General features: G+C 45.7%; 2 protein-coding genes and 1 long non-coding RNA gene across 9 annotated transcripts; 2 read left to right on the top strand and 1 right to left on the bottom strand.

Moving 5' to 3' along the window:
- Positions 1-19,568: 19,568 nt before the first annotated feature.
- GTF3A (general transcription factor IIIA) lies at positions 19,569-32,641 on the top strand (the record flags this gene model as incomplete). The annotated part of the gene is made up of 9 exons (XM_082700940.1): positions 19,569-19,661; positions 19,764-19,976; positions 22,496-22,596; positions 26,661-26,757; positions 27,110-27,221; positions 28,442-28,515; positions 29,917-29,997; positions 30,755-30,984; positions 32,375-32,641. 5 exons carry the CDS (start codon positions 19,569-19,571, stop codon positions 27,179-27,181), a joined length of 576 nt encoding a protein of 191 aa, XP_082557066.1. The 3' UTR covers positions 27,182-27,221; positions 28,442-28,515; positions 29,917-29,997; positions 30,755-30,984; positions 32,375-32,641.
- Positions 32,583-46,396, bottom strand: MTIF3 (mitochondrial translational initiation factor 3). 7 transcript variants are annotated; one of them, XM_082700748.1, is made up of 5 exons: positions 46,272-46,375; positions 40,642-40,716; positions 36,404-36,867; positions 33,771-33,928; positions 32,583-32,839 (listed from the first exon to the last, which is right to left on the bottom strand). In XM_082700748.1, exons 3-5 carry the CDS (start codon positions 36,864-36,866, stop codon positions 32,621-32,623), a joined length of 840 nt encoding a protein of 279 aa, XP_082556874.1. In that variant the 5' UTR covers position 36,867; positions 40,642-40,716; positions 46,272-46,375; the 3' UTR covers positions 32,583-32,620. The 7 variants fall into 7 exon arrangements, with proteins under 7 accessions (XP_082556874.1, XP_082556872.1, XP_082556877.1 ...); XM_082700746.1 differs by having other exon boundaries at positions 46,161-46,358; XM_082700751.1 differs by having other exon boundaries at positions 33,757-33,928; positions 46,272-46,351.
- Positions 46,397-50,282: 3,886 nt separating this feature from the next.
- On the top strand, positions 50,283-56,868 carry LOC309848791. Its single transcript, XR_014303290.1, has 2 exons — positions 50,283-54,087; positions 54,149-56,868. It is a non-coding gene; the product is annotated as an uncharacterized lncRNA (long non-coding RNA).
- The last annotated feature ends 14,248 nt before the right edge of the window (positions 56,869-71,116 follow it).

The following is a 71,116-nucleotide window of genomic DNA, read 5'->3' on the forward strand; positions in this document are numbered from 1 at the left end:
CTGTGCAAAATAAAACTCCAACAATTCCACACTTGACCAATAATCGCACAATGCAGTTTAAAAAAAAAAAAGAGGGTTAAAAAGGGTTTTTTAAAAAAAAAGAGCATTTTTAGACATCTGATAAAGCATTGTAAAATGTATTTCATCCATACAGATCCCTAGACATGTCCTCCAACCCTGGAATTTGAGTTTTATGATCTGCCTGTGTAATCGAAGTTTTTGGTTAAGTTTCTAAGGGAGAGAAAATTAAACACCTTGAAAGCCAACACCTTGTTTCTCAAGACATAACCCGGGGCAGATTTTTATGGCCACACTAGGCTTTTAGTCCCTGGCTGGCACTCTCTTCCTAATTCTCAAACTGCTCCTAGCACTTCCTCTTTATGGCGGGGGCTGGGCTTCCGGCTGCAAGTTCAGACCTGTCCCGCCAGGCTCCCTGCAGAATCTCGGGCAGGCAGGGCCTCCAGGTGGGGGGCTGACACTGAAGGGGACAAGCCCAGGCTGATCGGCTGGCCAAATTATAAAGTCAAGGAAGTGAGAATGGGAAATACAATCACCATGTCTGAATAAATAACTAGTCTTTCTTAGGCCACAGTAGTCTTCCTGCCAGACACTCAGTGATGGGCCGGGCCAGCTGGTTCCGGCTCGCAAGGATCTCCCAGACCAGTGATTACACAGAGCCATTACTGGTCATTAAATTATGGAAAGGCAAAGGTAAGACTACTTGAAGATGATCACTTCCCTAATTCGCTTTTACTACATTTTACATTTACTCTGTTCTATAGGTACTTTTTTGGTTTTTTGTTTTGTCCTTGTTTTTCATTTTTTTAAAATGATTTTATTTATTTACTTAAGAGAGAGTGAGAGAGAGAATGGAGGGAGAGAGAGGGAGAAGCAGAACCCCTGCTGAGCCCAGAGCCTGACATGGGGCTCCATCCCAGGACACACCACCCCATCAAGACCTGAGCCAAAGGCATAGGCTTAACCAACTAAGCCATCCAGCTGCCCTGTCCTGCAGGGACTTTGGGTTTCTGGGCCAGTCCGGGGACACACTCTTGGAGGGCATAAAACTGGACATTGTTCCCACCTCCACATTCAGTGACGTCATGGCAGTCAACTGAAATCTGCCACGAGTGTTTACACCATAAAAGTGGGCAAAATGTTATAAATCAGAGCTCAGTTTATTGTTTTGTTGATTGTCTGGACTTAAAGAAAAGGACAGAGAAAAATGTCAGTGATGCCGCCGATGAAACTTACAAGTGTGTCATGTGTTAGTTGCTCAGTTGTGAATAGCTAAAAAACTGAAAATATATTTTTCCAGGGTTTGCAGACATTAGCTGATTTAGCCATCACACACATCTTTGATAAATGGCTGAAGTTTCGGCATCGCCTTTGTCGTTCTATTTGGTCTCACTCTTAAAAATACCAACTAACATTTATGTCAGAACTACAGTTTGTCCTCAGGTGCAACTATAGCTTGGACACGGGATATGAGAACTCAACAAACACCTGCTGAAAGCGAGAAAGATAATTACCATATGATCTTTCTGATATGAGGGATTTGAGAGGCAGTGTGGAAGGGCTGTGGCAGAGAAGGGAGGGAAAAAATAAAACAAGATGGGACCAGGTAGGGAGACAAACCATAAGAGACTCTTAATCTCAGGAAATGGGCTGATGGTTGCTGGAGGGAGAAGGGTGGGAAGGGGAGGGTGGTTGGGTGATGGACATTGGAGAGGGGATGTGCTAAGGTGAGTGCTGTGAATCGCATAGGACTGATGATTCACAGACCTGTACCCCCTGAAGCAAATAAAACATTATATGTTAATAAAATAAAATAAAAAATAAAAATAATTTTTAAAAACCTCAAAAACATCCGCTTAAAGCATCCGCTTAAACCATTCTGTCATATGGCTGTATGGAATTTCCAATCAATGCTGTATATTGTCTTATTTGTACATTATGGGTCAGACATCTTCTACATCGGTAACATTTTGAATAAAGCTATAGATGAAACAGATCACACACACACACTACCCCTGAGTGTTGATTGCTAAATGTCTACTGGCACACCCACACATACTCAGTGCAATGGCACTCCAGACTTCTGGGACAGTGAGTGCTCCAGAAACTTTCTGGACAACAACCCACTTTGACAAGCAAAAAATCATGGCCTCCTTACTTCAAACAGTTTCTGTATGGCATAAAAACAGACCTCGTCCTGTCCCTTCCCCGGCAGAGTTAGGCGCATTTCTGATATAGCAATAGGGGCATGGACGGATGATGTTTAAACACACGTGTATTGATGTGTTTCCGTGTAATTACGGGGGGAGTGGAGGCAGATGCTGCACCACTGCACACAGCAGGGCTAATCAAACAACCACAACAAACGGAACTGCCAATAAAAAAGCGAAAGCAGCCGGTGAGTTCTAATTTAAAAGCAAAAGAAGCCAGCAATTGCAAAGCATGACCAACTCAAGACAGAGGTTGATAACCAAGTGCTCCTCCCCCCGAAATGCAGGAATCCCAACCACGCTGCTCAGGAAGGAACCCAAGTGAAACGGTCAGTTTCTTCCAGTCCCAGGCTCATTTTGGTTTGAGAAGGATAAATTGCACTGACTCCTAATGACTCACTGATGAGGTCACAAATCATCAGGCATCAGTCATCTATAAAAATGTAAGTGTCTGGAAGTGCCTGTCATTTACACTTGGGAAAGTTTTCCTCTGTTCCCTGCTCAGCTCGTGGGCTGTGCGTCAAGGGCAAGCCCAGGCAGCCCATGTCCTAGGGAGCTCTGTGGCATCCCTTCATGCACAGATGCTCTGTCCACTCTGTCCACCAAACATGACTCGGGCTTTGGAGTCCTTGGGCTAAAGAAGACCCATGCTGGTAGTTACTGGCCAGCAAGTGACGCATCAGATCTTTCGTGTCCTCAGGGAGTCAGCTGGGGCAGGGGCAGAGTTGGTCCCAGAATGTCTGCAGGCTACCTTCTTCTCCAGGTGGATGGATGGGCTTCCCTGGCTCTGGTCACTACAAAGGCCCAGGTCCGTGCCAGGCACTTAGGCAGACAGGCCCCCCGTCATCCAGATGAGGTCCGAGCAGCCGGTTATCTCTGAGGGGGAAATCCTGGGTCTGCTTCACCATGTGCTTTAAAGAGCTTATCTTTCTGTTTATTTGTTCTCCTGATGGAAACAGCGTTGGCCCAGCAACAGACGGCACCCGGAGCTGACCCAGCAGCCCGGCCTCCTCTGCCTCAGTCCAGGGCTGATTTGGGGGTTAAAGGTTATACTTTTGGAGAAAGGTAGTAAAACATTAATGATGAGTAAAGTTCTTTCTCTTCTCCCCCTTAAGTTAACTGGGTGATCCCGTCTGCTCTATAAAATGAACTGTGTTTGCCGAGGGTAATTTGAATTCGGCAGCACGAATGACCTTGATTTCCTCCTGCTGCTGGGCTGTGGGTGGAGGTGAGCCCTGCAGGGTGTTATCAGGAGGCCGTGGTGCCCAGGACAGCTCTCAGTCAAGCCCCCCAGGCAGGAGAGATGCTGCAGGTTTTATGAGAACCCCTGGACTCAAGGCTGGAGTACCCAAAATGTGAGCAAGGCACAGACTTCCCAGAGCCTCCTCCTCACCTGCAAACGCGCTGACGGTGTGCATCACACACACTGACGCCCAGTGACATTAAAAGCTGGGGAGTCTCACTCACTTTCATCACTGAAGGCTCTGATTTTATTCCCATCTCCAGCCCCCAGAGTCCCGGGTGACCTTGCAAACTGCTTCGGATTCTACATCTAGAATGTGATGAATTTCTTTTTTCATCGTCTTCCCACTGGAATCGAAGCTCGTGAGAGCAGGACCTTGGCCTGTTTTACTCACTGCTGACTTCCCAGGGCTTGGAGCAGTGCCTGGCACGGAGTCCGCGCTCGGTGCGTGTCTGTCAAGTGACCACATGGATCCCAACACCTGTTCTACACTTGTCGCCCGTTGCCTTTGTGGTATTTGGCACCTCCCTGGGCAGATGTGGGTGATACGTGGCAGTCGTGAAAGAATGAGACAACAACATAAGACCCGCAGAGCCAGGATCTAACACACAGGCAAGGCGGGCACGCCTCGGCAGGAAGTCATCGGGCTCAGAGGCCCTCGTGGGCTAAGGGCTGAGGTCAGGCAGGCGCCTCTGTGTCTGCTGGGCAAAGATCAGGCTGGTGTGGGGTAAGGGCTGGGTGAGCATCGTTGAGCAGAAATGACATTCTAGGTTGCCCTAAGGACATGGAGAAAACTGCTAGTTTTTAAAAATCGAACTGAATTCTGTCTTCGTGGGCTGGAGAGCATGGTCAAAGTCATTTCTAGCAGATCACACCCCGTCTGGTTTGGGGCGGTTCCTCCGTGCCTGGAAACTTCTATACCATGCCAGGGCTCATAGCTCCATTGTTTGTCGTCCTGAGACTTGGCTTTCCTAAACACGGCCCAGAAGTTCTCTTCCCAGCACTGGGCAAGTGGCTGAGAAGTTGCCCATCCAAGGAAACACATAGAGAAGGTGAGACAAACGTATTGGTCATCACATTAAAAAAAAAAAAAAAAAATTGTCTTCTCAATTTTCGGTGGCTGTCACTGAAGAATCCGACTCTTAGTCTCAGCTCAGGTCGTGATTTCAGAGTCATGAATTCGAGCCCCGCGGAGGGCTCTGAGCTCGGCAGGGAGGCGGCCGGGAGTCCGATTGGGATTCTCTCTCTCTCTCACACTCTCTCCCTCTGCCCCTCCCCCTGCTCGCGCTCTCTCTCACATAAACAATCTTTAAAAAATAAACAAAATTGTTTAAAATGTCTCTCGCAGTGAGTATCCAGTGTGCTTATGTGGGGCCTGAGGTTTGTACGCAGAAAAGCACACGGACCTCGGCGGGCGCAGCTGACGCGGGCGCAGACGCTCCCTCTGGGGGTGAGGCTGGCGGAACGGCCCGGAGGCCCAGCGGAAGACGCAGCCGCCGGCCAGGCTCAGACAGCAGCTGGTCGGCGGGGGCCTCTGAACGCCTGTCCCCGACGCCTGGTGTCGGGCTCTGCGCCGTCTCAGGGGTCAGCGTGTGTCCGTGCTGATTGGAATGTGAGAAAAGTCCCTCACGAATTGACGGAGGCTTCCAGAAGACAAACCGATACTCCACACCTTGTACCGTCTCGGACAAATTCGGTTTGTCCTCAGAACAGAGCAGTGGCCGCCTGGCATGTGGCAGCAATCGGGAGTTTCTTATTTCCCCACGACATAAAAAGCAAAACCACGCAACTGAGGCAAAGAGCCAATCTTTCAGGATCACGGTTACCCAATTTGGCTGTTTACTTTAATCACATCGCAAACTAATGATCGAAATTGGATTGGATTATGTACCTATAAAGATAACCAAGGATCCCACGAAAGTGACTGTCAAAGCCTTTCAGACAATAGCATTACAACATGCCAATTACATTTTTATCAGGTAGTTAAGATAATTACCTGTGGTAAATGTGTTAGCGCGACAAGTCTAGATTGCTGTAAACATTTGCCGACCACTTTAAAATGCTGCCCGACCGTATGGGAGGAATCAAGGGTACAATAGTATGCAGATGTATTTACACCGGCTGAGGGCATAGAAAATCCAATAAAGTTTCTTCACCGGAAGCCTGTGTGTCCTTTTGCCACCACAAGATGGCTCTGTACCGTTTCTTCTGGGGAGCAACAGGGGCTCCAGAACCAAATCGCGTTAGCGAAGCATAGACAAGCCCTGGGGGGGTGGGGGGATCCTCGAAACTGGACAAACAGCTTGAACCGGTGAACGTCAGCCCCCTTGTCCCTCCCTCTCTCTCAAGCCCCTGATGCCCTGGGTTTTCTTCCCAATGCTGGACCCATGGGGCATCAGCCTCCAATCGAGGGTGCACTGCCTGACGTTCTCCCCCACATGCAATGCTGGTGAAACTGCATACAATTTTTAATATACACTTTATTCCATTTGGCTCTTTGTATTAAGATGATCCTTTTCCCAAACCCCAAACTTAGGTGATTCAAGACTTGCTTTCCGTCAGGAATGTTAGCTGCATTCCCATTCCTTCCTCTCCCTATTTCTAGATGGTACCAACTCCTGCTGGTCCTTTTCTAAGGAAGTCTGGGCATTTATCTCATTATCTCCACAGCATTGTCTTTTTCTCCCACGCTAAGAGCCTCCAAAACGATTTCACTGCATTTGACTGTTCTGAGTGTTTACCAAGTATCAACTCCTTCAGTTTCTTAACTCACGCTGTGTCAGTTACCAGCCAAATTTCTACTTTGCAGCCTCCAAAATTTTCCTGCTGCAATCTTGTCTCTTGTTCTTTTGTTCTTCTGGGATAATGTGCTTTGGGGGAACATATCCATTCAGTCTTTTTATCAGGGTTTCAGAAGCAAGCCATCAATGCTCATACTTAGTCCACCATCTTTATTAAGAAGCCCAAAGGGAGCCCTCAGCGTGTGGGCGCTCATGTCCTTATGTACTTATCACAATAACCTTGGCCTGTCAATGTCCCCATTTTTCAGATGAGGAAATGGAGGCACAGAAGAATCAAATAACTTGCTCAAGTCCACACAGCTAGGAAGTGGAGAGGAAGCTAGAATTAATTCCAGGCAGCCTGACATCAGCATTATGTCTACTTCTGGAAGAAACAGAACTGACAGTCTGTTTAAGAACTGGTCAGACCCCAGGTACAGTGTTGGTGTGCCTGTGCACATACAGGCGCCACACACACACACACACACACACTCTCTCTCTCTCTCTCTCTCTCTCTCTCTCTCCTTGCTGTGCAGTCTCCCCTTGCCTCTTCCCATCAGAAGCTTGGAGTTACTCCCAGTGAAGAGGGTGAAACACGAGGTCTTTGGATTGATGGGGGTCTAGCACAGTGGTGCGTAGGGGAGACAGAAAATGTATCTAACAAACAGGGAGATTCCCAGTCTCCTCCTCTGCAAAGCTTCTGGGATTCTAGAACCAGAAGCATTACCTTTTGCAGAAACCTGGTACATGCGACCAGCTGGAGAGGACAGCCCTCAAAACACCAGGGTTCCCAGTGACATGGTGCAGCTCTCAGTCAGCACTCACATGGATGAAACTGGCCTTGAAGGAAATTTGAGGGGGGCTGCCAAGGATCGCTGCACAGCTAAAGAAACTTTGTAACCTAAGACTAGGCTCAACACAAAGGGGAGAAAGCAGAGTGGAGTAACCAGAATCTAGGCAAGGAGGTGAAGATTTCAGAACTATGATCATTAATATCCTCAAATAGAGAAGAGAAGATACCAGATGCATGAAACAGGAACAGGATGCCATTTTGTGTGTGTGTGTGTGTGTGTGTGTGTGTGTGTGTGTGTTTTAAACAAACCCTGAGAACAAATTTTAAAAATTTCAAAACTTGATAGCAGAAGATATAAAAACATACAGTTATTGTAGAATATTAAGAAAATTCAGTGTATAGCTTAAAAAATAAAGGTAGGGAAATCTTCCAGAAAACAGAGCAAAATAGTCAAAGAACTAAAAAGTAGGAATGAAAATGTGGGCACAGGGGCGCCTGGGTGGCTCAGTGGGAAAACCTCTGCCCTCGGCCCAGGTCATGATCTCAGGGTCCTGGGATCTAGCCCTGCATCTGGCTCTCTGCTCAGCAGGGAGCCTGTTTCCTCTTCTCTCTCTCTGCCTGCCTCTCCCCCTACTTGAGATCTCTATCAAATAAATAAAGAAAATCTTCTAAAAAAAAAAAAAAAGAAGAAGAAGAAGAAAAAAGACAAGGTGGGCACATAAGGGAACTGAACGGCATCATTTAAGAATCAGTTAAGGAGAGGGGTGCCTAGGTGGCTCAGTCTGTTACGTGTCTGCCTTTGCCTCAGGTCATGATCTCAGGGTCTTGGGATCTAGCCCCTCATTGTGCTCCCTGCTCAGCAGGGAGCCTGCTTCTCCCTCTCCCGCTCCCTTTGCTTATATTCATTCTCTGACTCTCTATCAGATAAATAAATTAAAAAAAAAAAATCTTTTAAAAAAGCAGACTCTTTCAACTGCAGGACACAGGTTTCCAGAACATGTGAGTGCACTCCGCCTGGCCCAGCGGTCAAAGAGACCACACCAAGACGCAGCACTGCCTACCCCTGGGAGATCTCAGGACACCAAGAAGGAGAGGATGCTGAAAGCTTCCGGAGTCCTCAAGGGAAAAACAAAATCAATTCATAAATGAGATACAGAGATATAGATAACATGTAATATACAAAGGATGAGGAGTCGAAATGTGTTCAGAATTTTCTAAAGAATGCTAGAGGCAAGAAGGCAATGAAACCACAAATTCCTGAAAAGAAAACATTTCAAACTTGGAATTCTATACTCAGCCAAACAATATAGTGGGAGGGTAGACAAAAGATTTTTTTAAGCACTTCCCGAGAGTTGTTTCTAGGGAAGCCACCAAGCGCTCCACGGATGACAAGCCAATGGCACTGTAAAAATGTGATTCGGGGATGTAAATAAACATACAAAAAAAAAAAAAAAGCTGAGAGGAACATAAAATGTTTGCTTCTGAAGACGAAATTGGAGGGAGCCTGGGGTGAAGGTGGGAAGGGCAGAAGTATGTTGTTTTTCGTAATAATCCTTGTCAAATTACTTAACTGTCGGTTCCCCAGAAGCAGACCCTGAGACAAGGATTTGGGGACAGGATTTAGCAAGGAAGGGCTCCCGTGGGAGATAGGAGGGGAGGGGAGAGAGGGCTGGGGTGGACTCAGGCTGACTCTGCTGCAGGCAAGGTTGCTGGGCCAGCCGCTCCGCACCTCTGGCTGGGGGCCAGGTACACCCACAGGCCCACAGGTAAAGGAGGCTCCTGCCGCCCCAGGGCACCCTGCCTCTGGAGAGATAGTCCTGGGTGCCCGCTTGCAGAAGACTGGTGTCAGGCTTAAGAAATGTACAAAGAAATGTGCAAAGAATGTATAAGAAATGTACAAAGACCTTAAGAAATGTACAAATGGGTGGTGGCCTTTAGTTAGCTAAAGGTCCTAAAAATAGTGTTCAAAAATCTCCAGTTTGTATCTCCAGCCAAACTCTTCCAGACCTCGTTGGGATGGGCAATAAACCCAACTTGTTTAACTCTTAGAGGTCTGTGGCTGGAGGAGGCTGAGATAGCGTTCCAGGGATTTCCCCCACCCCCCAGTTACCTAAGTTTCTCAGTGTGTACATTTAAGCATGGGGTAGGGTTCTTCCTTGAACCCCTGAAATCCCTCCACGTGGACTGGTACACCTGCCTTGTCAGTCTCAATGCTATGAGTGGGCGGCTGCTCAAGAAATATAACCTTATCATTTATTGGCATCCTCCCCAAAGCAATTTATATTATTTATGTATTTTTTATTCAAATTCAATTATTTAACTTATAATGTACTATTTGCTTAAGGGTGTAGGTCTGTCATTCATCAGTCGTATATCACACCCAGTGCTCATTTCATCACATACCCTCCCCAATGCCCATCACCTGGTTACCCCATCCCTCCACCCACCTCCCCTCCAGCAACCCTCAGTTTGTTTCCTAGGATTAAGAGTCCTGTATCGTTTGTCGACCCCTCTGGTTTCGTCTTGTATCATTTTTTCTTCTCTTCCTCTATGATCCTCTGCCTTGTTTCTTAAATTCCATATATCAGTGAGAGCTGATTGTCTTTCTCTGATTGACTTATTTCATTTAGCATAATACCCTTTGTTCCAACCACATTGTTGCAAATGGCAAGACTTCATTCTTTTTGATGGCTGAGTAATATTCCATTATATATACATATATAATATATATAATGTGTATTATATACATATAATTCATATATATATACCACATCTTCTTTATCCATTCATCTGTCGATGGACATCTGGGCTCTTTCCATAGTTGGGCTATTGTGGACATTGTTGTCATAAGCATTGGGTGCAGGTGCCCCTTCAGATAACTACATCTGTATCTTCCCCCCCAAAGCAATTTAGACAGAAACAACAGTGTTTAAGTAAACTTTAGGACAATTATAATATTCAAACAGCACTTTTTGGCAAATAAAGAACCAGTAACAAAATATCACCAAAGATTCTTAAATGCTCAAGATAACTTTGAAAGAAGAAAAAAACCAGTCCTTCAACTTTCTCCAGAGGACACTGCCCTACCTTTCTTCCAGATTTACATACTTTCATCGATTGCTAAATAGAAGCTTAATAAAAAAGTTTGTATATGATGACAGGATTAAAATCCATAGGAATTCTTTTTTTTTTTTTTTTTTTTCCCCCCAGCAATCCTATTGAAAACAAGAAGGGACCTCTCACTCCTGTTTTTATATTTTTTACCACCACAATGGCACTGGCCCAGGCATCCTGGTGGTCAGCTGGAAGGCTCTGTGGGACACACCCCAGCATCACGTGGGGCTGGCACAGTGTCTCACCCAGAGATCCCCAATAAATATCTGAAGGAACCAACCTGAAGCCGCTACATGCAGGCCCCCTCCCATTATCAAAGGGACCATAAACACATGTCTGTCTGTGGCAATCATATCATAATACATGGTAAATCTCTGTGGGAGGTGAATAAGCAAGCCATTGGTTTATGGACAAGATTTACAGTCACAAATGACCACACAGGAGAACGTGCTCCCTTCTAAGTTGACAGTGCTTCCCTTCCTGGGCTGCCCACCCTTTGGGATGTTGGAGGACACCGCTGAGCTGGAGACAACCTGTTCAAAATCATTGCTAACTCTAGGATTTAAAAGGATGACAGCAACCACAACAAATCAACTGAAAGATCTAAAACTCTAAACCAAGTTGTTGGCTCCATTTCATTTTGGCTGTCCTAAGTGTTACTTATGAAAAATCTTTTTCTACTTACCTTCTGGAGCAGGAATTTTTTTTCTTTTCTTAGAGACAGAGTGTACACAAACAAGGGGAAGGTAGAGCAGAGGCAGAGGGAGAAAGAGAATCTTAAGCAGGCTTTACTCCCAGCACAGAACCCATCATGGGGCTTGTTCTCTTAGCCCTAAGATCATGACCTGAGCAGAAACCAAGAGTCCAGTGTTTAACCTACTGGGCCACCCCATTGGCCCTAGAGCAGTAATTCTTAACGTGGGGTCCAAATCCACGAGATGGTTGGACAGTTTTTTTGCTTAGATGTGTATTTTCTAGGGAGAGGACCCTGGAGATGACCTCCCAGTTATAGCAGTAGGCTGGAAGGGTGACAAAGGGAGAGCTTTTGGTGCACAGTGGAGTATTTTTTTTGTACATTTGGCAGAGGAAGTATCTCCATTGGGGGAAAGAATGACAAAAGGCTAGGAAAACAGAAAAGCCAAACAGAAAAAAAGGAAAGAAGAGAGAAAAGAAAAGAAAAGAGCCAAACAACCATTTCATCCACTAGCTGCAAACAGATGAAGGCATTTCTCCTTTCATACAGAGGCAGGGACCCAGATAGGAACGGAAGCAGCTGCTCGGACTTCAGTGACTAAGAAGGAAAGGGGGGAATGGTATTTCAAAGTCAATTCAGAGGCTACAGGGACCCCATGAAGCACATGAGAGAGAGAAAGGTAGAAAGTAAAAACATTACCGGCGTGCTAGAAAGCGACAGTTATATCTTTGTTAAAGGAAAAAATTCATGTTTTATGTGAAGTGCTTTCTGGACCAATAAGTGTTTGACAAAGTGAGATGTCATAAAAATGTCCGCTGTTATTTCTGCTGTTTCTTGGCAGTAGCAGGAAATGCATTGATTCAACTGAGAAATATTTATTGGCACCTACCGTGTGCCAGGCCTTGTGCTAGATGCTGGGGCTACAGTGGTGAACAAGATCCACGGAGCCTGGCCTGCAGAGCTGTCATGCTGCCAAGGACGATGAATTGAAGAATTTCAGTGAAGCGTGTCTGGTGCCAAGAGTAGAGACATGCCAAGTACTGTGGGGTCCAGAGCAAAGCCCCTTGCCCAACTGAAGCAAAAGCCTTTGGAGGAATTGACCCTAAGCTGCCACCCGATGGATGAGTTGACATTTGCTGGTTTGGAGGGACAGCAGGGAGCAAGGAGGAGAGAGTGATACAAACCGAGGGAGGAGTATCCGGGGAGGCCTGAAGGGAAGCGAGAGCTGGGCAGGGGTGAGGAAGGAAGGAAGCACAGCTGGGGCAGAGCGGAAGTGGCAAGGAATAAGGCTGGGATAATGCCAGCTTCCCTGAGGCCTTGCAAGGGTATTACTAAGGAGTTGGGACTTTGTCCTAAAGGCTATGGGATGCCGCTGTGATCCCTGGCGTTTGGGGAGGATCCCTTGGCAGTGATGCAGAGAAAGGATTGGAGAGAGCGAGCCTAGATGGAGGACGGGAAGGGACGATGCGCTGGACTGCGGTGCCAGCGGCGGAGGTGAAAGGAGAGGGATGGATTCTGCCCCTCGTGGAAACCAAAAATCCATTCCGAAGGACTTCCTAAAAGTGCCTGCTCACCTCTGGCAGAGGTGGTGTCCGGTGGCTCAGCGAGAAAAGCTGGAGGAGGAAATCATCAAACACAAAAATCCTCTACGGGCTGGAGGTGGAAACCGCACGCATTCAAGCAGCTGTCCCTGCGGGCAATCAGAGGGTAATTAGGCCGCACTCACTGATGCGATCTGGCCACTCCAGACTAAAATGGAATTGAAGTGGGAGGGAATGGCGAAGTCCAGGCCCGTGGCGGTACCCTGGCGGGGGAGTTGCAGCTGCAGGGAAATGTGATGGTCAGACCGAAGCTACAGGAGGGCTGATTTGAGAAGCCAGGTTGGAACTGCGCAGTGAGTAGACAACCAAGAAGGACAAGAATACTGGATTTAAGCACTGTGCACTGGTTGATGCCAGGCCAAGTCATGTGAGACATCCAAAGAACAGGTGTTCAGAGAGGGCAAGAAATCTGCTGACATAGCACAGCTGGGAGCAAGGACAAAGATACAGGTGACAGCCTGGGGGACATCTTTTAACTGGGCAATTAGACAATCAGTGACTCCTCAAGGCTCCTTGAAAGATGGGCCATAGAGTGAGAATGTGGCTGAGGGGCAGAATCTTTCTTGCTCAATCTGAAGGCAAAGTGGAGGGAAATTTGCCTAACCATTGTCTTCCAGCTCACTTTGGACTGACCTTGGCCAATGTAATACTGCTCAGCCATTAAATCATTTTGTTGTTGTTTGAGCCAATATCTGAGAACCCAGTGTCAGTTACAGTTTACAGACATATAGCTCTTCACGGTGTTCACGCACACCATGTGATGATGGTGACAAGCACTAACATTCCCTGAGCAACTCCTCTGAGCATGCGTTTTGCTACACGGCTTACATCTTTTCTTGTTCAGTCCTCACAACCTGAGGTACTACTGTCCTAAATTGACTTACAGAGAGGTTAATGAACTTACCCAGTTCTTACATAATACCCACAATAACTCTGTGAAGGCAGTAGAGTAGGGTCTCCTCTATTTTTATAGATGAGGCAAGGCAGGTTGGGAAGAGTTGCCCAAAGTCATATTCAAGTAGTAGCGATGGGGGTCCAATCCCAATTTCTTTCTATCACATGCCTGTAAAGGAAAAAAGAGTATGTGGCTCTGCTTCATTAAGTTAAAGGTGTGTTTTGGGGATGATGTCTTGGTTCCTTGTCTGATCCAAAGGGCAAAAGCTCTAGCTAACCATCTTGCTTGTGCTGGACCAACCCACAAGAAGTGAATATTGGAGATGAGAGTAAAATTGGGGTGAAAGGAACTACATGCTGAAGGTCTCCCAGAACTGTACACATTTGAGCTATTTTGTCCAGTTTCCACAGTAACTGCACTAATTTTTGTTGCACTGTGCACCTGACTTGGTTAGGAACAGACTTGTATAATGGCTAGATGCTGTGTCAGGGTCCCCTTTGCTGTCAGAACCCTCTTTGTTCGCCATTCTGCCCTTAGTGAGAGTTCAGGAGCACCAGGTCTAGCATTACTTTGTATAACGAAAGATACTGACTCTATGTATTACTTATATTGCATAACAAATTATCCCCAGACTTAATGGATTAAACCAACACACATTTATTATCTTACAATTTCTGTGGGTCAGGAGTCTAGGCATAGCTTTACTAAGTGGCGGGCTCCAGGGTGTCTACCTGGTTGTGATAAAGGAGTCAGCCAGGGTTAGGATCTCATCTGAAGGTTCAACTGGAGAAGGAGCCACTTCTAAGTCTCTATGGTTGATGGCAGGATTCACTTACTATTCAGTCCTGCTGGACTGAGGGCCTCTACTTCTAGTTGGCTGTTGGCCAACCAACCAACCCTCAACTGTTTTCTGTGGGCTTCTCCAGCATGGCAGCTTGTTTCATCAAAGTGTACAAGCCAAGAAGAGGAGGGGAGTTGCTAGGAAGATGGCAAAAGCCCAATATTTTGTAACTTAATCACAGCCCATCACCTTTATCTTTTTCTATGAGTTAGAAGCAACTTACAAGGAGAGTCTTCGTCTGCACCCAAGGAGAGAGGTACTTACACAAGGACATGAATACCAGGAAGTAACGATTATTGGGGGCCATCACAGAAGCCTGCCAAACACAACTCTAGCTTGAGAGTGAAAGGCATAAGGCAGCAGCAAATGAGGAAAAATATAAAGGCTTCTATTTTTTGCTGACTTGTCATGTGCTGAGCCTTGTGCTGAGCACCACACAAGAATTAATTAATTCTCACAACAACCCTGTGGCATATATATTATTATTCCCATTGTATTATCCCACAGATAACACAAAATTCAGAGGGATTAAGTAACTATCTCAAGGTCAAATAGTAAATGGTAGAGCCAGGATTCAAGGTTAGATCTGCCAAACTACAAAGCCCATCTGTTACTGGGATGCCTTTTCACCTGTGCATTCAAATGTCTCCTACTTGCCTCCCTCTCTCTGCATGGTCACCCCCTTGAGCCTGGACTTCCACTCTTTTGACAGTCCTGTACCTTAGTATGCCTTTCTAATGTTAGGATCCACCCTTCTAATCCTACTATCTACATTCTTTTTCTTTAGCACCATTTTTGTTAGCGTTCAAAGATCTAGGTCTTGCTGGAGTAACTCTAGGAGGACTGGGGAGATCTGGAGCAGTTTGGGGGAGGATAGCTCTGAGCAAAATTCTCTCCAAATGGTTGGGGCGTGGCATAATTTCAACACTGCTTTTCTGATGGTATCACAGCCTGCAGTCGTAACGGGAAGGATCAGGGCCTTTCTTGGGTGTAACTGAAGATGGGGAGGTGAAATCAACTGTGATGGGCCATTTAATAAATGCAGAAGGTGAAAGAAGGGAAGAAGCCACGGGTTCAGTCAGCTGGGTGGAGGGTGGCCACATTCATTGGGACCAGAAAACCCCGGAGGAGAGGGGGGTGGAGAGAAGTTTGGAATATGTGGAGTTTGAGCACCTGTGGGTGTTAGGTGGTTTGCAGGATCTACTGTTCATTTTGCTGGGTCTGATAATAGAATGAAGATATGATTTTATAATTAGAATCGGCAGTTAGAGCTAATTCTCAAAATGAGATGATGTAGGAGACTGCTTTAAAATATTCTTTTTAAAAAATATTTTATTTATTTATTTGACAGAGAGAGAGACACAGAGAAAGAGGGAACACAAACAGGGGGAGTGGGAGAGGGAGATTCAGGCTTCCTGCTGAGCAGGGAGCCTGATGTGGGCCTTGGTTCCAGGACCCCAGGATCACGACCTGAGCGAAGGCAGACGCTTAATGACTGAGCTACCCAGGTGTCCTAAAATACTCTTTAAAGGAGCATTTTGCTGGACTTTAAAATAGTCCGGGAAAAAAAAGAAAAAAAGAAAAAGAAAAAGCATGGGGAAAGTTGGGGATGGAGGCATTTAGAATGAAAACAAATTGTTGGTTGTCACAGTGGAGTGGTGGGTCCATGGGGTTTCTCATACTATTCACTCTATTTTTACATGGTCTGAAAGATGATGACGGTGGCGATGACGATAAGACAAGAAGAGGAAACGAGGAAGAAGGGCACAGACTATCCCTCTCAATAACCTGGCTGGGAAGGGAAACCATGCAGTAGATATGAGAAGCACAGAGACATGAGGGAGTTTTTTGTGTTTTTTTGTTTGTTTTCATTTTGGTTTTAAAGATGAGATTCTAGAGCATATATATTGGCTGAGGGAAAGCACTTGAGAAGAGAGTACAACTTAGCCATTGACACAAAACTGCTTAGTTAGAAGCTATCCTACAATATAATGGCTCCCAATCATTTATGGTCAAGATGTGTAGATAAGTGGACAGTCAGCGGACGGTAGAGTGATGGACACTGGCCTCAGCAGGGAAGACTCAACTTTGTTCCTCATGTCTCCCTTCTACCTAGCACAGGCTAAAGCTGAAATGTCCTCCTGGGGCCAATGACAGAAGTCTAAGAGAACAACACACAAATTCTCTTGAGGCCTGGGCTTGGAACCAGCACACTGTCACTTTCAACTCACAAGCCAAAGCAAGTCACACAGCTGAGGAGAGAGAAAATATCTCTGGCTCCCTTCACGGGAGGGAGAGGGTCAAGAGTTGATAAAAAGCTGAGGCTAATAAATGAGATTTTCTAGCCAGAAGGGGTATATTATAATTCTGTCTATATTAACCTTTTGGCTTGACTTACAAGAGGCGCAGTCTTATCCCTTTCAGGCTGAAGCTGTCTGGGCCTGGGGAAAAGAGCGTGAACCTCAGGTAGGCCCAAGATTCTCTTTCAGGAGTGATTCTCTATGGGCAATTAAGGAGTCAGATTATATAAAGTCCAGACTGCTTGGGTTGAGCCATAGCCCTTGGAAAACCACAGTCACAAGGGTAGAAACTCAGAATCTCATAGAAGAAGCTAATCTATAGAGAAGAGTGGAGAAACAGGCAGGGGTGACCAGGGATCTGGGGCTGTGAGGGCATGAAGCCTGGGAGAGAAGGGGGAAGGGAAAAAACACACACACATGCAGACATACATGTACACATATGTGTACACACAAAAATACGTGCACACAGCCAGGCAAGTAGTTTCCTAGAGTAGTCTAACAGATGCCTGGAGAGAGCTTAAGGAGGACAGCAGATCCAAGTATCGACAGTCAGATGGAGAAGTGGACTGTCTGCAGATGACTGATCCTATCAGGTCTTTCCACAATCGGTGCAGAGAGATTCCCTTGAATGTTTACCCTAAATATCTTTTCACGTGGATTAGTTCGAGCGTTCCTTGTATAGAAAGATTCCTTGATGAATACATTCATGTAAAACCTTTAAGGTTTCACACAGTAGTTCATGGTTGTGCTCATATAACCAAGAAATAATGTGTGCAAGTCACCTTGCTGTTGGGGATTCAAAATATGATCCAGTCTCTGCCTTTATGGAGAGTAAATCAGGATCGGGGAAACAGGAAATTTATAGCCTGCTAGTCAAAGACAACCCAGACACTGGAAAACGTTCTACACAGTGCTATGGAAGGAAAGGGCTGCAGAAGTTCAAAGGCAGAAAAGATGGGTGAGGGCTGCAGTAATCAGGTAAGGCTTATCTGGAGGAAATAGGACCCGATCTGCTCAGAGTCGGAAGGAGACTGCTGGCGGGCTGAGCTCAGGGACCCCATTTCCCACCTGAGTGCTGTTACCTGAGCTGCAGGCACAATAGTCAAGAGGACTGAAAATGCTTTGCAATTAGCAGTCTTGCACACTTAAACTTATACAATCTCAGATGTGTTAGGGAGGTGATGCTGGAAGCCGCCTGACTGGCTGTTTCAGGTGGGTAGGTCCCAAGTACAGAAAAACTAGACAGAGAGTGAGAAAGGGAAAGAGGAAGGAGGAGGATCAGGGATTCAGATTTCACTGGTCGCCCCAGGTGTCATCGTTTTCAAAAGTGAATTTCCTGTGTGCAGCCAGGGCTGAGAACCACTGTTCTAGGATTTCATTAGTGGGAGACAGAGCTCATCACTGTTGACAGGGCAAGAGAGGGAAGGAGGTATAGCCAGATGGAGGAAGTAAGATTGATTGCTTGGTGTTAAAGTTAAAATAAAAAAAAAAAAAAAAGATCCACTTGTCATTTAGAAGTATGGGTATTGGAAAAACACACTGTGGAGTAAACTGCAGGAAGAAAGCGGTGGAACAATGGATCCGTTCACAGGAAAGAAAGAGACAGAAGGAAAAAGGCGTGGCCTGGATCCTATTATCGGCTTTACATGCAGTGTTGTGGGGGAAACTGAAACTGGTGGTCAATGGGCCTAGCACAGGGCCCTGTAATAAATGGAACTGTTGTTTCATATGATCTCATTCATTCCAAAAATTACTATAACAGGTGGGTATTAGGAGAAAAAAGAGTCAAAGCTATCTAGACTCCTATGGTTAATAAACTTGGAACCCAAAGGTAGGTGTAGTAGGAGGCTCTCCCACCACAATACATCACAGCAGAGGGCTGAGCACGAGAATGTGGGTACTGAACTAAGAAGGTGGGAAGAACTAAAGAGAACTAAAGAGACGGGAAAAATCAAGAAGACAAGAGGAGAGCCGTGGGCACACTGAATGGAGTCAGGAGGCTAAGGGAGTATCTTGAAGAGATTCACCCAGTATCCTTGACATGTCTAGGGTACAGTGGGAGTGAGGAGGAGAAAGCCAAAACCCACACAAGGGAAAGCATTTAAGACTCTCCAAGTTGTGGGAGGGTGGGATGCATGTGAGCTTGTCCCACAGATCCCCACTACCGCGGCAATCCAAGAAAAGCTACAGGTGGACCCACGTCCCAGCACCCTCTCAGTCTCATGACACCCTGAGTTGGGCATTATTATCATCATCATCTTCACTGTAAAGATGAGGGGATTGAGCTCAAGGGTGAGTACGCTGTGAGGATCCCAGATCAGGACTGGCTAGTAAGCCCGGGCTTGTTTTCGAAACTTCTCTGCAGGGACGTGTTCATCACCCTCTGACAAAGACCCGTTTCGAATTGGAATGACGCAGGATATGAAAAAAACCCACCAGGCAGAATGTCAGACAATCTATCCCATCATTGTTACCCTCATCCAAGGACATCCTTTAAACATGTGATCCTCGTAAAAAAAAAAAAAAAAAAGACACCTATATTAATTTGAGCCTCTGAGCAGCGCTTCTCGAATTTTCATGTGCATCGCACCACCTGGAGATCTGATTCAAGTAGGTCTGTGGTTTTGATATCTATCAATGTCGCTGGTCCGCAAACCATACTTGGAGAGGCCAAGGCCTTACGGCAGTGGTTTCCAAACTTCCATGAGCACTCGAATGCCTGGCGGCGTTTCCAAAACTTCTGATTCCTATGTACTACCTCCAGAAATTGTGGTTTAATTGGTCTGGGGTATGCGCTGGGTTTGGAATTTGTAAAAGATCTCCACTTAAGTCTAACGCGCAGACAAGTTCAGGAAGCACGTAGAAAGCATACGACCAAACATATCCATAAGAAGCCAAATCAATAATGTAAGGACAAGTTAGTTTAAATTATGCACGACACAGTGCAGAGGGCGGTGGTGGAGATGGGGAGCAGATCGCAAACCAACCGTGCCTCCTGCTAGGTATGAGGAAGCCACGCCCCCAGCCCCAAGCGCGGGAGGGGCGCCGGCCCGCCGACCCGCCAGCGGCTTGCCGGAGCATGCGCGGATGCGGCGCCGGCGCGGGGCGGGGCCTGCTATCTGCGCGTGCGCCGCCGCTCCTGTCCCGCTCCGCTGAGGTCGCGCTCCCGGAAGTGCGGAGGGCTCGCGAGTAGGGTGCTCCCGGAACGGAAGGCGCAGGGCTGAGCGTCGGTCACGCGCAGCCGTTTGCTGCACGTGTCTCGGCACTTGGCTGACCCACGGTGCGGGGCGCCCTGGAGCCGCCGGCCTCGGTTGCGGAGGGTGTGTCATCCCTGACCATCGCCGACGCCTTCACGGAAGCCGGCGAGAGCCCCGCCCCGCCGCCCTCCGGGCTCAATAGGAGGTTCATCTGCTCCTTCCCTGATTGCAGCGCCAGTTACAACAAGGCCTGGAAGTTAGACGCGCACCTGTGCAAGCACACGGGGGAGGTAACCGGGCACCAGCCTTGCGGCGGAGGGGCGTGGCGTCCAGCCCCAGGGACTCGGGACGTGGAGGCCGGCCTGGCGGGCTCTGTCCGTGAGGCCAGGGGCAGCACGTGGGTGCACATGCCTTTGCAAGACATGTTTATCTTTGGCAGCCTGGATCATAGAGGCGAACCAGCTCTGCCTTAGGTTTGGGAGGAGCCGAGGAGAGGTAGACACGTTCTGAGACCGAGACACTTGTCCTGGGCTCGGGACTTTCTAAACCAACGCTTCCCTTTTGATCTTGAGCTTTGGCCAGTCATCACCTCCGGGTAATCTGTAAATAGGTGCAGAGGAAGGATACATTTATTTTCATCCCTTCTATATCCCCTATTTTTACCCCTAACAGACACCTGACTTAATCCCTGGCGTCCTGGAACTGGAATGGGGAATGACTTCTAAGTACTGGAGCTTTAGCAAGCAGCATGCGTTCATTCCTTCATAATTCAGGACCTTTCTAGCCCTGAAGAGAGAAGAACAGTCTGGGCAGGAAAACAAAAAAACAAACTGCAGAAGGAAGCGTGATTGAGTGTGATTGAGTTGGGGACAATACAAGAGGAGGTTTGAGAAGCATGTCTGGTGGGCTGATTTTTTGGCCAGGGTACAAATAGGGTTTGGAGTTTGGGTTTTATTTTGAGGGCAATACGAAGTCTTTGGAAGATCATCTCTGGGGAAAGGGAAGTTCACGGAGGCCAAGGAATCTGCCCAATTTCCCAATGTTTTGCAGAACCTGGCTTCACATTGCCTCATCTGAAGGCCCCCAATTTCCTCCGCCTCCATCCTTTTTTAGATTAATTTATTTATTTTGGAGAGAAAGAGAGGGAGTTCAGTGGGGAGGGGTAGAGGGAGAGGCAGAGAATCTTAAGCAGACTGAGTGCTGAGTGTGGAGCGGGATCTCATGACCCTGAGGGCACAACTTGAGAGGAAATGAAGAGTTGGATGCTCAGCCGACTGAGCCATCCAGGTGCCTCTGAAGGCCCTTAATTTCTTAAACCAGAGGCCTGCAGCCCCTGCTTTTGCACCTAACACCTTCCACACATATAGGCTATTCCGTCACATGTCCTCATGGCCCCCATCCTCCTTACCCTCTCCAGCATTGGAAGGCTGACCATTTCCTCCAAATCTTTTCCTCTTCCTCACCTACTGTTTTCACTGCTCCTTTCTGCCCTTGACTTTACCCATGCTACCCAGTTGTCTTGGCAGTCTTACCCAGTGACTGTCTTTACTCAAAACATCCATTAAGTTCTGCCACCCTGTCCTTTCTGTTGCCCATTCAGTCCCTCAGATTGTGGGTTCTGAAACTTGTATGTCCAAGTAGGGAAGCATGTGGTCACTTTTGTGTCCCTCCCTGAAAACCCTTGGGGCAGCATGAGCCTCCTCTCCCTTCTGTGGGTCACCCCCAGAGCCATGGCTCAGAGGAAGGATAGACTGTGACCTTGGGACATGGGGCAAGTAGTCTCCAACTCTTCCCTCAGCTCTGCCCTCTAGATAAATAAACTGCCCTCTCTTTAAAACAAGGGCGCCTGGGGGGCTCAGTGGGTTAAGCCTCTGCCTTTGGGTCAGGTCGTGATCTCAGGGTCCTGGAATCGAGCCCGGCATCATCAGGCTTTCTGCTCAGCAGGGAGCCTGCTTCCATCTCTCTCTGCTTGTTGCTCTGCCTACTTGTGATCTCTCTCTGTCAAATAAAATAAATAAATTAATCAAGTAAAAAAACCAAAAACAATAAAAAAAGACTTACAAATACTGTGCAAAGTTCCATGCATTTTCCCCCAGTAATAAACTCTTCTGTCTTCCTGTCTAGTGGCTTTGCTACTAGTACTGATGTTTCAGGCTTTGGTACCTCCTTCCTGGACCGTCTTGGGGTTACGTTTTTCATAATAAAACTGGTGATTTGGGGGACATTTTTTACTTTTACTGTAGGTGTAGAATGGAGACCCTTCCTCCCTGGGTCCCAGGTGGTTGCAGTTAGGCTGAGAGCTGATGGCTTTGCTCTGGCACCTGTGAATGTCTTCCTGGAGGTGTGCTGGGCATTCTCTTAGCATAGGCATTGCGCTTGTCTGGGATGAGACGGAACCTGCATGTTCCTGTGCCTTAGGCTTCGAATGGATAAAAATATGCTGTGGTTGGAAACACGTGCATGTTGGCCATGCTGATGGCAGACAAGTCACCTTCAAGGGTGGGGTGGTACCGGTGAAGCCTGTTGTCAGGCTAGAAGTAGGTTAGCAGTGCCATCTCTTACTGTGAAGGCTACCTGTTTATTTCATCTGCTATTCATAGAACAAAATCTGTCACACTGCCTTTGTGAGAAAGTTGTGGCATTTGTAGAACACCATTTTCTAGCCTCGGGTGCTCAGCACTTACTGAGAGGAAACCATCTCTGGAGGTGGCGTCCATGGTTTTGCCTCCTGTACATTTTAGGTGTTTAAATAATACCAGAATTACTAACTGGGGCAGGATTGACCTGTTTTTTCTTTCCTTCCTGCTAGAGACCGTTTGCTTGTGACCATGAAGGGTGTGGCAAAGCCTTTGTCAGGGACTACCATCTGAGTCGCCACATCCTGATTCACACGGGGGAAAAGCCATTTGCGTAAGTAGAGCACAATTCTGAGGCCTTTGAAGCGGTTGTATTTGGCATATCGACCTGTATTTGGCATATCGTTCCTGGTAAGGAAGTAGATTGTTCACTCCTAAGACCAAGAGCGAGCAGCTTCTCTCCTTTGCTTCTCTGGGTCCAAGAGGAGACTGGGTTTGAATATGTGGGAGAGAAGAGGGGGTTTTATGGGTCCTTTGTGTGTGATAACTTCAGCAGTGAGTTTATCTGAAGTTGTCTTGAGTTTGCATCCTGTCTTCTCCCTTTTATTTATTTATTGTTTTAAGATTTTATTTATGTATTTGACAGAGATCACAAGTAGGCAGAGACGCAGGCAGAGGGGATGAGGGAAGCAGGCTTCCCACTGAGGGGAGAGCCCAATGCAGGGCTCAATAGCCGAAGGCAGAGGCTTAACCCACTGAGCCACCCAGGCACCCCTCTTCTTCCTTTTACAGTAGATACTGACTGGGAAATCCTCCCCCCAAAACACTCTGTTCAGACGAGATGGGATAATGGTTCCCTGGCAGAGTCTTGCCTCCACGGGTTACAGGGTCTTCATGAACCAGTAAATAAGCTTCTGGGATAAGAGACAGAAGCATGAAGAAGTAGAGCTTTTCATAGCTTTATCTTGTATTTCTTCGAATGAAGCCCTGCACCTCTCCCACACCGGGTTCCTATTTTATTCTTGGAGTGGCCGGCTCTGAAAGGACGGAGTTACGGCTTGCCTTTTGAATCAGCTACTTCTTTAAAGCACTGGATCTCAGATTTAGGGAGCTGAGAATCACCGGGAGAGCTTGTTAAAACCCGAGTGCTGGATCCCATCCCGGAGTTTCTGATTCCATAGGTACTTGGTGGAGCCAGAGAATGTGCATTTCCAGAAAGTTCCCAGGTGATGATGCTGTTGGTCTGACGTCCATACTTGGAGATCCACTGAACAGAACAGAACGTTCCATGGAAACACTTAGTTTTCATTGAAAAAATAATACTCTATTAGCTGTCCAGAGCTACATACAGGAGACCGGTATTGCCCATGTTGGAATTTGATATCGTAATTGTGTTCCATGAGACATTTCCTTGCGTGTAAGGTTTTCTCATGATCTGAGTTGTTTTCTCTTAGTTTTAAGATGATGGTGAAGGTGAAGTGTCTCATGTCTCACTAAGGCCCAAACAGTCTTGGGGAAAGTGAGTTGTCAGTAGTTGACACGGGATCATCTTCATGTCCTTTTCCACGTGGAGAGCCACCTCTCTGTGTGACCAGTATGGTAGCAAGCGGGAATGGGACAAATTACTGGGGGGCAGATGTCTTTATCTCAGCCTCCGCGCAAGCACACGGTGTATCATCAAAATAAATAGCCCTAAGTAAAGCTTAATGGATTTCAAAATGTAGTTCAGCTAGCCCAGCAGAGAGTAACTAAGTATGGTCTGGAAAATAGAGCTGGACTATAGTTTTTGACCTGGAAGTTTCACGTTGGGGGATTTATTCTGTAGGTACCCTCGTGCCTGTATTAAATGCATGTATGAGGTTATGCACTATTAGTAGGATCGGAGCATTGGGATCAACCCACCTGCTGGTCACGAGGGACTAAAGAGCATAGCAACACAGTAGAATAGTCTATAGCTGGGAAAACGAGTGCAGGTGTTGTCTGGGAAACAGGATCTCCAAGGCATAGTCACTGAAAGACCAAAGTTCAGAAGAGTGTGTACGGAGAGCTGCCTTTTTGCGTGTAAAAAGGAGGGAAGAGGGGCGCCTGGGTGGTTCCGTGGGTTAAAGCCTCTGCTTTCGGCTCAGGTCATGATCTCAGGGTCCTGGGATTGAGCCCCACATCAGCCTCTCTGCTCAGCAGGGGGCCTGCTTCCTCCCCTCTCTCTCTGCCTGCCTCTCTGCCTACTTGTGATCTCTGTCTGTCAAATAAATAAATAAAATCTTAAAAAAAAAAAAAAAAAGAGGAGGGAAGAGTGGACAGGAAGAATCTGTATTTATATTTGCAACGTTAAAAGTTACTTAATAAAACCGAAAGTGTCACCTCTCCTAAGAGTGGTGGGGCGTCACGCAGCAGTGTCCCTTTTCATGCTTTTTGGTTTCTGAGCTAAGATACTTTGTGCTTTTTAAAAGATGAAATCTTCAAGGAGAATGAGCTGGGTACAGATGCATAGGGGGACCAGGAAAGCTGAGTGTTCTTCCCTCTGGACCAAGGCCACCCTGGTAATCCTGGCCAGCTCTCTCCCTCGCCTGACCCGTCTTCAGTTCCAGGCTCCCATCTGGACAGTGCTGCTGGATGTCTCTCTGACTTCTTAAGTTTCCTGTGGCCCAAATCCCTCCCAGTCAAGTCTGAGCTCTGCTTCCTTTGGTCTTCACCTGCCTGGTCTTCACCTGCCTCGTTCTTGTCGGGTGGCATCTGTGTCTACCTGATGACCCATAGCAGAGACAAGGCAGCTCCCCTGGGTGCCTCACCCTCTTAGCTGTCCCTCAGACCCTGTCCTTCAGACTCTGTCCCTCCGGCTGCTGTGGTCTTACTCCAGCCTCTTAACTTTCACTTGAATGGTGTTTTCTTTGCCTCCAGACTGCTTCCCTTTTTAAGGCTGGGCACGGGTTTTAAGTGTGGCTTTCATAACCAAGTCTAGGATCTTAGTATGTTGTGTAAATGACCCTGGTGACCTCACCTTTTCATGATCTTGCCCTGTTTGCTTGACTCTCTGACATGAAACTTTGGTCCAGCAGCACTTAACTGACCAGCAGCCCCATCTGTGACGCTGCCTGCATATACTGGGTCCCTGTGCCTGCTCCTTGCTTCCTGTCAGGACGTTTCTGGGCCCTGTCCTCTTGCCCCAACTTGTGTTGGGTTAGATGCTTGGATCAGGATTCAGGGTCAGAGTGACAGAAAACCCAGCACCCTAGTGGCTTAAACAAGACAGTCTCTGTTTTTCTTGCTTAACTGAAATGCAGGAGTGGACAGTTGAGGGGTGTGCCACAGTCAGGAGACCTGGGCTCTTTGTAGCCTGTCTCTGCCATCTTCATCTTGGGGCTTCAACATCATGCTCCAGGAGGACTGCTGGAGCTCCAGCTGTCACACAGGCGTTCCGCCACCAGGGTGGACGAAGGAGCAAAAGAAGGTGTGCCCCTTCTCAGATGCTTTATGGTTGCTTTAATTGGACGGGCCCAAAAGAGCCATGTGGCCACCCCTAATTGCAAGGGAGGCTGGAAAAAGCTCTATTTCTGTTCATCGTGTACCCAGCTAAAACTGCGTTCTATTCCCAAAGTCAAAAACAACCCCTGTTGAAATTCATAGTGGTCTCTGCCCCAGCGCCCCTCCTGTGTGCTTCTAGTGCCATCGATCGCACGGCCCCTACCTGTGTGTCTCCCATCTGTCCCTGTGCCCGACGGGACTATTACCCAGTATTTATCAGTGAGTGACAGCTGAGATCAGGGCTCTCAGGGAGGTCCTGCTTCGTCCACCAAGCTTTGGAGAACTCATCACAAGAAGAGCACACAGTAAAAAACGCAACCGCCCAAAGAATTTAGGTAATTCAAGGGTGAGATATAGAAGCACTCATTAAGGGGTGGGGGACTAGAACGGCTTGATGATATGCGAGAAGCCATATGGTTTGTGGTTTTGCTCTAAATATCTGTTTTTACCTCTGATGGTAAGCAGAAACTAGTATTTTTGAGGTTTTTTTTGGAAATGCAGCTTATTGTGACATTTCAAGCAAAATTAAGGTTATTCAATTCTAAATTGAGAACAGTTTAACTTAAATACAATTTAAGCCTAAGCAGGGTTTGGGCTTTTGGGAACTAGTGTTTTCCACTTTCCCTCTGCCTGGTTCACAAAGCGTGTGTGCTGTACTATGCCTGATTTCAGAGGCCTCACATGAAAAACGCATCTCCGTGCTTGGTAATCATATCAGAACTGAGAGGCTGACACTGACTTAACACTTTGGAATTTGTTAAAGACTATTTCATACTGTACTTGGGAAAGTACTTTTATAAAGTTGGAGGATATATGCATCTTAAAAATTCTCTTCCCTTGGCTTGTAAATATTTTGATTTATACAATTTCTTACAGTTGTACAGCCAGCGGTTGTGATCAAAAATTCAACACAAAATCAAACTTGAAGAAACATTTTGAACGTAAACATGAAAATCAGCAAAAACAATATGTAGTAAGTATGAATGATTTTCTGTGCCTAAATTCTCTATTTTTATGCTTATTGTCCATGTTTCGAAAATGCTTATCAACCAGATTTTGTCTGCCAAATACCTGAATTTAGCCCAACTCCTAGCTAACATAACAGCGGCTTATTTTGAAAGCAAAACATTTTCGTGCTGATGAGGTTTATTATGGGTAGGCTGCCCCAAACGAAACTCTTAAGCTGTTGCAAATGGGTTCTTCTTCAAAGCTTCCTGGCCTAGAATTTGACAGTAACTCAGTGGAAGCAAGTAGCAAGTGTAAAGTTTCCATAATGTGTTTATCTTGAGGGAATTCTCTTGTGAATGGTTCTTTTTTTTCTTCAGACTAATGAACCTTTATTAAACAGTGCACTTTTGAAGGTTGCAAGAAGGCCTTTAGGAAACACCAGCAGCTGAGAATCCACCAGTGCCAGCACACCAACGAGCCGCTGTTCACGTAGGTGCTTCCCGCTCCTGGGCTCTCTTACAGTTGAGGGGGGGATAAGATTGAAAGGCGGAGGTTGGGTGCAAGTGTTCAGAAACCATTTCTTAACGCTTTTCTGTACTGTGAATGCCCATTGATATAGTGGGGCATTTCAAAAGTTTGATTGTGCTTTTCCTTTCCAACAGAAATAGTTAATGTATTTCTAAATGATTTGTAAACTAGTACAGTTGTGGTGAAGCTCGAAGGGAGAACTAAGAAATTACTTTATTTAGTTAGAGCTCATTTATTTTTATTTTTATTGAAGATTTTATTTATTTGTTAGAGAGAGAGGGAGGGCGCCTAAGTAGGGAAAGCGGCAGACAGAGGGAGAAGCAGACTGACTCCCCACTGTGCAGGGAACTCCGATATGGGACTCGATCCTAGGACCCTGGGATCATGACCTGAGCCAAAGGCAGACGCTTAACTGACTGAGCCACCCCCGCGTCCCAGAGAGGCTGTTTAATTGTGTGAACTGTCATTATACAGACACGAAGCATTCCTTTGCTACAGAGCAGAAGTCTACTTTAGAGTGGCCTTCCTGAGGAACAGGGATGGTGACTGGACACACGGGCCTGGACTTGCTGAGGGTGTCAGGGAGCTCCAGCTGCCTGCTCGGAGGTGCATCTTCAAGGGCACTAGCCAGCCTCTCTGTGGGCCACCATCCTGCCCAGTGCCTTCCTGGTCCCCCCAGAGCCGTGGTTTGCCTGGGGTCACTGCAGGGCCTGCGTCTCCTCGCTGGCAGGCCTGCCACCTCTTGTGCCACCCGGGCCTTTTGCACGGAAGCGGCTATGCCCTGTGGCTCACCAGAACCTGTGCGTCTGCCGCTGCTTTCCTTCCACACCGTCCCCAGGTGGCAGCGTGAGACCCAGGAGACAGTTGAGAATGCCCTAGTGGTTTACCTCAGCTGTCACGTAGCCACGAAAACAGCCCAGTCTCAGAAGGGTGAAGATGAACACTTTAATATGATCACAGTGCCAAAAAAAGAAGTCATGACTCTTAGTTTGTTTGGTCTCAAGGCTGGTCAAGTCACTTGAATTTCACTTGGGATTTGGTCTCAATTTCAAATATCCTCTTTATGATTGGTTTGGTGGTGGGGAGAGACTTGGGTAGCAGAAAAGGACAGAGTAATACTGACCTTCAGCAGATGCTCCACAAAAGCGGATTGGCTCATACGGGACCTGTTGTTAACCCAGGTGTGCCCAGGAAGGATGTGGCAAACACTTCGCCTCACCCAGCAGGCTGAAGCGACACAGGAAGGTCCATGAGGGTATGTCTGGTGCTCCCAGGTGGCCCCCGCTTTGAGGAGACCCCAGGAGAGAGTGTGTGTGTGTGTGTGAGAGAGAGAGAGAGCGCGTGTGTGTGTGTATGTGTTGTGTCAAGTTCTTTGACTGTAAGATGCTCTGTTCTGTGCCGTGGTCCCGTGGCACCCAACACCATCTAGGTGGGGACCGCGTGCTGTAGGTTCAGGCTTTAGACTCGACCAGAGACACTGCACGCCCTCGTCTGTTCTTCCACTCCTGTCATCACTGTTTACAGCCGGTGTCTCTTGGTCTGCCACAAGTGCCTGGGGGTTCTCTGCTTCTGAGAGTGTTAGCGCTCTGGCTATGAAGTGCTATGGTTGGCTTTTTCACCGCTGTTACCTCTGATGCCTGTGTCCTCCTTCTCATTAGGGGCATCCTCAGGGCTTGGATAACAGTTTGAGATTTTGGAGTTAGCAGATTGTAACTTTTTCCAGAAAGACTTGATTAAATTACTTGAATCTTCTCTGTTTCCTTGAGGGCTTTGTTTTTTTTTTTTAAATAATTTATTTATTTGACAGAGAGAGAGATCACAAGTAGGCAGAGAGGGGGAAGCAGGGTCCCCGCTGAGCAGAGAGCCTGATATGGGCCTCAATCCCAGGACCCTGAGATCATGACCTGAGCCAAAGGCAGAGGCTTAACCCACTGAGCCACCCAGGTGCCCCTCCTTGAGGGTTTTTTTATTCTGTATTCCAGTTTTCTAAGTATTGAGTATATGGGGGTTTTGTTGTTGTTGTTTTAAACATTCCACTAGTAGCTGAAGAGTAAGAGGTGCCCTCATTCCTTTTAGTTTCTCTCTATTGAGTTGGTGAAATACAGATTGGCTATTAATAGTGACAGATTCTTCCAGTTCTGGTGCTTCGCATGATGTCTGCTTTTGTCTACAGTGTTTCCTCTGGGTTCTTGTTTTCTCCCTTAATTGCATCCTGCGTCTTTCCTGTATTTTATAACTAACAGATAGTAAGACTAGAGGCCAGGCGTGGGCACACAACCCCTGAGACGTAGTGTTGGTGGTGTGCCAAGCCCAGAGGACCAAGGAGCTTTCACGAGGAACACAAGAGGCAGGCATAAAGCAGGGAGGGGCAGGGCGCTGCAAGCCACGGCAGCTGGGGAAGGGCAGCAACTTACTGGGAACAGTGTGCTTCTGTGAAGTGTACAGACCTAAGACACTACATGGACTACCTTGTTACATGATTATTAGGTTTCCCTGCAAAACTGAGTTTTTATTCCCACCTCTAAAGACTAACTGAACATTACTGGGAGATTGGAGAAAGATTATGTAGGCTTACAAGTTTCCTTTCTAATTATGTTTGGTATTTACGCTGAATATTTATGAAAGGCAATGCACCAATGTATTTTTTTCTCAACAGGCTATATGTGTCAAAAAGAATGTTCCTTTGTGGCAAAAACATGGACAGAACTTCTAAAACATGTGAGAGAAACCCACAAAGGTAAGGCAGACGTGTATGGCACAGTGTAAATATTTGTCGCTATATTACTGCTTTTAAAGAGGGAAATATTAAACATGGGCCTTAAAATAATAACTTTTCCATGTCATGTTTTGAGACGTGCTGGGTACCTCAGCCATTTGGCACATGAGCAGACAAAGCTGTGGTCCCAGGTTCAGGAGGAGCTACGCAACAAATTGCTTGTGCACACTTGTGTTTTTTTAAGATGTTATTTATTTATTTGAGAGAGAGAGCACAAGGCAGGGAGGAGAAGGGCAGAGAGGGAGAGGGAGAAGCAGGTTCCCCACTGAGCAGGGAGCACAATGCGGAACTCAGTCCCAGGACCCTGGGAACATGACGTGAGCTGAAGGCAGAGGCTTAACAGACTGAGCCACCCAGGCACCCCTAAATTAGTAGTCAAGAACTTTGGGAGGCACTGGTGGCCAATGGGACAGTTTGGGAAATAGCACTTTATGTATTGGCAGACAAGGAAAGAAACTGGTCGTCTCAATCTCCCTTTGCCCGCAGCTACCATGCTGAGAACCTCTGCTCCCTGGTAAGGGAAGAGTGACTTTCTGTAATACAAGAGCATGGGAGAATTGAGACAGACTTCCAAGCAATAAAAATTGGACTTTGTTTTCTGATTTATGATAATCATGACATTTTCGGCATCAAATATATTACTTCTATATTGAAGTAAATTTTCTCTGTATGGTCATACCTGGGGAAATCAGTTAAGTTTGTCTGTCTACTCCACCAGAGGACATAAAATGTGAAGTATGCCAGAAAACATTTAAGCGCAAGGATTACCTTAAGCAGCATATGAAAACTCATGCCCCGGAAAGGGATGTATGCCGGTGTCCGAGGGAAGGCTGTGGTAGGACCTACACAACCGTGTTTAACCTCCAGAGCCACATTCTCTCATTTCATGAGGAACGGCGCCCATTTACCTGTGAACATCCTGGCTGTGGCAAAACCTTCGCAATGAAAGTAAGTATTCGCCCTCCCGGATGCTGTCCTTTAGGTCTGGGGCTTCCCAGCTGGGTTCCTGGGAGCTCTGGATTTCAAGATGGTGCCCCAGGACCTACAGATGGGGAAAACCGGGTACTCTGGACCTTCCACTCTGGCTTCAGCAGGAGCGGTTCTTAACTCAGGTCTGCGGAACCACCGGATTTTCCTATGCCAGTGGCTCTCAAAGCATGGCCCTGTACCAGGAGCATCGGTGTCACCTGAGAACTTGCTAGAAATGCACATCCACAGGCCTTCCCCGGACCAGAAACTCTGGAGATGGGACCCAGTAATTTGTGTTTTAACAAACCCTCGGGTCTTCGTGTCCTTGAGAACCAGTGGCCTGCAGTACCACATGCTTATTAATTATAAGAGTATGATAATACTTGGGTGTCCTTTTAGACTGTCGTCTTTTAGGGGTTGAGAGAGTGGGCAACAAGGACATGAGGGACTATAGCACTTGGGGATCGAGTCTGGATCTTGGTGTGACCTGAATAGGTAAGAACAGGACACTTACCAGATGACCTGCGCTGCTCTGCGGACCCTCAGTCTGGCAGGTGCTCCTACAAGTGTGAACCATGAGTTTACAGCTGAGTCTGAAGAGACAGTGATGCGGGCGCCGAGTGCGTCCAGACCGTTAGAAAACCACCTGGGGCTGACGATGGTCAGCATTATTGAGGGCGGGAAGGCCTCGGTCAGATTTTCCACTGGGGTTTCGGAATGCTGCTGAGGTTCACCTAAAGGTGCAGCTAAAAGAACCTTCTTCGGCTTGGAATAGCTCACTCAGAACTGGTTTCCCCTCCTCTTACGAACAACTAAGAAGCCGGTGGAGGTTGAGACTGTGTAAATTCCTAACCTGGGTCCTTCAGAAAGGTAGTGATTTAGGTCTAGGATTTGAGGAAGAATTCGCTCTGGTGGGGGAATCTTTGTAAGCTGAGGTCACATCCTTCAACGGGATGTAACAGAAAGAAGGTGGACAGTTTATTTAAGTAAGTCATGGAGTTTTCCTATTAAGAGATACCAAAATGGCAGTGTTCTAAAGATTTAACTGTTTCTTTCTCCTTCATTGTAGCAAAGTCTCACTAGGCATGCCGTTGTGCATGACCCTGATAAGAAGAAAATGAAGCTCAAAGTAAGTTGAGTCAGGCAAGCTGTTGATTTTAAACACCAGTTACCTCAGCCAGATACAATCTAGAATGTTTCAGCTCCTTAGTAGCGAGTGAGCCTGCACTGCTGTGGAAGGGAGGGCACGACCTTCACTCTGTTCTAAAGGAGGGCTGTGTGCGGGGGTGGGGGGGGTTACAGCTAGTAGAAGATCGGTTCACACAGCTTGATTTTGAATTACCATTATCTTGTTTCCTTATCTCCAAAGGTAAAACCCTCTCGTGAAAAACGGAGTTTGGCCTCTCGTCTCAGTGGTTATATTCCTCCTAAAAGGAAGCAAGAACAAGGCTTATCTGCACCTAAAAATGGAGAGACCCTGAACTGTACTGAAAACCAAGTACTCTCCACTGCTGCGGCCCTCACCCTCAGCTGAACCTCACCCTGCTTTGTTTAAATGACGCACAGCAGCCATCTCATTGACTTCCGCTCAGAAGCACATTTTTCTTTATTAAAATCACTGATGCACAACATCTGATTCTTGATTGTTTCTGTCTTCTTTATTCAAAGCGTCTCCTTTCTGGGTTCCTTGAGCTTCTCTCCAGGCATTCTCTTCCTTTTTGCTCAAATGACGAAGAACACACATTACAGCTTTTCCTCCCCGAACAGGCTGTGGCCGGGATGAGAAGGTAGCTAGTCCAGGCATGGTCTGGAGTATTTGATGACAGATCTCCTCCTAGAAAGGGAAAACACCCAAAGATAAATTTAAAACTGTCTTTGATGCTTTCTAATGTTAACGCTCTAATACACATAAAAATCAGCATTCCTGAATTGCTGTTAAGTGACTACCTAATATCAAATTGTGCCTATCTGGTTAAGCTGACTGAAACCTGTACGATAACCAGGAGTTTTACAAATGCCACATAACTAACTGATGCACTGAAGGTTGACAGTTTTAAATTCCCACTCTGTCCTGGCATTGTGGGACTGTGTCTGGGCCCTTTAACCATCTCCAAAAAAGGAGGTACAAAGCAGTGGGTTTCGGTACTGACAGAGGACCTCTTTATCCCCCAAGCTGTCAGTATAGTGCATTTCTTAACATTGGTAACACAGAGTCACTGGGGTGATTAGAAGAATACACCCAGTTCTAGAGACTCTGGGCTGAAACCTAGGCCTAAGTGATTCTAACCTGGAGTGAGGGCGGAAACCACCAGACAAATGCTGCCTTTTAGCTGCTAAGGTCTTGGACTCTAAGGGCAAAACAAATATTCTAGAAACTTAGCCTGGGAGTATAAACTACTATTTTCCAGAAAGGCAGTGTGACTTTATATATAATGCTTCTCAGGGGCATTATAAATAGGAGACTTTTAAAAATGAATCTTATGTTTTTAAATTATAAATATTGTGCAGTTTGTAAAAAGAATAGTAGATAGCCCTGCGATTATGCAGTGCAATGTTTTCACATGACAAAATATGCTTCCATGGAAAAAGTGATGTACACAGAGTATGCTTACATTTTGAAAAGTGAATTGGAAATCTACTGCCATCACTGGATAGAATTAGCCATTACTCGTCTTTGCCTTTACATTCTCCAGATTTTCTACAATTACATCTTTAGATCAGAAAACAAAAACCGTGAGCAGTTCCTCATACCTGCCTGTACTCACCATCTTCTGTTCTGGTTCCTCTGGGTTCTTCCCTTTCTTTATAGTAATTTGAACTTTGTACTGTTTCTCAATCCACTGCTGAATCTGTTTACTCTTTGTATCCAAGTCATGTTGTCCAATATTTGAAGAAAAACTGAGTTCCTTTGTCAGGGTAGATCCTAGTTTGAAACAGGAAGACTTGGTGCTAGGACTGCTCACTGGTCTCTTCATGAGACCTGAGCCGTACCACACACTTCAGGAGAGATCAGCTTGGCACGGGGGCCCAACACTCCTCTCTGACTTAGTTTCAAATGTTTTTTTAAACAAGGGAGATGGACAGACTTAAAGGTACCGATTTTTTACCTGCCAAGGAAGAGTATATTGGTCTCAGCCTTTAAAAGTAGATATTCTGTAATGTACAGAATGCTTCCAAAATCCTTACCTTCACGTGATGAAAGAACAAAAGAATGGTCCTTTAAAAGGAACGAGTCTAGCTTTATGATAAAACTTGACTATCCTTATTTTTCCTTCTGATTAAAGCAGCAGCTGGGAAGTCCTCTTCTCATCTGACTCCTTTTGCGATGGCCTCCTAGTGACAGTGGGGTCATCCAGACTGCACGAGACAAGAGGGAGCTCCCTGTGTCCTGTATTCCGAAAATGGAAACCCTGACTTTTCGAAAATTATTTTACAGGGAAGGAACAAACTACCTAGTAAAAGCGCTGGGACAATTCAGGGTTTTGATACGGGAGAAAAATTGGGTCTCAACCCATACAACAATCTCCCTAGGAGGACTGACTAAATGTGAAAAAATTACAACTTTAAAACAGGAGAAAGGAAAGTGTGTGACCTCAAGACGGGAGAAGGATTTTGTTAAGAAAAAAACCTGGTAATTTCCTTTATCAAAACACTACTGGTAATTTTTAAAAGGGCAACCAAAGAAATCTAACCGGGACAAGGTTTTGGCATCACACAGAACAGAGAACCCTAATAAATCGGGGGTGGGGGAGGACCATACAAGTAGAAAAACAGGGACAATAAACCGGTAATTCACAGAGGAGGCAACTCAAATGGTGAAAGGAAACACAAATAAATAAGACAGGCTTTCCTACCCATCAGCGTGACAAAAATGAGAGGAGCGTACCAAGTGTGGGTGAGGATGTGGGGAAAGAAATTTCAAACACTGCTCATCTGCCCCACAGGACACTGACAGGCGCATTGTTCTCAATCAGAGACTGGAAACGAACCCAGTGTCCACGCAAAGGGACTAAAGCCATGGTATATGGTATATCCTTAGGATTCAATTTAGTAATTATAATAAATCAGCTACAGCTGTTCTATCAACATGGCTCTTGAAAACAGCAAGACGGAATTTTTATGTGTATAAAATCCTGCTCTACACTGTTTCTATGGAACCAAAGCTTAACAACACAGATCTACTACACCCAGAGTCCATGATGGGGGAAAGGGAGGACAGCACCGGGAAACAGCGCCAGGGGACTTCCAACTTTTCTGGGATGTTTTATTTTGTTTAAGAATCTGAAGCACAACAATGTTAATGCTTGTTCATTCTGGACAGTGGATAGTAGGTATTTATATTTTTCTGTATGCTTTCCAATTCCCAAAATAAAAGCAATGTTTCTAAAAAAAGAAACCCCTCCTTGCTTCCCTCAAGCCCCTGCAGCTGGTTCTAGGTCTCTCTCAGAACAAAATAATGCCTTTAACACCTTAGCCCTCCAAGTAGCGCTCACAACAGCAATGGGTCTTCTCCAAGCTTCTCTGGGTTGTTCAACGACTTTTCTGGGATACAGTTTGAAGTCATTACCATCCTAGCTGGCCTCCTCTGAATGCTCTTTGTTTTCTGGTCAACATCTTCGCTGAATGTGGGCTTACAAGACTGAGCCGCAGACAGTGTGTGGTTTTCTTAAGACACACAACCTCGCTGTGGCGGCTTCGGGACCAGTGTTCCTGGTCCCTGTCCCAGGCTGTTTAACAGAAAACACTCTTCCGTAATGATCAGCACTTCGCAGGAATCGTGACTAATCCAGGTCTATTCAATTCACGGTTCCACGAAGGCATCCGTGACAAGGGCACGGTGATCGGCAAATGCGTAAATGAGCGTTACTTACCAATATTGTAACAAAACACTGGGGTGGGAGAGCCTAGGAGGTTAGAATCACCTGAATCACCTAGGAGGTTAGAAAGTGCCTCCAAGCAATTAATGAGGCACCGCCACTTTAGAGATGTGGGGGGAAAGGCGGGGAATAGAATGGCCCAGCCCTGGAACAGGGCCTCGAATCCGCCCCCTCCGAGTCTCCTTTCACTCCCACTGCGAATGGTTCTGCCACCCCCAGATCAGAGACTGAGCTAAGGACCACAGGGAAAAGTGATTTCATCACTTTGGGGAGTGTACCTTATCCCCCACCCTCCACCTTTTTACACAGGCTTAAAGGAAGAGATGCTGTCCACAGGGCATCCAGGAAAAAATGGAATGGCAATAATGGAGAGCTGAAGAAAGATGTGGGCAGGGGTGGGGAGACCGTAAACTTCCCTGTTTTTTCACATCCCTGAGGTCACGAGGAGCCGTGGCAGATGCTGCTCTCAACTGCTGGTCCACGGTCCCGAGGACTCAGTCTGCAGACAGCACGACACCTACCAGCTTTGGGGTTGGCCTTTTCCAGTTCCCGAAGCCTCAGTTGCTCCTTATGAATCTGTGCCCCAGTCAAGAGCTGGTACTGGGGAGACTCGGTGCCGCTGTCCCGTTTCACGAGCTTCAGGTCCCGCTCATTCATGAGCCTGATCACGTCTGCTCGGTGCATGTTTCCCAAATCATTGCCCTCCTCATCCAGCACATGAATGACTCGCTCGTGAATTTTTCTCCCGATGCTATTAAAAGCCGGCTCGCTCTTTTTCTTCTTCTTTCTTTCGTCCTGGGGGTCCGCAACAGTACTGAAAGCTTTTGCATGAACCCAGGAGGACAGTCTTGGGACAGAAGCTCTGAGGGACCGCTGCGCTGAGATGGTCTCACGCAGGGTGCATTTACCAGGACATCGGCTGATGTAGTTACTTCCAGTCTTTATGGTTTGTGATGTTAGCCTCTTTAGAAGAAGGGCGGCCATCCTAAAAAGCAGAGAGAAGGTTTGTTACAATTCCATCAGTTCCTTGCTGTGCTTTGATGCTGTCGTACATGGAGGGCGTGTATGAGGCTGCAGGCCTAGGTCACCTGCGAACGTTGTGGATCCGTGCCTGGGGAATTTACGCCAATGACATGCACTGTCAGGGGTCTGAAGTCATATTAAGTGGTGGATGTACTGTCCCCAGCGCAAGTTATTGTGAGAATAAACCGTACCTGCACATGCTGTCATTTTCCGTCGTTTCTTCCCCCAATACTAGCTCATTTGACCCTATTTCCCAAGGATCTTGTAGCGCCAACTCTAAAACCAAGAATCATCCTAAAGGTTTATTTAGGAGAATGCATATATAAAATCCTTGGTGATTCATAAACACCAACTCATAAGCTTTTAATACAATCAACTGCTAAGACAATTTATCAATACATCCACTGGTACACAGAAGACAAGAGCTCTATTCTGGGGAAAGGGACCCCCACGAAGGAAGCTGACCCCGTGGGAGCACTGATGGAGACTCTCAGGAAGGAAATATCCTGTCGTAAATCAGAGTGCTGAGCTCATAAACTGTACGATGACCCACAAGGGAAGGCAGGACAAGCCAACGTTAATGAAGCATTTGGTACACACGGTGATTCTGGTTTATTTCATAGGAATAACCACTGTTCTTAAAAATGGCATTTTGATTTTGAACTTGCTTCTCTCCCCCAATAAGTCTTTCTCCTTCCATTCATATGCTGGGCAAAGCCTAGAGGGGCAGGCTGGAGGAGGAAAGAGAGGGCCCAATCATGTCATCTGGGGTGGGCAACACAAGGACTCAGGGAGGTGGGCCTGTCCACGACCAAAGAGGAAGGGAGAGGGGCCTTCAGCGGTGCTTCTCAAAGAATGGTCCCTGGGTCACCTGCAGGAGAGTCACTTAGAATGTTTGCCAAAACTGGAAGTGCCCTCTGGTGCCTAGATTTGATCCCACGGAGCTGTACAATCACTGACGCAACCTCCATCATCACCCTGTCTCAGGCCTTGGGTTGGGTTGACTGCAGCCCAAGCTGTCCACTTGGATATCTAATGCCGCCCACAATGAAGACGTCCCCCACCGAACTCTCAGTCTTCCCCTATGCTGCCTCCTCCCTCAGTCTTTCCTATGTCACAGAAAGACCACGTGCCCTTCCAGCCGCTCAGGCTGCAAACAGCAAAGTTATCCTTCATTCTCCCTTTTCTCTTAGCAATTTAGCAGTGCAGCTGGCTGTTCAGCCTCTAAAAACATCCGGGATCCAACCATACCTTGCCTTCTATGTTGCTGTTACTCCACTACAAAAATATCCCCCCCTCTCACCTGGTTTGCGGTCAGCCTCCTGACTGCCCTCCTGCCTCTGCCCTTAGCCCCTCTAATTTATCACCCACATCAGCATGTGCATGGCAGATGACGTCTAGCCTCTGATCAGAACCCTCCACTGGCTTTCACCTCTCTTGGGAGGGGAGGGGGGAAGCCAAGCCCCTGAAGAGGCCCACAGTGGCCCCCACCCACCTCTGCCCACCGCACCTATCCCACCTCTTCCAGCTCTGTTCCAACCTCACTGGCCTAGGGGGTGTTCCTGGCACATACCGAACACAGTCTTCCTCTGGGTCCTTCCACCCAGGAGGTCCCTTCCCTCGGCTGCGTGGTTCATTTACTTCAGGCCTCCCTCGGCTTAAGGGTTACTGCTCAGGGAGCTCTCCATCCACTCTAAAGAACATTGTACCCTCGTCACTTTCAAATCCATTACCTTGCCTTTGAAAGAATCCACATCCTGCCATAGTCTATAGCTACTTTGCACAAATGTGCACAATCTGTCCTCACAAGAATGCAAGTTCCTAACACTAGAGCCCAGAGCCCCTATGAGCACGGACATGCTGAGTGAACCAATGTTTGAGCCAAAGGGAATAGCCAGGAGGGAAGGTGGTGTCTCCTGGTGTCTGACCCCTGGGTCCTCAGATGCATCATTCCTTAGCAAAACACACAAATGCAGGTAGCCCATGTGCTTCACGTTCTGGCTGGCCTCCCAAATGTCACTGGCCTCACTGAGATCTAAGGGCAGATGCTCTACCCACAGGGGAGGAGATGAACTCACAGTCGCTACCGGTCAGGACTCCAGCTGCAGATGTGGTAAAAACTCAAGAACAGGAGCAGACTGGATCTTTTTTTTTTTTTTTTCATTTTTATTTATTTTTTAAAAAGATTTTATTTATTTTTTTGAGAGAGAGAGAGAGACACGGAGACGGAGAGAGAAAGAGTACGAGCAGGGGGAGCTGCAGGCAGAGGAAGAAGCAGACTTCCCTCTGAGCAGGGAGCCCAACGCAGGACTAGATCCCAGGAGCCTGAGATCATGACCTGAGCCGAAGGCAGATGCTTAACTGACTGAGCCACCCAAATGCCCTCCAGATTGCACTTTAAGTAGCTGAGATACTCCTGTTTAACAAAAGAAGTCAGATATTTGTTGGTGGAGGAAGCCCCAAGACCAAAAAAGCAGAAAAGCCTGAGGAGACCAGAGAAGACTGTTTTCCATTTAGCATCAGAAAAATAACAGCACTACCAAATTTCACCAGGAGTTAGGATGGCACTGACAGTAATGGAAGACAGCGACTGCATCCTGGGTAATGAATTCTCAACACATTAAAACAGAGAATATTATTTCAAAATGTAGGATTTTTTTTTCTCAAAATGTAGGATTTTCAAAAACAAGAAAGTATATAAATAGACAAAGCATAGGAAAAAGAGAAAATAAAATTTATGAAAACCCTGGTTGTTTGTGGTAAAGGACACAAGTGATTTCCCCCCCCATCCTTCCTAACTGTCATTTTTCCTCCATCTTTTACATGGAAGAAATACTTTTACTAATAAATGAAATTACAAAATAAAGATGATTTCAGAAAAATGATGTAGAATTTTTTTTTTAAGCTTTAAAAACACTTTCCAGGAAAAGGAAAAGGAGTAGAAAAATACTGTAACTATATTTTTCTTTAAGTTCTGCACCATTTTTAAAATTTTAATAAAGTTTTCAATTTTATTTCCTTTTATTAATTTTTTTAAGATTTATTTATTTGACACAAGTAGCCAGAGAGGCAGGCAGAGAGAGAGAGGGCTTCCAGCTGAGCAGAGAGCCCGATTCGGGGCTCGATCCCAGGACCCTGAGATCATGACCTGTGCTGAAGGCAGAGGCTTTAACCCACTGAGCCACCCAGGCGCCCCTAATTCGGGAATGTTTCAAACATGTTCAGGCAGAACAGTATAATAAAGCCCCAAGCACTCATCACGCAGCCTCTTAATAGCATGTAGCCAAACCAGCCTCCTCTCTGCCTCATCTACTCTCCTACAACCCCAGCGGCCCATAAACTATTCCAAGGTCAATCCTATCTCACCAGCATATACCTCAGTAAGTCATCTCCAAGAGGTGAGGCTTCGTTTGTCTTTTAATGACCATAATGACATTACCCCAATTAATAATCATTCCTTTATATTACCAAATATCCAGTTTTCTGGCTTCCCCCACACTATTGTAATTTCATTTGTTTATGTTTCATTCACAGGTTGGGTGCATGGACAGACTCCCACTGGCCCAAATGTGTGGTAATCACAACACTAAGGAACAATGGCAGAACGTTGTTTCAACATAAGGAATATGCAAAGATCTACAAAAAAGAAAGATCATTTGCCAGAACCGCCATGACTATTACCAGGATTCCCTACCGTTAAAATTGGTAAAGAGAAAGGACTAACCATTCACCCTACCTTTTTAGGAAGAACGGACATCAGCAATCATCCCCAGTGGGTAAAGAAAAGCTCTTCATTAGAGGAGAATGCCAGCTAATAAATGAAGAAGACAAGCCATTTAGAAATCACCATTTTGCCACCTTCAATCAAGTAACAGGTCCAGGCAAGGGTGGATACGAAAACCATTAGATACAAAGCTAATGAAGAAACAAGGTATTTATTATAATGGTGCCCAAGGGTGACTCAAAGGTTACCTGCAAACTGAAATGGGAAAAAACACACTTTGGCTGTCACCCTCCTTCACCTAAGGTCAGACTCAGCATTCCAGCGATGGGACAAACTGACATCCTAGCGCACACTTCCTCCGGCGGCATGGCATGGGGGTGACACCTTCTGTGAAACAGTCCTGCCAAAAAAGCTTTAACCAGAATCTGGTCTGGCCTCTAGATGGTTTCCAGTTTCCAGGGAATACAAGGGCCAGACTTGGGAACAAATCAGACACCACCACAAGGAAACAATCTGACAAATGCAGACTGGCTTGTATCCAAAAAAAAAAAAAAAAGTCAATGTAAAAGGGAATGAAAAAAGAAGGGGGCTATTCTTGAATAAAAAGAGGAGACATAATTGTAAAATGCAATATGTTTGGGAAAAAAAAAAAAAAAAAAACAGCTACAAAGAGATGTTGAGATATAGGGGACAAGCTTTTGAAAAGTAAGAAGATTGCTGATGGACCAGGTACGATCTGAGAAGTATTTTGACTGTCTCAGGTGGGAAAATGCCGTTCTTGGGAGGGGACTCTGAAGTATTCAGGGTAGAAGACCATGACATCTGCCACTTGCTTGGACAAGGTTCAGCAGAAAATACATGTGCAGCATGGCAACATTTGTTGAATCTATGTTATGGTTATGTGGATGTTTGGTTATTGAGCCTTAAAACTGTCCTATAGGTTTAATTTTGTTCATAATTAAAAAGTTAAAAAGAGAAGCAGCTACCTGAAGAAAGGAAACAGTTCACTAGTCGTGCCAATAGGACTGTTTCAATCCATATAAATTAGATACGTCACTATAATTTAATAAATTAGCATTCTGGCTTTATATAATCTTCAAAAAAATGTTCTCTTCATTAGTTTTAAGGCCTTATCTAGATGAATTCTATGTCTACGGAACTTTACAGATTGCAAAGTCTGAATTGTTTGGTAATGCAGATCACCTTTATTCTCCATCTAGCTTTCATCAGTCTAAAAGTATCTCCCCATCATAAATGAAGATGGTTTCATGTCCAAGTAGAACTTGTGCAATGTTTGGCTAACTCGTGGTTAAAAGGGAACATGTTTTGGAGCAGTGGTTCTCAGAAATTGGAGGCCTACCAGCATCATCTGGGAATGCTTTTTCAAAACACAAGATGTTTCCTTGTTCCTCTATTGTTAAAAACCACTGGGTGAAGACCCTCTCAAAAAAGGAAGACATAAGAAAATAAATGATGAAACACTGTAACGTTAGTGGGCGCCAGTGGTTTAAGCTAGGAATTCTGGGGAGTATAAGAGCAAAGGTTAAGAAAAGGTTAAGAAAGCTTTCCAGGGGATGCCTGAGTGGCTCAGTCAGTTAAGTGGCTGCCTTCAGCTCAGGTCATGATCCTAGTGTCCTGGGATCGAGTTCCACAGAGGGCTCCTTTCTCGACAGGGAGCCCACTTCTGCCTCTGCTTGCCTGTGCTCTCTCTGACAAATAAAATATTTAAATAAATAAATAAGAAAGCTTTCCGGGTGGATGCAAAACAGAAAGCCTTGCTCTTCATGAAATTTCTCCAATTAAATGTGTTTGATAACTGTCAAACAAAGTCGGCTGACTGAGCCAGCAGTCCAAACTGCAGTAAGTTCTCATGTTCTTATGACAATATAGGTGCCTTTAGTCACTCACTGCCACAGCTATCCCTTCAGAGACATCCAGAACTATTTGAAAAGCCAATTATCTTAAAGTCATTTACTTAAAATACGTAATTGTGTAGTGAGACAGCCATATCTGGTTTCACAGAAACCTGGATCTGATCGAGATCATCCCAGGCTGCAGCTCTCTGCACCCACTGGGAGTTTTAAATTCCGCAGCTGACTCCACATTGTGGGGAGAAAATATAATATTTTTTGTTGTTGTTCCTTAGTTGCATGAGATTGGTTAGGTGCGTGCAAAACTCCATATCCTCAAGCACTGGAGGATAAATGGACAAGTGCCCTCAGAGCCCCCTCACTCTTCTGTCTAAGCAAGTCCCACTAATTTCAGTCCTCACTCCCCTGCTTGGCCCTCTTCAATACCACCCCTAACGTGCCTGGGACCATGTAAGAAAAATGACAATGGCATTATTCCAAATGCACACAACACAGAGTAATTTTAATGTTTGACCTACATATTCCATAAGAAATTGAAAGGATTTTAAATAATAAGCCATAAAGTGGGAAATTACAAAATAAATACATGGCTACTTCCATACACAGTATTTCGGGAGAGCTTGGGGCCGTTCTTTATACTTTCACACTAAGTGTACAGTTGTTTAAAATGACTAATATTCTTTGAGGACTATTTCCCCCAACTTTTACCATGGAAATGTTTAAATATACAGAAAACTTGAAACACTGTACACTGAACACGCCAATACCCATTCATCTAGATTCTACATGTTGCTATCTTTGTTTTATTTACCCATCTATTTATTCCTCTTTCTATCCATTTATGTTTTGATGCATTTCAAAGTAAAGTTGCAGACACTGACATCTTCAAATGCTTCATCCTCAAATACTTCAGCATGCATTCCATCAACTAGGGTTCAGTATTTGGACTCTTTCCATTTTGAAGCAAAATTTACATATAAATTTGGGCTCAGTGGCTCAGTGGGGTAAGCATGTGCCTTCAGTTCAGGTTGTGATCTCAGGGTCCTGGAATGGAGCCCTTCGTCAGGTTTCCCACCCAGCAGGGAGCCTACTTCTCCCTCTCCTGATGGCCCTCTCCCTGGCTCATATTCTGTCTCTTGCTTTTTCCCCTCAAATAAATAAAATCTAAAAAAAAAAAAAAAAGTTTGAATCTTAAATATACCTTTTAATTAGTTTTGACAACCACCCACAACTCCTCTTAACATACAGAATATTACCATCACCCCAGAAAGTTACCTCATGTCTAAGTTAGTTTCCAACCCCACCCAGAGGCAACAACTGTTCTGATATTTTTCTATCATAGTCTGTTCTCAGATTTCATACAAATGTAATCAAGCCTATGTACTCTTTGTTGTAAGGCACGTCAGCATATTTTTGAGATTCAATGGTGTTGTTGGAGATGTCACTCGTTTGTTCCTATTTCTCAGAACTGTCCCAGTGTATTGATATACTACAAATTTTAAATCCAGTTTTCTATTGATGAACATTTAGAATGTTCCTAGTTTGGGGCTGTTATGAATAAAGTTGCTATAAGCATTTTTGGTTTGGGGTGTGTGTGTGTGTGTGTGTGTGTGTGTGTGTGTGTTTTGCTATGAGCATTTTTGTACAAGAAAAAAAAAGTAATCAAATGATTACTGCTCCAAAAGACAGCTGTATTCCCCTTATGATACATTATTTTGCATTACCAAGTACTTCTTCAGGAGGTACGGATAATGTATTGTAATGAAACTTCTTGGAATATGATTTAAATATGTGGTTATGAGGGAGTCCTGTCCTGTAAGAAATTAAATTGTTTGCACGCTCACTGCTCTTCTTTCCTCTATAGCTGATATTTACAAGCTCATACTTACTAATACTTGTTATTTCCAGGGAGGTTGGATCAAAGCTACATAGATTCTAGAGTACTAAATATTTGTGAAATTAATTTTGCCAGTTCCTATAACTTTAAGATCCTTCCTCACACCTTTCAAAAGAGTTTCACAAAATCCTTGCTTCTGCCTGCAGACCTGCCAACAGGCCATGTGTTCTGTTCCAGTGGGCTCTGCAGCCTTAATACCAGAGGACTGAACCATGGTCACTGAGCCTTCATGGTGCTCTCCCTTGGCTCCGGTTTTGCTCTTCCATAAGGAGGACAAAGTACTATCCATACTCAGGTTAGCTTTTTAAGAGCAATAACGCCAATTTACAACACTGAAAGAAGCCAACATATATCTTTGGTCAATTACTTAACCATATTTTTTTACCTATAAAATATTTAACTTGCTTTATATTTTACTTATCTTCTTGAAATAGCTTAATGGCCATCCAGGAAATGTTTTTTAAAAAGCTTTTAAATCCAGAGCTACAGACTCAGTATTAACGTTGGACTTATTCCAGCACATGTATCTTCTACCTGGTCCTTTGCTCTTCCAGAACTTCCTATCTCGGTGCCCAACATCACAGTCCATCCTCCAAAAGAGTACCCCTCTTTTCCATCTCTGCTCTCCCTCACTCTCCTAGCTAACCCAACACCAAGTCTCATAAATTTTCTTCTAATTCCACTCAAATCCAACCACTTCTCCCCACGCCCATTGCCACCACCGGATTCCCACCAGTAACCTAACTAGGATTTACACACTTGGAAACGCAATCCGTTATCCCTGCGCGGCTGTCACCACACATCCCCACCCTCCCCACCATAAAACTGCCTCATATTATGACCAACATCTTTCATGAAGCCTAAAGAGTCGTGCCACCTCTCCAGCCTCGTTCTATACAAAACTTTCTACTTTCCTAAACCACACTGGCCGTCCAAATTCTTGAAATGCTCTTCCCTTAAGTTTAGGAAGCTCCGGATTGTTGCTTAGTGCTCCCTTTCTCCAGGCATTCTTCTGATTACCTTCCAAACGAAGCCGATCAGCCCTTACTTCCCTTGCCCCCTCATCTGTTTGTTGAGCTCAGCATTAATGCCCAACATTAAATGCTCGCGTAGTATAGTTTATCTTTTTCCCTTTTAGTACTAATCACAATCACAATCACAATCTGGTGATTATCTGATTGCTGTTTCTCTCCTTCAATAGGTGGTAAGTTCTCTGAAGCCCTGGGAACGAATCTGATTTATCCTTTACTGTCCCGTCCCTGGCATACTAAGAGGTCGCTGACTTTGCAAACGCCCCTCCACTCTGCACCTTCTTAGACTGCGAGTTTTCTGTAGGAAAGTTTATTAACTTCGTTCAAGAGTCTTGTGCCATAGAGCCTATTAAACTGAGTAGGGAAAGAAGAAATCCCCCAATCACTTAGCAACCCTCCCCGCTACTCCTCTCCCCGCCCGCGGACAGTCACGTGTGTCAGCCGCGGCCACGCCCACAGAGGGAAGTGATCCCCCAGCACCCTCCGGCTAGAGAGGAACGTGGGGACGTAGGGCCGGCGTGCGTGCACGCGTGCCCCTATGTACGCCGCGATGGCGGGGCGAAACGTTCAGAGGCCGAAGGGCCGGCGTCGCGTCTAGCTCCTGCGGTTCCCGGATGCAGGGTCAGCATCCTGGACCCAAAGACGGTTCTAGAGACTGGCCGAATCTCCCACCCCGCGGCAGGGTCTGCGGCGCCTCTCCGCGCTCCGTCCGGCGGCAGAGGAGGCACTGACCTTCCAGGGACACAGCTGAGCGCGAAGCCGCTTCCTCCGCAGGACTGTGCCTAAGCCCACGTCCTCCCGCGCAGGCCCCCCTCGCACAGCGCCCCTAGCCTTTGGCTTTACCTACGCCCGGCCGGCGATTGTAAAGTCTGGCGGAAGAAGCCAGGGAACGGCCCCCGCGTGGAGCCCCCTTCGCCCTCCGTAGTGGGCGGGGCTTCGGCTCCCGTCTTCTAAAGGAAAGGTGACGCAGGGAGGAGCGCCGTCTGGCTGGAAGGCGGAAGTCCTCCGCAGAAGTGTGGAGGGCGGTTCTTGCCGGCGTTCTCTTTTATTAATTTAATGTTGAGTAAAATACTTCATAAATGTTCTTATGGTTCCTGTGGTTTAAGAAGCACTGCCTCCGGTTTGCCGGTGAGCAGACAGACTCAGGAAGTGAAAGACTGCCCTAGGTTCCCGAGCGCGGGGCCACCTGAGATCTGAAGTGGGTTCAGGCGTGTAAGATTCAAGAACTGTCGTGACGGGAGAGCTTCCAACAGGCCGTCAGTTGCACGAAGGCGAAAACGGGCCGGTGGTGGTGAAGTGGTTTGTCCGGAGTCAGTAGGGCAGTTGCAAACCTCGGTGCTCCTGGCTGTCACCTGCCCGTGCGGGGGCACACCCCTGTTGCGAGGCTGCTGTGCCCTCCGTCGCACTACTGATGTCAGTGACCTGACCTGTCACCTCGTCCCAGTGGGACGACCCAGTGGGAATCTGCAGTCATGACGCAGCGAAGCCACCTAACGAGAGAATTTACCATATGGGAGGAACCGGCATCTACAGATATAATGCGGCTGAACACATAGCTTTATTCTCCTTAAATGACCCCGTGAATCAGTTTTTACCTGCTTTGTTACAGATGAAAACGCTAGTTTAGCCTTAAGAGCTGAAGTCCCGAGTTTCTCTTTCCTCATCGAATCCCAGTGTCCGGCGCCTTAGGTGCTGACTATTTTGTTGAAAAAGTGAAGCAATCAACTCAGAAACGACTTGTGTGTTTGTGGTCCATAGTTAGTATTTGTGTGTTGGCCATTTACCAGTTCAGCAAGAATTAGGCCACCCAAATTATTCTTTAATACCAAGATACAAGTTTGTTTAGATAGTAGAGTGACCAGCGGATGCGGTAGGATCGGTGGGTGCTCAACAGTTACTGATGCGTGTTTCTAGTACATACCTGTGTGCCTGCCAGGCACCCTTCTAAGCGCTTTATTTCTCTTAGTCATTTAGTCCTCAAGACAAGCTTCTTACCCTGTTTCACAGATGAGGGAACTGAAGTCTGAAGAAGTTCAGTAATTTGCCCAAGGTCACACAACTAGTGGCGGAATCCAGAATAGAATGCAGGCAGCGAGGAATCAGAGTTGGTGCATTTTTTTTTTTTTAATTCATTTGAGAGCGAGAGAGAGAGCACACAAGCAGGAGGAGAGGCAGAGGGAGAAGCAGACTCCCTGCTGAGCTGGGAGCCTGACATGGGCTTGGTCCAGGACCTGGAGATCACGGCTGGAGCTGAAGGCAGACTCTTAACCATCTGAGCCACCCAGGAGCCCTAGAGTTGGTGCTTTAATGCTAAATGTTCCTTACGCTGTTAGAATAAAGTAGCTAGTGAAGCAGTGGAGTTACAAGTCTGCGAGGATATTTAGTGCAATGTGAAAAACTGAAGAGGTTTCACACCCAAGCTAAGGGCTTGAAATTTGGTAAGACTGTAATTTGAATGAATTTACTCCAAGTACTTGTTGGTAGCTGGAGTTACCCAGCCAGCACCCGTGTGTGGTGGTTGCTCTTTGAGGCGTATGTGTCCCAAATATATGACCGCAGTTTTCCAGACGGCTGTCATTAGCTATCTCAAGAAGGGGGTGCTTTACTGTTCCTGGAAGGAGATGAGTAGAGCAAGGTGCACAGAAGACATGCCCTCAAAGATACATTTTTAAAAAAAATCTCTTACTTGGAACTCTGCTTTGACCTCCAGCTGAGATGGGACATGGCAGCTTTTAAAGAGTCATTGAGAGTCTTGGATTCAGCTCCCTTGTGGTGGATTTTGAAAGCCCTTGAGTAAAGATAGTAAAGCAGGCAACTGGATCTTTTGGATCCCCTTCCTGTATATATGGCCTCAACTTCTTGGTTTAGGGGAAGTATTATACTGTGGCACAAATCCTCTGTAAACTAGTTGAATACGTGCATAGAACAGAACTCTCGGAAATTTACAGAGCTTTCCCAATGGCTATTGTGTCTACCAATAACTTACAAAAACAAAAGCAAACAAACAAAAAAACCACTCCAAAATATAGAAATGTGACTCAGTAAGACTCAAATCCAGGTGACTCTAAAACTTGTACATTTTCCTCCATAGAATAAATTCCATGTTAATTTCCATGGTTGGTCCCCAAATCACACGGTTTCTCATACAATGCATATATTGGTGTTTTTCTCTCTGGAAGGATTAAAGGAAATATTCTGTTCCCCCCTCCCTTACCTGTTAGCTTCCAAAGTCCCCTCTCCCCACCTTTGGACCAGGCAGGCCCATTAGACACAGTTTTAGTCTAGTTCATTGAGATACAATTCATTGTTCCACAGAGTTATTACTCTATGGGTGATTTCTTTAAAAAGTTTTTAACACTAGGATGTATCTTCATGATGCCACAATCACTACAACAGTTACTTTAAGAGGCTAATCTTACACTAATCAAACCCTGTGTTTGTTTTGAAGTTACATAGATAAGTCAAAGCTTGTGTGGCTTCACATACTCCCCGTATTCCTCAACAACTAATTGTTCACGAATTATAGCTAGTTTTACATACCCTGTCCAACATTAGACCGTAAGCTCTTATCAGGACAGTTTTGCTAAAATAGGGAAATTGCAGTCTATTATATGTGAGATGCTACGCAGTACCAAACTAAATCTAGCTGACAGAAGGTTCATGCTCGCCTTAGTCTATGTTTACAAGCTTGTCAGCAGGGACATGGAAAGCAGGGTGTGTGGGGAGCTATGGCAGATTGTGGGATAACTTCTCAAAACATCCTGAAGTTACCCTCAGACCAATACCATGTGTCCGTTATCATAACACATGAAAGCTGGAAGCCTTCTTATGGAATTTCTACTGTTTTTCCTCAGGCAGAACTGTGATTAGTCTATTCCAAACACGTAAGCATCCACACACTTTAAAAAAAGAAAAGAAGGGGCGCCTGGGTGGCTCAGTGGGTTAAAGCCTCTGCCTTCGGTTCAGGTCATGATCCCAGAGTCCTGGGATCGAGCCCCCCATCGGGCTCTCTGCTCGGCAGGGAGCCTGCTTCCTCCTCTCTCTCTGCCTGCCTCTCTGCCTACTTGTGATCTCTGTCTGTCAAATAAATAAACAAAATCTTTAAAAAAAGAAAAAGAAAAAGAAAAGAAAACTCTAGGCAGGGAGATTTAGCTTTCCCTAAGTAGCCTATTTCAATGTTTCGCAAGAACATTGAAAGGGAATGTTCTGAGGGAATCTCTTTCTACAACATAAATCCATCATGTGGCTGCTTGTGCCAATTTCCCAGAAGCTGGAGGACATCTGATGACCACATCTGTGTTAAAACCCTTCCCGTCCTCACAACTGGTGGTTGTGAATGAGCAAAATAAATTAATCTAAAATGAATGACATTGTAACATATTTTTTTGAAAACCTTTCATGTCTGTGAAATGGAAGAGTAGTTCTACATGGAATGTCCATTTATCTTCCGTGAAAAGTCTTGTGCAACTGAATGAAGCAGAAAATAGGTTCAGAAGTCTCCATTGGAAAAACAACAGAGCTGTGTGTTACCTTTCCGAAGGTAGTAAATTTTGGGGGGGGTGATTCAGTTAACTTTTATCATTTTGAAACCCTTAATAAAAAGGATTTCCATTACCGTTGTGGAGTGTCCTGAAGAAATCTAGAGAGCTAGCATAAGAAACCCTAAAGTGTATACAATGTGTACTACTGTGTAACTCAGAGCAAAACAGAAACAAGTTAATAGCATTTCACATTTTAAGTCAAACCCAATAATGTTTTTAAAACATCTGAGATCTGCTAGTGACAAGGCCCTTCAAGGAAGGCAGGACTGGCCACCAATATAATGTTCACAATACAACAAATTTGTACTGTATCGAGAAGCCTCTCCAGTGCGGAGTTCTACATTCTTCCTGTATCCGGAAGATGTCCCACTGTACGGCGCTGGCTGCTCCTGTCCCCTCCCCGAAAGTTGCTCGGTTCTGCTGAAAAGATTTCCAAAGCTTTTTTTTGTTGGCAGCTTAGGACGCATGCGTGACCTTACCAAAGTGGAAGTGAAAGCTCTCAGTTTTTCTTTTTTCTTCCTTTTTTTTTTTTTTTTTTGCAACAGTAAATCTATTAATTTTACAGTCAGTTGAACAGCAATAGATTAATTTGTGTAAAGTCTGTGTTCACAAAGAAAACCTGAACTGCAGGGGCTTGAATGCTTGAAACCACAGCGTGGTGGCTGAAGGCTGGCCACTCTTACAGCTTGCTGGGGAAGGATGAAGGCAGTCCCTTGTCACCTGCTTCTGTGCACAGGTGCTGACCCCTCGGTCGATCCAGGGCCTCCTGGTGGGGTAGCAGGAAGGCTGGGCCTTTTGTGTGCTACAGAGAACGCTTTTCCAAGGACTGGGCCCGTTTTCTCCAGCAGCCACAGGAAGCAGAAGAAAGAAGAGGTTAAGGGCCACCACAAGGGTCAGAATGGGTTAAATTTAGTTAACATCAGAGGTTATAGCTTTTAACAACAGCTTCAAGAAAACTTATTCGAAGATGCAATTTGTTTCTTCTTTGTCAACTGTTATTTTTTTTCCCCCTATTGATAGTGACAGCTTAACAAAGTTGTTATATGCTGGAGGTTTTCATCCTTTAGAGAATAAAGGATTGTGTTCCTAAAAAGAGGTGCAGGTGGAGGACGTTATAAAGCTTCCATGATTTTCGAATTGGGAGCTTTAAAATAGACTCCCTGCTTGGCTAAGTCAAAAATAATCTGTGAGGGATGCGGAGGGGGGGGGGAACCTCCACTAGAAATGGAGGAATGCTTCAGCAGTCAGATGCAGGGGCTCAGATTTCTAGAAGTTTCTTTGTGTGTATTTTACTTTCAACCACCAGTTGTTTTTCAAAATGACCAAAGAGGCCCCCTCTTGGGTTTCCATACATGTGTTTCTCTAAATTTAGAACTTAGCACTGGGCATAACTAGTTGTGTATTGTTTCTCTATTTGAGAAAAAAAACCATGACTGTAGATTTCTGCATATGTCCTTCATGCTCTGCTCATTCTAGTATCCATATTTTCTGTTCAAGGGCCCAACTCTTGGTCTTTGGAAAGAGAGTCAGGTCAGCTTTAGCCTCTCAATTGGAAACTCACACTTCTCGATAGGTATGATTTACCTAGAACTGATGTTGAGTGTCTTGCTGATCATAGGAAGGCTTCCGCCGCATTTCTAAGATAAATACATGGCTTGACTTTTTTTGAAAGAGTTTTATACATTCACATGGTTGAGGTTTTAGAATGCTGAACCTGGGTTTCCAGAGCCATGGTTTCTATCTGACAGTCAGAAGTGTGAGTGTAAGCTACACATCTAAGTGCTATATGATACTGTGCATTTGACAACATGTTTGCTTCAGATACAATGAAGACTCATGTAATTATTATTTGGGAAATAAGATGTTTCGTCTAAGAGAATCCTCCAGATGCCTATACATACCTCTCAAATGAACACAAAGTGTCTTACCGTTTTGAGTAAAAGTATTTTAAATAACTTATTACAAAGCATTGCATTCTGAAACATGGTATAATGAGTTTTTTTTTTTTTTTAAGAACGAGGGCATCGTTATGACTATACATTATTATACGGTGCTATGTGATATAGTCATTACCTATATCAAATACCACTGTCCAAAATGCACTGTTTTTTTGAATTTGTAATTTCTACTCGTCATAGGTTTTCTTACTTTTCTCTCACCATTATACTGCTAACTTCCCCTTCTTGTTGCTATAGTCACTTACCTAGCTTTATATTTCTCCCCACTTTCTAACATTCTGCTCAAAGTCAAGTTCAGTCTCACCTGGCCTAATGCAAGGGTTGCTTAGGGGACTTCTACCCTCCATCTGTCCTTATTCCAAATCAGCGCTCACAGCACAGCCAGGCTAACCTTATTTTAGGAGAGCTCCACCTGCACACTTTCCTTGTGACAGTTTTCCTCGTCCCACCTGCTGACTTGGATTGTGAGGTTCCGCTCTAGCATTTACTACCCTCTGCATGGATCTAAAACCTACTGGGGTTGGCAAGTGAGTCAGTTTGCTTGCTCTGCCCAGGCCCCTTCCTCAGCCCCCCAAAGGGTAGCTTTGCAGAACAAAAGTCCTGTCCTCATTCCTTCTTCCTGTTCAACAGCTGGTTGGACCAGAGGAGAAGACTGCCCTGCAGGAGTCCAGTCCACAGACTGTGACAACTTGCATATTCTGACTGGGACATTTGCTGGATGTCAAATGCAGCAGGAGATACTAACTGGATATTCATTCTGCTCTTTCCCAGGTTTTAGCTGGGCACAAAGTTGCACAGAGTAAGGACAGTGTGAGTAGCCTCCCCAACAAATAGGTGTGGCCACGTGACCAAGTTCTGGCCAGTGGAATATATGTATACCTACTCCCATGTGACTTATCCCATAGTCCCGAGGAGTCCTCGTTTATGCCTATTAATTATCCCAGTATAATTATTAATAACATCCTTTTCACTCTTTCATGGCATATCACATGGCCACACTAAAAAAATCAGCTGTGGTATGTGCAACTTCCAGGATGTTCTCTTAGAAGGAGAGTGTGCTCTTCCTCTCCTTCCTACTTTCTGCCAGCTGAAAGGTGGACAGGATGGCTGGAGCTTGGCTGGCATCCTGGAGCATGAGGGGCTCCTGGAATGGAAAGCGTGCATGGCAGAGCAATGAGATAGAAGGAACCTGGGCCTTATACGCCAGCACATGGTGCTTCTAGATTTACTGATTGTACGAGAGAAACAAGCTTTTATATTGCAGCTGAACCTACCCCTGCAACATGTCACTCAAACAAAAAGTCATATAAAGTTGTTTATTTTATGATTCAGGCCAGTGACACACACTGGAGTTTTCATGCAGCTGAGCTGGTCTGCAGAGAGAGGCAGGAGAATAAAACAGACCTGCGGAAAGAACCATGCAGAAAAATAGGAGATTGTGGGGCTGGGTGAAAAACGGGGTAGAAGCTTTCATGTCTAACTTTCTGATTCCAGTCTCCATGGAGTCCACTGGCCTGCATTTCCTACCTGTACATACCTCTTAGGTGGATTTTCTCACAACACCTTTCTATCAGTGCCACCAAACATCATTATAGCTCTAACTCTCTCTTCTTCCACCACTGCCAAGCAGCTAAATGACTACCTGCTGTTCCCTAACCATATTTTGTGCTGTTCTGTTTTTGCCCTACCTTTTGCCTGGAACAGAGCCATCTTTCCAGCCCTAGCCCAAATGCCACCTCTTCCATGAAGCTTTCCCATACTTAGTCTAACTGGGTGAATTTTTCCCTTTTTCTGACCCCTGTCATTTTATATATGTTTATTCTGTGGCTTTTCTTTTTCCTCTGCCTCCCAATATAGTTGCCTGAATACTTGGCATGTCCTGCCTTCTGCATTGCCAGCCCCTTAGAGGGACTGTACCCTTGCCAGTTTGGTTCTAGCAACAAACTGCATACCTTTAGTGTACGTTAAGTATTTGCTGAAGAGTTGTGAGCTAAGAGTACACAGCTAAGCCTTTTCTAATGCTCTCTGAAATAAGAGAAAGTGAACTCTCTTGGTTGAAGTACATGAGGTTTCAGGTAAGACTTTGTATGTTGTAGAGGCTTCCCTTACTGTTTTTTTTTTCTTGCTTTGAGTTGAGAGTGCTTAATAAGAGACCTCTAGGTATCTTATTATGGTTTTAGGATGAATCTTTTAATCACTATAGGAAGTTTGGTTGAGGTAGGCATCTTTTATTGAAGCAAACTTCATGCTAAGTACTATACTTGTGACTCTCATGATTTACAATTACTGAATGAGACCTGCAGAGAGTCTAAAAAATATACAAAAAATATCACAGTCTGTCTCGTAAAGGAGTAATAATGAGATCTTTGATTCCTTTTATTAATTACTACATTATGGACTCTATAATTGCAACCTGCATGGCCTATAATCATTATCATCATTTTCAAAAAGATTATCAAATGATCACACATGTGTAACATTGGGTTAACCTTGCTACCTCTAAGGCAGGAAGGTCACAGCCCAGTAGAAAATCCAGTCTAACCATTTCTTTAATGTCCTGTACATAACTGATGGATTTTGTGACTGGCTCAGTCAAAGGTTTGGGTATTAATGCTCAGAGGAAACAAAAACCAAAACCCTGACACCATAAAATAGATCCACATGTAATTATAACTGTAATTTTATTATAGTCTAGAAGGATGCATCATAAATGCGAGGCATGCAACAGAGTAATGGGGGATAATGAAGAAAAAGGTATGTGTGCCTCACATTTATGATACATCACTTATAGTCTATAATTGATAGCCTTTGACTTTCCTAAAACCCCTTTCACACTCAACCATCATATCATGACACACTGATAGGCCTAAGTTTATATTAATAAGAGAACAAGTCACAGAAGTTGGCACTGATTTCACTCATTTAATATTATTTTTTTACCAATTAGAATGGATTTGAAATTATTCTTTTTATAATTGGCCTCTCACTCACCTGCTTTCTGGAATGGGAGAGAGAGCTGCCAAGTTAGAGTTGGTCTAATGGGACCTTCATTTTAGCCAAAGTCTGGGTCAGCCAGGCCCTCGTCGCTTCCTGGACATCTAGTGTGGCTAGAGGGCTTGCACACCGATGGCAAGGCCGAAAGGATAAAACAGGCTGAGAAACACATTCATGCTGTTAATGCAACAAAGCCAGAGAAGGAAACACAGGGCAACAAGGAATTAATTCTACATGTGTAAGGACACCTGGAGAGCCACATGGCCAAGCGCCAGTTACCCATAAGGCTCAGCAGCAGGAGTGCAAACCAGGAGCTGGGACCTCAGGTCCCACTGGTTTGGTCACTGTGTGGCCTCGCTCACGTTACCCTGTAGAGCAGTTTCATCGTCTCTTACATGGGGAGAGCAAAAGTATTTTCTGCGTGGACTTGTGAACATTTAAAAAATACACACGACACACATGCAAACTTGGTCAGTTCCTGGCACTGAGGATTGCTCAACGAACGTTAGTTATAAAAGTCATACATGGAAAACAGACCTATGGAAAGTAAGTGTGTCATTCCCAGGAAAGACCCAGACTAGCCTTCAGGGACTAGCAGTAGATTAGACTGTGTTGGCTGAATTCTCCTCGATCCCAAACTGATCTTCTTCTACCACCTTTTTATTTTTTTGTTGATAATGTGATTTAAAACTGGATTATAAAAGTAATCTTCCTCATTTTCTTTCAGTTGAATTTATTTTTCTTATACCTTGAGCATACTATATGGCTTCATTGTCTTAGGCTTCTCTGATTGAGTGAATCTTAATGACAAGTAGCCTATGGCTTTTTATACATCTTTCAGTTGCCACCATTTCAAGGCAACAGAGTTGTTGACTTCAAAGTCATTGACTTTTTTGATCAGAAAAAGGCATAAAAAGTTTTCGATGTTGACCTTGGGCGAATATAAAGATCTTTAAAATCGAAGGAGAAATACAAATCAAAACCACAATGAGATCCCACTTCTCACCCCACTGCAATGGCTAGAATTAGAAAGAAAACAATACCAAGTGTCGACAGGGATATGGAAAAATTGGTAGCCTTTATAAATTGCTGGTGGTGTGACTATTGTGGAAGACAGTTGAGGAGTTTCTTTAAAAGTTAAACATAGACTTACCACAGGATCCCAAAATTCCATTGGTTAGGTACTAACCAAGAGAAATGAAAACACATGTCCACACAAAGACTTGTATATGAATGTTCATAGCAGTATTATTCACAAGAGTCATATGTGGAAATAACCCAAATGCCCATCAATACCCATCAACTAAAGAATGGTACTGATCCATGCTACAACACAGATGAACTCAGAAACATTCCATTCGGTGCATGAAGCCGGACATAAGAGAGCACTTACCGTTTCTCCATTTATATGAATTATCCCCAAAGAGCAAATCTATAGAAACCAAAAGTCGATTCATGGTTGCTTAGGACAGGGGTGAGAATTGGGAATAATTATCAAAGGAAAAGGATTTGGGTTTTTTTAGGGTAAAGGACATGGTCTAAAATTAGATTGTGGTGATGGTCACACAACTCTGTGTCATTTACTAAAACTCATTGAATTATGCATTTAAAATAGAGTGATTTTATGGTATGTAAGAATTATGGTATGTACCAATACTATATATCAATAAAGTTATTTTTAAAGAAAACAAAGAGGGGATGGCTGGGTGTTTCAGTTGGTTAGGCCTCTGACTCTTGATACCAGCTCAGGTCTTGATCTCAGGGTAGGGAATTCAAGCCCCTCATTGGGCTTGGGGCCTACTCAAGGGAAGAGAGAAAAAGAAAAAAAGAAAGAAAGAGAGAGAGAGAGAGGAAAGGAAGGAAGGAAGAAGAAAGGCTGTTTTAATAATAAAGTAATTAAAACACTTGTAGGAAAATCTTATATAATAAAATGGTCATTTTACCAAAGTTCTATTCTCAGTGTTGCATTTCTTTTGTCTCAGTGAGTACTTGCTGGGATCATAACTATGATCAGCATTTCTATTTTCTCAAGTTATTATCATGCAAAAGTGCAGTTTGTGTTTATTCCAATTTATGTGGTCATGAGTAGACATGCATTTTCCCTAGTATGTCAGCATCTCATGGGATTGAGGGTGTTCAAGTTTTATACTTTGCCTCAGTAATTAAAAAATACAATTATATCAAAATTTCTATGAAGCTTATGTTTAAAAGCTGTCATAACTTTATGATATCATTTTGGTTACTGCTGATAGAATATTATGTACAAGAAGAAGAGAAACACAGCTACGTTTCGCATTAGACTGCACACGAATCACACTTTTAGTGACAGATAATGTTACAAGTTCAGGCCGTGCGTAAATGGAATTTCTTTTATAAATTAAGTTGTATGAATAGCAAAGCTTATTATTCCATTATCCCAATAAGAATAGAGATTTCTTATTTTTGCTGATTGTCTAAAATATTTGAATGAGAGGAGGCCAGGTTAGAGCTGACCCTTCACATTCAAAGTGCTTGAGGGTCTAAGGTGTCCATAGAAAGAAGCTGTATCGACGTACTCCTGAAGATTCCAGAATTTCCATTCTGTGGTTAGACACTTTCATGAACATCTTGCCTCACTGGCTTAAGGGTTTCTGTCACAAAATAAAGCTACTTACTGAATCATTTTTATGGCCTGAAGATACTGTACTGAACAGGAGTCAGGCTCCAGAGTAAGGGAGCCCAGTGGTGTGGTGAATTCTGTCCTTAATCCCATGACAAACGACCTGGGTTTCCTGAGGGGGGGGCAGCACGCACGGCCACCAGAAGAGCTGCAAAGGAGAGATGAGTGCAGGAGCCCAGTTAACAACGGAAAGGATGTGCTGATTGGAGCACGAATGATGATCAAAAGGTCTCCAGGGCTAAGTGAGTATGGGAGGGGCTCAATCAACCTGGGGAAGTAACTTCCCAGAGTCACATCCCTGGGGTTTGCTCGACACCTGGCTCGGACCAGGGGCGTGCTCTTGGTGGCAGCATTGGCCACTTGGGGTTGCATTCCCCAGCTGCCTAATTTTCAGCCTCAGTGCCTTCTTGGAAATGACACTGTAACAGCCCCAAACCCAGGTGACCCAGCCAAGTGTACATATGGAGGCAGGGAGTTGGGGGAGGGGGGTAAAGGGATGGGGTGCTCAGCCAGCAAGGCTGCCCAGCATTTCCCATCTTGCTCCTCTGGCAGAAGACCCACACTCCCTTCCCACAGGGACCTTTGGGCTCTTCCTGCCTCCAAGACCAGGCCTGGGTCTGGGATGCTCTGCAAGTTCTTCCTTGATATTCCTTTTCGAGAATTCTTCTTCTCTGGTCTTGGGGATGGAGGGATTCTATCTTGTTTTGGATAAAGAGAATTCTGGATCAGATAACTGAGCCTCAACACCCAGGGGTTTCACCCTGAGTTATGACTTCCCATATCTCCCACTTGACCCCAGCCTAAATGCTAAATACCTTCAGTGCATTTTGTCAGTGATAATGATACAATAGGTAATAACATGTACACACGTACACGGATATAGAGCTTACCAAGTATGTCAAGTGGCTCGACATATATTGACTCATTTAGTTCCCATGAAAGATCCTATGATTAAGTACTGGTATTGTTCTTCTATGCCTTTCGTAGATAAGGAAGCTGAGGCAAGAGAGGTTAAATAACTTGTCCAAAATCACACAGCAATGGATGGTAGAGCTGGGATTAGAGTGTAGGAGGTCTGTCTCTAGAGTTCGTACTCTTAGCTACTAAACCAGAAGTGATAGCTAAAACAATAATATTGTTATGTTATTTATGTAATAATAATCAAATAGTAATTTTTTATTGTTGTTAAACTAAATATGGGACTAGGTCTTGCTTAAAGTGAATTATAATTCCTTTCCTTCTCAAAAACACCGCCAGGAAGGCCATAACAAAGATCATGAGGTAATCTTTATATTCCTGTTTACTTGATGCTAAAACTTCTCTGTGTTCAGTGGGGAGGACAGAGCTTCATAGTGAGAATCAGGGGACCTTTATGTATTTCCTAACTCCATATTTTACCTGCTATGGTTCCTAGAGCAATTAATTTTGATTCTCCGGACCCTTGCTTCTTCCTCTGTAAAATGGGGTAATGGTGCCACAGGCTTGCAGGGATCAAGCAAGATGTATTAAAATATGTTTTAAATTGTCAAACAATATACAAATATCTAAAATTATTCATCTCCTGATCCAGGTTCCCTCGAAATATTTTTCTCTGAGTATTTTCTGACTTCTGGGCATAAACTCAAGAGAAGATATGAACGTAAACCAGCACTACTCAGAGTAGGGTCTGTGGACCAGCAGCAGCCCCTGGAAGCTTGTGAGAAATGGTATTTCCCGGGGCCCCTTCAGAGATCTACTGATTCAGAAACTGTGGGCCTGGGAACCAGCTACCTGGCTTTGACAATCTCCAGGTGATTTTGATGTGTGATTGGTGCATGTGAGACGCACCAATGCAGACAGGTTTTCTTTCACTCACTCATTCATTCATTCATTCATTCGTTCATTCAGTACTGGTGGAGTATCTCTAGAAAATATTTTTCTTAATGAACTCCTTTTCATTCTTCAAGATTCTGTTCAATGCCCCCTTGAGAGGCTGACAGGGGCCCCAAACACGGGCTGTTTCCACTAAACCCTCCTGAGAAAACAAACACCAAGTAAATGGCAAAGCGTCCATCACCGGAGTTTGCTGTATACAGTGGTGGTTGAATAGGTCGTATGGTGATTAGTAGAACTCAGTCCACAGTGCATACTCCATCATGCTCACCAATCCTTCATCACCCTTTGAAGGATGACGGCTAGGGACCCCTGCTGAGGACTGCTAAGAGTCCCTACCTAAAACTGACGACCTGACTTTGCTGATTGCTGCCAGAATAGGGCACAGGGTCAGGAAAATAAGGTAAACAACATTCTTTCCAGACTATTGCTTCAATATAGCTCCATTTTGATGGTGGGCTCTGTGCATCACCTACTTTGCAGTGACTCCCAGTGTCTGCTGCTGTCCCCCGGGAACATGGACAAACTCAAATGACAGGGTATGATCACAGCTTTCTTAGATGGGGAGACCCTGAGCAATTCTCCTGGCTTGGCATGTTTCCCAAACAGAGGCCACCTGGCAAGGTGAAAAAGAGCCTAGGTTTGCTGGTAGGTGAAACCTTGGCCTTGCCATTTGCCAGTGGTTACGATGGGCATGGCGTTGTACTCCTCTGCCCAATGGGGATAAATAATTTTAATGCATAGCTGGAACATAGCATCTATATTAAATACAATTTGAGTGCTGTTGTGGTTTTATGGTAAAGTACTTCGTCTAGGGCTGGAGGGTGGGCAGGTTTGGGGTTTCCACAAGCTGGTGATATTGAAACTACTAGAACCATTCATAATGGGTCCGCCCGAGAAGAAAGCCTTCAGCAGGACAGCAGCCAAGGTGGCCATCGCTGGGGCTCAGAGGGATGCAGCCACATGTGGTCATCCCTGACGTGGCCTCACCATAAGGGCCACAGATCTTCTCCCCATCTCATGGCTGTCTCCCTGCCCCCTAAAACTTGTTTCCACCTTCTGTCTACCCTTCTAACACCCAGGAAGAATTTCGGGTCAGCATGGGGCAGGGGACCATGGGGAGAGATGATTGTTTGATGGGTTAATCATGGGAACTCTTCCTGTGGCATTCTTAAGCCACTGCTGACTTCTAAATGGAGGGCGGATGCCAGAGCCCTCTGTGAAGTCCTGCATTCCTTCCAGAAGTTGTCACTGAGAGCCATGCCATGGCGTGCTGCTGGAGACCTTCTGCAATTATATTTGAGCTTCTGCTCTTTTGTTGGGAGGTGGGAAGTGGGAGGACGCTGGTGAAGGGGAGGGATGGAATGTGGAGGGAACGGCATGGCGGAGGGTGGGGATGGGGCCCGGCTTATAAGACAGAATTATGTTTCCAGAAGCGCTGAGCCTCATTGGAAATATTGATTCCTCCCTGGAGGTCACAGCCCAGGCTTTGTTGTGCCTTCAGAAGGGCTATTTATACATTTGGTCTCCATGCCAGCTCTGCCGAAGTGGTGTTTAAAAAAGAAAGTAGTAATTATTAACTGCACACCCCAATGCGGGTATCAGAACCAATTCAGAACAAAAGCTTTCACATAAGTGTTGTACTCCCACTGCTTCAGGGGGAAGCTGGAATCCTCTTCATTTCTAGCTAGAGCAAGGTTCTTGGCATAACTTAAATAAGGACTTCCGTGTCCTTGAAATCCAGCCACGTTTTGGAGTTTGGGCCCATGCTCTGACTTGTGCTCTGATGCTTTATCCCTCCTCCCTCATGCACACCTGGGGTGGGGAGTGAGGGAGAAGGATAGATTGAAATGTTTGATCTTAAAAGCAATCTTTCCTTCTCATGCTTTTGAATTCTCAGCCTTCCTATCCATGCCTAGCTCAGCAGCTTATTTGCCAGAAGCCTGAAGATTTCACTCCAAAGTCTCAGGATGTGCCCAGGTCCTTACTGACTATGCTGCTGAAGGAGAGATCCCAAGTGAGACCAGCAGAAGAACCGGCCAGCTGAGCCCTGGTCAACACTCAGAACCACAGGAGATAATGAAATGCTGGTCATTTATAAGTCACTTATAAGTTATGGGGGTCAGACTTATTATTAAGGAAGTGGGAATATTACTCTTTTGGAAAGCAGAAAAGTAATCCTTAACCAAAATCTAGAAAGGCATTTTGAAGCAGATATCCTATTCTTTATTATCATAAAAAATGTTCAATAAGCAAAAAACCTTATGCCTAAAAAGTGTTCATTGTTGCATGATTTTTAAAAATTTACAAATGATATAAAGAAGCAGTAATGACAATAAAACCCAATGATGTACTAAATTATGATACAGGGGGTTATTAACTTGCTTTTGGAGGTGATACAAGGGAATCCTTCCTGTGCAATTCAGTTGGAGCCAGTGATTTAAAAAAACTGTACATATATCAGAGATAGTATTTATTTTTACCTTAAAAATACACAGTTCCATTCCTTTTCCGCCTTTTTCTGTAGACTAAGGTTTATTTTTTTTTTAAGATTTTATTTATTTGACAGACAGAGATTATAAAAAGGCAGAGAGGCAGACAGAGAGAGGGGAGGAAGCAGGCTCCCTGCTGAGCAGAGAACCCAATTCGGGGCTTGATCCCAGGACCCTGGGATCATGACCCGAGCCGAAGGCAGAGGCTTTAACCCACTGAGCCACCCAGGCATCCCTAAGGTTTATATTTTTTTTAAGATTTTTTTTTTTTTTTTTAACAGAGAGAGAGAGAGACGGTGAGAAAGGGAACACAAGCAGGGAGAGTGGGAGAGAGAGAAGCAGGCTTCCCACCGAGCAGCGCTTGGTCCCAGGATCATGACCTGAGCAGAAGGCAGATACTTAATGACTGAGCCACCTGGGTGCCCCTGGATTAATCCTTCTGAGTGTGAGTCCCCACTGCCTGAAATGCCAAATAATGTTGTGCAAGTCATACCCACTCCACACTGTGCTGTCAGGAATTAAAGACATCTGGGGAGCAATAGGAATGCAGAATCATCTGGATCCCCCTCTCCACCCCAGGTTTTTATACTTACCTCCTGACATCGATTTCAAAAGTCCTTATTTTTAATGACTCATTCTGACTGAGATTTTCAATTTGGTTTTTATTGCCTTTTCTGCAATCCTATTTCAATGGTTTATGTCATCTTTAATTTGATCATGTGATTATCACATCAGGTATAACTGGCAAGGATGGGAATGGGGCCAAACCAGCTACCTCTCGTCATGGTCTTTGCAATATGGTGGCAGTAACTCCGGGAGTCCTCTGGGTTGCCTAGACTCATCTGGGATTCTCAAGGAAGAGCCGGTCTCCCCAGATGAGGGCTCTGGGTCCAGAGCCAGGCTCTCCCCCAGATCTGCAGAATCAGAATCTGCTTTTTGAGTGTGAGGAAGTCTTCCAGGGACTCACCTGGGAGGTGGGTCCTGATCTCCTGGGGAACAAAGCATAGTCCTCTGTGTGTGGACGACAGCCACATTCTTCCACGGTGGTCACCTGACCTTCCAGATCGGCTATCTCTGGTGGTGGTTGGATGACCAGACAGTTATCTCTGTAGGAACCCCAGCCCCTGGGGGAGGCCCCAGGTATGAACCCTGCCTTGTTTATTGGGATCAATCCACTCCTTCTGAACTGGCTACTCTCAGGCTTTCCCTGGGAGCCTGGCTTTGTGGGCATAGAACCCAGGAGCTGAAGCAATCTTTTCACAAGAGAAGACACTACGATTAATGGCTAGAAGGGGCTTTGGATCTTATCTGCAGAAGGATTATCTATGTAAGTAAAATCGCTGCCCCCTGCGAATTCTGCTCCTTTGGATTAAGTTTCCTGTGCCCTATCTTTGTAACTCAGAGCTCTGTAATGCACTGTGATTTGTGACTATATTCCTCAAAACCCGCTTGAAAACAAGAAGCCCCTCTTAACCTCTATGTATTGCCAAAATCCCACCCCCAACAATCACTAATAATAATGATGATTCTTATTTCGTGCTTGCCCATGACCTCCGGCCAGAAGTGATGGAAGTGCATTGAAATCCAAGTCTGTCTGACCCCATAGGCTGAGCTGGTAGCTGTTAGGCTTGAAGATGCTGTGTGTCCGCGCTCTGCTGGGTGCTCATGTCATTTCTCATCCTTCCGACGGCCTGAGACACAGCCTTTTGTCTTCATGTTCCAGGTGAGGAACTGGGGCTCAGATGACACATAGCTCAAAGCCATTGGCTCAGAATTCTGAACCCACCTCTGTCCAGTTCCCCGGCCAGGTCTTTCCCACTACCCCACTCCCTCTCCTGGGAATGTGGGCAACCACGTGGAGACTCGGATTCGCCTGGCACGTGGAGGAAGTGAGGTCCCTTTGGAGACAGACTCAGGATGTCACAGCTGGGAGAAAATGATTCAGCTGAGGGTTTCCCAATGTCTGTGTCTCTGGACGATCAGCTGGCTTGGGGTGGGTGGTGCAGGACCCCTGGACACAGAAGAGAAATTGAGACCCCCAATGTGACTTGACCTACTTGTGGTCCCAGAACCAGCTGGTGAGGGACTCAAGCCCTCAGACTCCTCTGCCTCAGCCAAATCAATCAAGAAGACCCCCCAACCGGAGCCTGGAGTCCAAGGAACTGTCTCCGATTGCTCACGTTCCTGCTAAATCTGGTGATTATGCCTGCATTCTTCATGACCTTGGCCTTGATGCACAAATGCTTTGGTTTCTGAAATGGAAAGGCAGGCACAGACTCCTTAAGTCTGTGCTCTTCTGCCGGATCCTCCATCCCTGAAACAAAGAGAGCCTTGTGGTTTTGTTTGGATGGGGAGGGGCGCAGTTGGGAAAGGAATTAGCAAGACCTAGGAGCGTGCTTGTTTGTGAATCAGAACATTATTCTTTAAGAACAGGTCTCATAGGGGTATTTACGCCCCACCCTTTCATAACCGCCTCCCCACCAGGAGACCAGCCTTGGAGGCTCCTCAGTGAAAACATCCGAGGAAAGAGCAAGCATCAGGACACACCCCACACCTTGATCAGCCAAAGTACAGGGGAGGGAAAAGAGATGTTGCCCTGAGGGCATCTTCCTCCTGGACAGAGACCCAGGAAGGCCTGGTGAAGGGTGGAGGAGCCAGTTCTCTCCCACGCCCACCGCGTGCTGGGTCCTGCCCACAACTAGCCTCATTCAGTCATGGTCACGTTTACATTTACAGAGCCAAAGCTTGAAAACCCTAGAAAGGACTCACCCCAGGGGACTCCCTGGAGATGGGAGCCGCAGTCCTGCTTTCATCTTCAAAGGCCCATGACTCAAATTCCACCTTGTCTGTGGGCTTCATGCCAAGGGCAGCCCCCCCCCCCGGTGGGTCTGCACGGGGAACCCACCACTGTCCTCACCGAGACAAACACCAGCCAGACATTCTGGAGAACGAAGAGCATTCCCCTGGTGAGCGTGAGGTGGGGATGTTTCCCTCTATCGGGATTAATGAAGCGGCACCTCTCACGGGGTCCACTGAAAAGCTTCGTGTCTGTTCTATTCCCCGTCTCATTGTCCTTCTAAACTGCGCTCTGCTGGGCAGCTGGCATGGTCTCGTGTGTGTGTGTGTGTGTGTGTGTGTGTGTGTGTGTGTGTGTGTTAAAATATACATAACCTAAAACTTGACGTTCTCATTATGTGAAATGAAATGCGTAGACACATTCACAAGTGTGACCAAGGCCACCATCCGTCTCCAGAGCTTTTTCATCTTTCCACACTGAAACTCTGTCGCCAGGAATCGAGGACTCCCCATCCCCTTTCTTCCCCAGCCTGGCAACCACCCATCCCTTTCTGTCTCTATGAATTTCCTGCTCTGGGGACCTCACCCGAGCATCTCTTCCCTTGTGATGGGTTGATTTCACTTAGCATCATATCCTCCAGCTTCCCCATGGGGCACGTTGCAGACTTCCCTTCCTTGGTAAAGCTGAAAACGTTCTGTTGTATAATAGGCCATATTTTGTTTATCCATTTATCCACCAGTGGACATGTGGGTTGCGTCAGAATATTTCTTTAATGCTAATCTGATTATACCCCTGCGGGTGAGATGAGCCCTCGAGTCTTTAATAAGCTGGCAAGCCTGTGCTCCCTTTCCAGAATTGTCTCACTGCCCCACGTCCCTGGGGCCCCACATCACCCGTGGGGACTGCTGCTGAGCTCACACTCCTCCAGAGGCCGGCTGGATCTCAGTCTGGGAGGCTGCTCCCACCCTCATCTCCTGGGTCAATCACCCCACGGTGTCTGCCTCCTCTCTGCCTCCAGGGTCCCATCCAAATCAGGAGGGCAGCTCTCCTCTCTCAGGGCCCCTTCGGGTTTCCTCCCGGTGCTGTGCACACCTGTCACCGTTCTGTGTGACACTGGTTTCCACTGCTAGACTTTGAGGTAGTGTTTTGTTCCCTTCTGTATCCCTAGCACTTGGGGAAAGCCTGGCTGGCAGTAGGGGCTCAACAGATGTTAACATCATGAAGGAATGACTGTGAAGCAGGCTGATGCAGACCTGAACTGCGAACCATAGCTTGGATGACCTTGAGCTTTCCTGAATTTTAGCTTTCATGACTGTGGCAGGCTCCTACATCAAGGTGGCAGGTGTGTTGGGAGGATCAAGGGAACCAAGCACCAGCAACCTGCCCAGCATACAGTAGGTGCTCAGCAGTGGCACTGCCCAGCTTTTCTCTTACCACAACTCCAGTCCGGGTCAGGACGCGTTTGCTTCTATAAGCATTCCAAATTGACCTGGCTCCCAGAAAAGGTGGTGTTTCCTGCAAAGAGAGGGTGGTGGGAAGGTTCTGAGGCTCCGGGCACCTTCTGAGGTCCGGACACCCTCTTTGCAAGTCCTGAACCCCCTGCCTGGCCTCCATCAGCAATTCCATGGCCAGACTTCCTTCTTAGCCCTAGGTGCTGAAATCAACAGGGATGGGAATTGGGAAGTGGAGGATGGGAGGGCAGCTGGAAATCCTCCCGGGGCTTAGTAACTCGGCATTTAACTACTCCACCACGAGGAAGGCTCACGCACTATAAAATAACCAGCAGTTGGTGACACCCTTCTCTGGTCTGCAAAGACACCTTACTCTGCCCTCCGCAGGCTGTACCAGAGCCCAGGGCTTCCCTGGGCTCCACGGGGAACGGTGCCCTGGAGGTGTAACCGGACATTACTAGAGCAAACATTAGTACAAACACACAGACTATCACAGACTGATTGCTCCGGTCGCAAACGCTGGCATGGAGCCTTGCAAGCATGGGCTGGAGGTGGGGGTGGAGGTGGGTAGGGGGAAAGGCTGTGAAGTTGTTTTTCTGGATTCAGACACTTCTCCCTGCTTCAGGGCTGACAAAGGAAGGCCCATTATGTGGGGCATCTCCACTGGGACTTCCTCTTCAAATATCAGCCGGGTCAGGTTCCTTCTATGCAAATCATTTTGAGCATTTATCCTGCTTTTCATTAACATAATATCTCCTGGGTCATCACCCTGGCCTCTCTCTGAAACATTTCCCAGGCAAGAAAAGCTCTCAGCGGGGGAGGGGTATCCTGCATCTTTGTGAAGGAGGTGGCATGTTTATTCCCATTCCCTCTGCTGCCGTGCCTGCGTTACTCTATGCGATTGCCACTCCGAAGAGGCTTTATTTTTTTAATAAACAAAACAAAACAAAATCCAGCTGAGATTAACTACTGGATTAAGAAGCCAGGGAATCTCAAGGGAGTTCTGAATTCTCTCTGCAGCTCACTCTAGGCAGTGTTATGCTCCCTCCCCAGATGGGCCAGACTCTAGGTATAGAACACAAAACTAAATTGTGCAGACGATGCGATTATTGCAAAAGACACTTATTACTGAGGACGAATCTCCTCCAGATGCAGAATTTACTCTGTGTAGGAGAGGCTGGAGGCCCATTTTCCACACCAGCCTTTTCTTCTGGGAGAGCATGTTTGATATCTCAACCAGCTGAGAACGAGGCAGATAGGGGGTTGGGCACCTCCGTGGCCATGTTCTGCCGCTGCCCGCTGCCCGCTTCCCACAAAGGCCGTGATTTTAGGTTGTCACTTGATTTGCACGCACACACGGGCCATTCTTCTGGATTGTGTAATGTGGCTCCTGTCAGCGTGTCTCCAAACCCATCCTTTCCTGTACCAATACGATCCTGGCGCTTAGTAGGCAGACGTGGGAGAACACTCAATCCGTGTTTGTCACACAGAGTGAATTTCACGTGTTGGAGAGGGAGGGAGGGAGTCTCTGGCTTTGAAGAGCCTTTGTTTCCGAAGTGATGAAAGCGATGGTACACAATCATACACATGCTATACATGATCTCAGCCACGAACACACATGCACGTTTGTGCGCATGCGTAATTAGAGAAAAAAAAAAAAAGACCACGTTATCACCATAGTATTGAAAGAATTTGCCTCTGAACAGTGGGAATTATAATTGTTTTTAGTTTCCTTTTTACATTCTTTCAAAAGATCTGTAAGACGCTATATTACTAATCAGTGGGAAATTTTTTTTTTTAATTTCCTCTATAAAAGTACCCTGGAAACTGGTTAATTCTCAATTAATTATCAGGCAACATTTTCAGAGGAATCAATGAACAGGCAGCTCAGAGCAAGGCCTTGGAGAAATGGGAGGTGACCCCGGTATCTGAGGTTGGGGGGAGGGGAGACAGTGGTGACAAGGAAGAACTGTCACAGCTTTCTAATGATTTGGGGGGTCTGTAACCCACAGCCCTCTGCCACATCCTGGGTCTGACCGAGAACTCAGAGCCCCTGGAATGCCCACACTCTTGGGCTTTAAGGCGACAATTTAACTTTATTATCAGGCAAGATCCAACTAGGACAATGGAAACATCTCCTAGTATTGCAAACAGAGGGAAATAAATATAGGAGACCGCTTTCATAGAGGAGTGGCCAACAGGGGACTAGGAAGCCCCTGGAGTGATTTGCACTGGCAGGAAGTCACCACCACCTCTAGTTTGCAGGGACAGGGACAAAGTGGGTGACTCACCTGTCATTCTTCTGGTGAATCCAGGGTCTTGGAGGAACACGCAGGGCAGGGGAGGAGAGTCTTGGCTTCCCCCTTTCTTTCTCTAGTCTCCTACCATGACCTTCTGAACCAACAACCACCCCGGACCCCCACCAGAAGTAGGTGAACCTGATGCTGGTGGGTTTCAGCCCCAGTGACACTGAGGGGAGAAGGAGAGCAGAAAGGAAGTCACCTGAAGACAGAGAGGCTGCAGATGAGCTCACTCTCTGTCCTTGGGCCAAAGGGACTGTGCCACCCTGCCCACCCCCACTTTCCCACCTATTAGCCGGATGTATGGGAGTCATGCCAGGTAAATATTTCCTAGTCTTCATAACCTACCAATTTGCAAAGATGGAAACACTGAGTTAGTTTAAAAGGACCTCCTAGATGTTTAATAAATGACAGCATGGTAGTTGCTGGGTTCACATCACTCCTGGCCCTGGCTTCTAAGTTCCACTCCTCTGAGAGTGGCTACAGGGCCAGAACGTCAGAGGATGAGCTGTAGAACAACACAGTTGGCTTGAAAACTTGTCCTGGACAGAAGGAGGGCTTTTCTCTTCCTTTCCTAAAGCCCCAAGCTGTCCATCCCTGCTTAGCAGCTGGTGGAAGAGCTGGGAAGGCAGGACCCCACTCAAGAGGGTATGTGGGGGGGGGGGCGCAGGAGGGCAGAAACCAAGACCGAAAGAACACTTCCCTTAGGGCAAACAGAGCCAAGGAACAGGCCCCAGGTCTTGCTTTGGAGTAACAGTGACCTTACACTTACTATTGACAGTCAGTTTATTGCTTCTTCCTGTGGAGGCGTGGAAAGGGGGTGAAGCATCCCTTTATAATACCTCCCTGAGTGGTAAAAATGTAGACAGAAGATCCTATCCTGAGTGCCAAGGTAGGAAGTGAAGGGAAGAAGGAGAAAGCATGCCTCCTCCTACCCCTGCTGCAAACTGTACAGAGAACGGAGTGGTTGGGGTGGTTTGGCCATGGAGTCTTGGGTGAAAAGGGGGCCAGTGTCACGACATAATCTCTAATTAACCTCTTGTTTACATTTACTTTCAGTTTCTCCTATGATCCTAGTTTTGATAGATAAAAGTAATAAAAGTGATCATACATATATACAGTTTTATATTCTGCTTTCTAAAATCAACATATTATAAATATTTTAAATCTTTAAGTGTTTTAAAAGATTATATTAATAGGTTTGTATTAGTCCATCTAATGGTGGTTCAGAAATGCAGGTATAGACTGTCAGACTTACTGTACACACAACAAAAATACAGTAATGCCTTGTCTATATCCTTTTTTAAATTAGTTGCTGGAGCACCATGGATCCTTTAAGCAGAAAGTCCATTGTATACCTTTCAATATTTCCTGCCTGTCCATCTCCCACGCATGTTCTACAAGAGCACTTGATCCCTCCTCACCCCAAGAAAAGGAAGATGCAGAGAACAAACCCAGGACACAGCGGGCCGACTCTGCAGTTCCAGAGACTGCCACAAGGTGTCACTGTTGAAGAGTAGTCCTGTGCATACCGGCAGGCAGTGACTGTCCCCATCTAGGACATTCTGGTCCAGCCCTTTGTAGTTTACATTCCCACTCTCAGCCATTGTTCTCTGAGACACAGGCACGGACAAAGACTCGTGGGTCTTGAGATACTTCCAAGATCAGTCACGTACTGTTCTGAAATCAATTCCCCTACCAGTGCTTAGGCTCCTACTGTGAACTTGGAACATGAGCCATGACTCTTCCACCGGGATAATTTTGTATCAAGGTCTTATTCACTTCCCTGCCACTAGATTTGAGCACTCCCTTTTCTTCTGATAGAAGAAATGGAAAATGCTATTTTTACATTTTGGGGGAGCAGTGGTTGAATTTTTGACTCATCCAGAGAACTCCGGGCTTCTTAGGCAAACCAACTGGCTTCCTCCCCAGCCAAAAGCTCTGCAGATTAAGGACAATGTCACCTTTTGCTGACCCATTGGGAAAAAAAATATTTTGTGTATTCCTTCCTTTGGAAAATGGGTGCCTCCTTGCCCTGTGTTTATAGGAGACCATGGACAAGCTTTTTGCAGTTTGAAGATCTGCTTAGGGCCTAGGCCACCCTTTTTTTCCCCTAATATTTAACTTATTTGAGAGAGAGAAAAAGAGAGAGAGAACAAGTGATGGGGAGGGGAAGTGGGGGAGAGAGAGAGAAGCAGACTCCCTGCTGAGCAGGGAGCCTGACACAGGACTCCATCCCAGAACCCTGAGATCATGACCTGAGCCCAAGGCAGATATTTAACTTACTGAGCCACCCACGTGCCCCAAAGTCTTTTTTCTTTATTCTCAATGGGCCAGGGGTGAAAATTTCGGGACTTCATAGGCCAGTGAGAAGCTCTTCACGGTTTTGTTTTTACCGCCTCTTTATTTTCAGTCTGAAGAGTACTAAACAACAGTCTCCCATTACCCACACTGGCTCAGCTCCCTGCTGGAGATAGAGCTTCCACGACCCGAAGATGCAGACCACCCGCCTTTCAGTTTTTCAGAGGCGACCAAATGATTGCCTCAAAGTGAGAGAGGTCTTTTTAATAAACCTCCTTTTTAAAGATTGTTTATTTATTTATTCAAGAGAGAGGGAGAGCATG

This window comes from Mustela nivalis (genome assembly GCF_964662115.1).
Source record: "Mustela nivalis genome assembly, chromosome: 15".
NCBI classification, from domain to species: domain Eukaryota; kingdom Metazoa; phylum Chordata; class Mammalia; order Carnivora; family Mustelidae; genus Mustela; species Mustela nivalis.

Excerpts from the sequence above, each read along its gene's own strand:
- MTIF3 (XM_082700747.1), bottom strand. The coding sequence starts at position 36,866 with ATGGCCGCCCTTCTTCTAAAGAGGCTAACATCACAAACCATAAAGACT. Across the intron at positions 33,929-36,403 it reads AAAGGCCAACCCCAAAGCTG|GATCTACCCTGACAAAGGAA; the intron begins GTAGGTGTCGTG and ends GTTTCAAACTAG. Across the intron at positions 32,840-33,770 it reads AGGAACCAGAACAGAAGATG|GAGGAGATCTGTCATCAAAT; the intron begins GTGAGTACAGGC and ends TTCCCTTTCTAG.